The sequence below is a fragment of the Hydractinia symbiolongicarpus genome, chromosome 2 (assembly GCF_029227915.1).
Source record: "Hydractinia symbiolongicarpus strain clone_291-10 chromosome 2, HSymV2.1, whole genome shotgun sequence".
NCBI lineage: Eukaryota > Metazoa > Cnidaria > Hydrozoa > Anthoathecata > Hydractiniidae > Hydractinia > Hydractinia symbiolongicarpus.
Genome location: NC_079876.1, coordinates 28417511 through 28484289, shown reverse-complemented (window position 1 = coordinate 28484289; position 66779 = coordinate 28417511). Strand labels below are relative to the sequence as shown.

The following is a 66779-nucleotide window of genomic DNA, read 5'->3' as shown; positions in this document are numbered from 1 at the left end:
GCAATGAAAAGGGAAATCAAATCACTATACAAAAACGATGTATGGGATGTCGTTGAACTGCCGGATGGACGTAAAGCTGTTGGAAGCAAATGGGTGTTCAAACGAAAGTGTGATGCAGATGGAAACGTAGAGCGGCACAAGGCAAGATTGGTAGCGCAAGGATTCACACAGAAAAGTGGAATTGACTATGATGAAACATTTTGTCCCGTAGTAAGATTCGAATCAATAAGGACAATGATTGCATTGGCAGCGAAATATAATCTTCAACTACATCAATTGGATATAACAACCGCATTCTTGAATGGCGAATTGAAAGAAGACATCTTCATGAAACAACCTGAGGGTTTCGAGATTAAAGGGAAGGAGAATATGGTCTGCAAGCTGAAGAGAAGTATATATGGTCTAAAGCAATCGTCGCGATGCTGGAATGAAGCTTTGGATAAACATCTCAAGAAATGTGGATTTACCCCTTCGACGAATGATCCTTGCATTTACACGATGACTTCAGGAGGAGAGATGTTTATATTGGCTGTATACGTTGATGATATCCTATTAGCAGGGAAATCAAGTACGCAAATCCAACAAATCATTCAAGAAATTGGTGTAAAATTTGACGTAAAAGACATGGGGAAGTTACATCATTTCCTTGGCGTTAAAGTCGTTCATCTAGAACCAGGGAAGATATGGATTGGTCAACCAACCTACATCAAAGAAGTGCTAACGAAGTTTGACATGCAAAATTCGAAAGCTGTCGCAACTCCTACTGAAGCCGGAGCAAGATTGATGAAACCAACAGACGACGATATTCTGTTTGACCAAGACATATATCAATCAGCAGTTGGATGTTTCCTTTATCTGTCAACGAAAACAAGACCAGATATTGCATATGCTGTTGGAAACGTTGCAAGATACACTTCAAAACCTACGACACATCATTGGTCTGCAGTCAAACGTATTATGAGATATTTGAATGGCACAGTCAACTATGGTTTATTATATGGTGATAAAAGTGGTTTAACCGGATATTCAGATGCGAATTGGGCAGGCGATCTTGACGATCGAAAATCAACATCTGGTCATTGTCAAGTGCAGCACAGGAATCTATTTGGTTGAGACGAATTCTTAATGACATGAACGAGAAATCAGACGAGCCAACTTTGATCTACGAAGACAATCAGTCAACAATTTGTATGGCGAGAAATCCAAAGTTTCATGGACGTACAAAACATATTGACATTAAGCATCACTACATACGAGAACAGATTACGAATAAGAAGATCATGTTGGTGTACTGTCCGAGCGAGGACATGGTTGCGGACGTATTGACAAAAGGATTGGGTCGTGTTCAATTTAATGAACTACGCGAAAGGAGTGGTATTTACGAACTATCTGACAGCGAGTGAGGAGGAGTATTGAAATTACAGACACTCTAGTCAGATATTTACTGGAACATTACGGAACATTCCAGAACATTCTTGAACATTCATGTAGTATGGACATTACATCATGTATATATGTACTTGAACTCTCTAGAACATACGTTGGAACTTTCTTGTCGTTGCTTACTAGACGCCATCTTTGTTTCTGGAACATTCTAGACGTTTTTTCTTGTATACTAGTATTTTCTAGCAAGTTCCATGTAAAGACTATATATAAGCTGACTGTAAACATTTATGTATGTACATTGTGAAGTAAATATATCTTCTGAACCATAACAAATATTATTCAACATGAAGAAGAGGAAAATTTTTTTGGTAGGATATCTTATATTAGTATGCAAGATGGACAAGCTACATTTATCATCTTGCATATTTTTAACCAACCTACGAAATTCTTGAAGAGTATAATAATCAAAATCTAGCACTGGTGCATCCTTGTTATCTCCCACGTTTTGTGAAAAATCCAACTGCAGTTCAGGCAAGCCTTTTAAGTCACCAAATGATGTAGATACTTCAAGAATGTTTTTATGACAGGAAAAGTCATTTAGAGAATTATAATTAATGTTTTTCGTCATATCAAGGTTGTTAATATCTTTAAATGGAATTATATCACAATCTGTACAAGACCACGTTTTACCATTTATGGTTTTAAGCTTTTTTTGTTCAAGTTCACACATTTCAGTTCACACATTCAAGTTCACAAAAAAATTTTTCTGTTATTATCAATAGCGATATGTTTATTACAAATATTACATATATTAGCTGTATGGCATTCATTAGAGTTAAAACATAGAGAATTAACTTGTAAGTTAGTTATAGTCTGGAAAGGCATCTTTTTATCAGGCACATGTGGCAAAACCAGGGATCATTATTTTGTGAGATGGACAAAAGAACTCTTTTTGAAATCTTGGAGCACGAGGCATGTATTCAACTTTGGCAATAGTCACAGAAAATGCAATTATCTAAACTAATCAGATTACAGACAGGACAGACAACATTTTCAATATTATTGCTTTGAACACTCATATTGGTCTATATAACTTTTATAAAAGGTGAAGATTAAGTGCAAAAGACAAGAAATTTTTTTAATTAAAAATTTAGTTATAGAGAAATGCACAAAGGTACCTGTACGAAGTTCACTCTGATGAATGTTCATTTATATCTTCACAGGATAGGATTGTTATGGTTGTTGAGTTGTCTGTCCTGCGAACATGTGTTATGCCACTTTTCGTCCAAACGTAATTGTGGGTTTCTCCCAAGCTTCTCTGACAAGTCGAAATAAGTCAGAGATTATCCTAAAGATTTCCCATCAATCAATGCCTTCACAGATACACCAACCACATCAGTCAGCACACTGACTACACCAGCCAACACACCGACTACACCAGTTAGCACAACAAATGCACCCACCAGAAGCTCCCTACAATGTATGGTACACCCATCAAGCTGAACGTGGACCCCGACGCAAAACCATCAGCAGTACATACTACAGATCTAATCCCAATCCATTGGAAGTGGAATCGTTAACCCAACGACAAGACAAACTGTCAAGCTTAGCTTCTTATAAGTTCTCACGATAAAGAGGAGAGTGATAAACCTAGCCAAAGAAGATTCAGATAGAGGTGATTAAGAACCCCTATAAAAAGATTCCTAGGTACGAAACAAATATTTCGTGTAGCAAAACAAGAACATAAAAGCGTTTAATGAGTGACAACACAGTTCACGGCTGGGTATCTAGTTCAGAGTAAGATATGCAGATACGTGTGGACAGCCTTTCCACTTTGTTGTAAAATATGTTAATATGTTCGTCTTAGAATAAGAAATAAACCCGAATTTATGATATGTGGCACTTGATGATTTCAAAAAATTACATTCAAGATAACGTAGATAAAATTCAACTGTTGACGTTGAAAGTTTCACATTTGTTTCAAATTATTTCGATAAATTATGTGTTTAAAGCTACGAATATATTTTTTGACAATTGTTTTTGCACCTTTCACATGCCATTTTTTAACAAATGGGGGTGCCATTGTGTCTTTGTTGCAATACCTTTTCTCCTGCATTGTTTTTCCATATTTTAGGCAGGTAGCTATGTCATTTCGTTGAGCAAAATCCTGCAGTATTGTCCTTGATAAGGGAGTGTAAGGCTATAACAAATTCAGATACAGATAATCTTTTCTGGGAATGAAAGTTTACAAAAGTTAAACTGAATAAATACAAGGAAGTATCAATAAACTATCACAACCGGCAGGGGTCCTCTCAAAACAGCCTGGGGGCTAGTTAAAAGATGAGAGTAGGACCAGGGGGTTTGACTATTTTTTGTGGTCTTGACTTTGGAGAGGGACGACTCAAGTTATTACCCCAGTCAAAATAAAAGCGAAAAACAAAAAAAATTACGCCAGCAAGGGGGTTTGACTGTACCAGGTCATATCTTTTGAGAGTGACGACTCCACTTATTACCCCAGTCAAAAAGGAAATAACAAAAAACAAAATCAGAAAAACAAAATAAAAATTATGTCAGCAAGGGGGCTTGACTGCATTGGTCTTATCTTTGGAGAGTGACGACTCTACTTATTACCCCAGTCACACAAGATTGTACAGAGTAGGACAGATGAAAAGTTATGGATGAAAGAAATGTCTAGTTCCTGCTGAAGACTGTTCGCAGACCTCTTTTGAGGTGACTCAGCTACACATTTTGGGTACCTTAGTTCAGGAATATGAGTTGAAACCCTTGTACCCTTTGCAGAAGTCCTGTCCTACTCTCTCTGTCTGTTTGTTTGTTTAATTTTTGTGCCAATTACCTCCTTGGAACCAGTATAGAAAGTGTTGCGGAGAGGTTGCCAAGGCAAATGCATAAAGGAAAGGGCACGGCAATATATTTAGCGTTGCACGGCAAAGGCAGGCAAGGAAACAGGAAGAGGAATCAGCAAGGCAGGGGTAGGCAAGACAGGGGTAGGCAAGGCATGGGAGGCACAGGCAAAGGCATAGCAGGCAGGCACCAGAAAAGGCATAGGAAAGGAAGGGATTTATTAAGAACGGCAAGGAAAGGGAGCGACAAAGGCAGGCAAGAAAACAGGAAGAGGAATCAGCAAGGCAGGGGTAGGCAAGGCATGGGAGGAACAGAAAAGGGCATAGTAAGCAGGCAACAGAAAAGACATAGAAAGGGTAGGCAATGGCAAAGGAACGGCAAGGCAGGGTCAGGCATTTAAATATACACTCCTTCCCCTTCTACAACTCGAAGATTACATATATTTAATTAAGGTATTATAAGGTCAATATACAGAATTTTATCAATATAATACAACGGGGTTGTTGTAGGTGCAAGATAATGTTTTTCATGCCCTGTCCAGGATTCGAACCTGGATCTCTCGTTTACGAGTGTCATAGCCATTAGACTAACAAGGCGTAATAATTATGCAATTTTATTAATTAAATATACTAAAATATTTACACTTGTGTCTAATAAAGTAAGTAATATTGATCATTATCCATCAGTTTTTGACCTTTCGTATTAAAGGATCGTGTGTTTCAGGCTTAATCCCGAAGTTTGAGGTGAAACTAAGTAAGTTTATTGAAAAAATTTTCCAGCATGCAAAGGAACGAATGTTATCAGAACAAACTACCACTTTATTCTTTATTATTCCATGAAATTAACGAGTCTTATAAGAATATTGTTTTTTCGTTTCAGCCTCAGTATCCTTAGCTTTTTGACAAATCTCAGCCTCAAATATTCTTAAAAAAATTCTTCACCGGAAAGTATGTATTACCCTTAATATGCTTAAAGATGGTTAAAAAAAATGGTGGAAAGTCATTAAACAAAGTGAAAACGACAGGTGATCCGACAAGAAAATAAACATACAGTATAAGAAATAAACCTCTAATCAAAATCTGCGCATCACACAAATTTTCATATCTAAAACAAGAAGTTGAGCCTGGGTATATTCTTAGGATATTTCTAATTTTAACCCATTTCTCAGCCTCGATATTCTTATAATTATATTCTTATAAAAAAGCGTGTAAAATCATAACTGGGTAATTTCATGGAATAAGGTAATTACGCACATTATATGCAGAATCTTGGAACAAAAACGCAAGACACAAATAATATGACAAAACGCAAATTGTTTTATAATAGCTTAATAAAGAATTTTATAACCTAAAGTTATGCTTGCAAGACACAAATAATATGACAAAACGCAAATTGTTTTATAATAGCTTAATAAAGAATTTTATAACCTAAAGTTATGCTTGCTGACTGTCTATATAAAATCCACAGCTTCTGAGGGCCTTTATAAAATGACTTGTCAATAATAGAGACCCCTGCAGATAACTTCTGATCAAGTTCGTCAATAGCCTTCCTATCGGAGATAGAACCATCCATAATACGGCCTAGAAATCGCATAGGCATGGAACGGATAGAAGGAATGTAGGAAGAGAAGTCTGTGGGGTCAGCAGGCTTTTGGAGAGCAAAAGGAGTTGAATTGAGGGACTTACCTTTTATGATCACGATGCTGCGTGATTTGTTAGCACGAAAATCCATGCCAGCCCATTTTAGTGCTGCAGTACACCTGGACAAAAGCGTTTGGGTACCAGACACTGATGAAGACATCAGGTTGATATCGTCCATAAAGGCTCTAATCAAGGGGAGTGACACTTTGCGTGATGTGATGAACCTGGAAGTGGAAGCCAGTAATGTATACTCAAGAATAATATTGATGCCTGCAAGAAAAAGGATACTTTAAAGGAAGAAATTTTCGCGGAAGAAATTTTCGCGATTTCGCGAATTTTGGCCAAAATCGCGAAAATAAAGTCCCGCGAAAAAAATCAAAAGGGGTCGTTCGCGAAAATAAATTCCCGCGAAATTTTCAAGTATGCTTGATTCGCGGAAATAAATTCCCGCGAAAAAAATTTTTTTGCAACATAACAAATACCTTATTGGGGAAAAGTTTGAGAAAAATGTGCAAGGTTTTATTTATTGCACTTCTCACTCAAGCTTGGCCAAGGCTACAGCCAAAGCTCTTATGTCAAGGTATCCGGGCGCCGTTGGAAACATTGATGTCGATTCATCAAGTTGGGCAAAAAGCTTATTCAAGCGTATGGGGTTCGTTCGGCGGATGAAGACTTCCTCAAAGGTTAATATTCCTGACGGTGCCAGGAAAGAAATGGAATTTTTGTTTCACCATGAGATCGTCACCCTTATTGAAAAGCATAACATACCACACTCCATGATCATCAACATTGACCAAACACCCCTAAAATATGTCCCAACTGGTAATTTCACCCTAGCCAAACGTGGTTCAGCGTCCGTAGTCATGGAAGCTGCTAGCGACAAACGATCGATTACTGGAACATTTGGAATAACGTTTACAAATAAGTTTTTGCCTATCCAGCTGATCTACGGGGGAAAGACGGAACAGAGTCTACCTCGCTTTAAGTTTCCAGACGGCTTCAGTTTGAGTGCAAACCCCACTCACTACTCTAACACGACAGAGTCAATCAAAATAATTGAAGAAATCATTTCGCCCTACCTAAAAGAAGAACGAGCAACACTCAAGCTACCTCCTGATCAAAAAGGATTGCTTATCAGGGATGTATTTACTGGCCAAATGACGAGCGAAGTCCTCAATAAGATCAAGGAAAACCACATATGTGTCGTCAATGTACCAGCAAATATGACCAAGTTTTATCAACCATTAGATTTAACTGTCAATGGACATGCAGAGCGCTTCTTGAGAAATAAATTCAGCACCTGGTAAGCTGATCAAATTTCAAAGCAGCTTAATGATGTGGTCAAAATTGATGAAGTAGATGTTAAGCTGCGTTTAACTACTCTCAAACCCCTACATGCTCAATGGGTTGTCGACTTTTATGATGAGATGACTACCAGCAAAGGAAAAAGTATCATTGAAAGTGAATGGAGAGCAGCGGGAATTACTGATGTGATTCAGCTGGGTAGCAAGAATCTCCCTCCAATCGACCCATTTCAAGAGATCGACCCGTTATGTGAAAGCAGTCCAGTGGAGAACCAGCTGCTTCAATCGGTTTGTGGTTTGACCTTGGAAGAAAAGCAGATTGGATACTCTGAAAGAGCCGACGACGACGAAAATGACGATAGCGGTGAAGACGACGAAGATGAGGATTGTGATTTTGTGTGGGAAAGATCTGCTTTTGACGCTTTTGAAAGCATGGAAGATGAACAATGACACTGTTAGAACAAATATTTTTGTTACTCGTTAATACGAAAAGCTTTACCCTGTAAAACTTGTTTATATATAGTTTATTTTGTGTTTTGAAAAAGTGCAAACGAAAGAAAAACTTACATTCTCAAATCAGCTGTCATTTATATAACTGCTTTTTGTATAAAAAACACGTTTTTTATAAATTAGGCACGTATAAAAAAATCAAAAATGTCTTCGTTCGCGAAAGTTTATTCTCGCGAAATATTTTAAAAATAGGCCATTCGCGAAAGTTTTTTCTCGCGAAAAATTTCGATAGTGTTCATTCACGAAAATATATTCCTGCGAAAAATTTTAGGAGAGGCTATTCGCGAAAATAAATTCCAAAAATTTCGCGATTTTTTGGCCTCGCGAAAATTTCTTCCGCGAAAATTTCTTCCTTTAAAGTAATGGATAGCGTACAGCCTGCAAAAATTCCCGGCGTATGTTTATGCCAATTACTTGGTGCAAGGGGAGAGAATGATTTGCTGTAGAAGCCAATGTAATAATTTCTAATAAAAGAAATCCACTGTGGAGGAACACCATAGCGCTTAAGGGCAAAAAAGATAAGTCGATGAGAAATTGAAGGGTAAGCACTTGCTATATCTAGCCAGATGGTAGCTAGATCCGACTTAGAAGAGCGGGCATCGTTAAGTGCTGACCAAACCATCGACATGTGTTCCCAGCAGCCTGGAACCTTTTCCATACATCCCTTCTGAACAGATGTATTGATAAATTTGTTATTTGTTATCATATAAGTTTCTAAACGCCTTGATACAAGGCTGAAAAGAAGCTTACCTTAGACATTTAGAAGTGCAATTGGTCGAAAGTCTTTTATGTTTGACTCCATTGGAGTTTTGGTTTTTGGAATATAAATTTCACGAGCATTACGCCATTGAACAGGGACAACACAATTTTTTATACAAGATTTAAAAACATTGAACAAGAGAGTATTTATTTTGGGACACTTTTTATAAACTTTATAGGGAATAGCGTTTAAACCAGGAGATGACGCATTCCTTCTGGTTGCTAAAAGAGTTAAAAAAGTCTTTCTATTTAAGAGAATGTGAGGGAAAAATTTTCGTAATAGAAGGGGCAGCAGGAAGACCTTCTAGATTACACAAGGGAACGTCATACAATTTATCCTTGACAACCAAAGATTTATAATTGTCAAATGTCTGTTGATCGACACGCAGTGTGGCTGCACACTTGGGATCAAGCAAGGCTGCAAACGGGTTTGTCCTGAAAGCAGACTGTGCCTCCTTGAACCTAACCTTCTTCCTTAGACGTCTCTCTGCCCGACGTATTACCTTGATTTTTTCCCTTGTTTCGGCAAGCAGCTGCTGCAGAGCGAACTTTTGAGCAACCTCTACGGCAAATAAAACTTGAGTCACAAGAGAGTTTTTTAAATTTATTAAATTAATAGAGTGTAAGGTTCTCCTATTTTTCCCAGAAATATTTTTAACCTTCTTTGCTGCTGGATGACCAAGGATTTGTGCAGCTTCCTCATAAACAGTGTCAGCAGCAGCTTCCTCATAAACAGTTCCATCAGTTTGACTTTAGTTGAAAGGGAGTCACATAGACTTATGGATAACTTGGTAGCAACAGCCCTGTCCAGGGTCGACCAAAGAGGATCGTTCATCTTGCCCCATTTTATTGGTGTCTTAATATGCAGGTCTTTCAGATATTTCTCATCAATGTGACAGGAGTAATTCGTGTGGTTCTTGTCCAGAAATACACTCGCTGTCTGAAACTTTTCAGCACCACGTTCAGAGAAAATATCATTGAGAACGACACTGTACTTTTTTAGGGGAGGAAACTGATCTGAGTGACAAGGATAAGCTGTCTCGCTTACCTCAAAATCAACATCTTTGTCACTGTAGTAGTTTTGAGGGTTTGGGTTATTGGAATTCAGTACTACAGTGAATAAATATGCACAGGACAAAAGACCACCCTGCGTCGCCTGGCGCATAGGGCAAGGCTATAGGTGTCAGTATTTATAAGGAAATGGCTCAATCTTCAACATTCTACCACTAATTTATGTCTTTATGCTTCCATCTCACCTTGCTCTCTACCGATAAAAAGCCTAACTTCCATACTCAAGTCCGCTAAGATCAGTGGACACTTACTGCTAAGGGATTCTAAAGATCCATTGGTTTCGGCAGCTATACCAACATTAAAGGTCGGTAGATGGAGCGTGTCCAATTCAGTCAGAATTGCTGAAGCAGAATTAAAGATTAAAGAAATTATGGGTTCACCCCATTTCGGTAAGGGCGGTTTAGGTCTCTGTCCTAAACCTAAGGGAACTTCTCTTAGACAGTCTCATTCTTACAGGAAATTAGTATCGGTGACTGCAAAAGAAATTGATGGTGAAAAGGATATAAGCAGAGCTTTGCAAATACAGGTACAGGTAAGTTGGACCAGATGGGACAACTACATTAAGAACGACCTCTCCTGGAAGTCCTTGCTTGCCATGCCACCAAACCTGTTGTCGTTCTGTTTAAGCTCCACCTATGATGTTCTTCCTTCTCCGAGTAATTTAAGGCGTTGGCGTATATGTACCGAATCCTTATGTTTCTTGTGTTGAAAACAAGTCTGCACTACAGCTCACATTTTAGGGGCCTGCAAAACGGCTTTAACACAGGGTAGATTTACGTTTCGTCACGACTCTGTCTTGCGCGAACTTTTACAGTTGATCACCACGTTTTCCAAATCTATTTCCTCTCCTGTAAAGCACCTAAATAATGTAAAATTTGTTAAAGCAGGTAGTCACTCATCTAGCAAAAAATCAAAACCGGTAGGCCTTTTGCATCTTGCCACTGACTGGTTATTTCTTTCAGATTTAAATGGTGAACTTATTTTTCCTGGTCATATTGCCATAACATCGCTTAGACCAGATCTTGTCCTGTATTCCAACAACAGCAAACGTGTTATTTTAATTGAACTTACATGCCCTTGTGAGGAAAACATGGAAACCTGGCACTCCAAAAAGCTCTCTAAATACATCCCTTTGATAAATATCATCGAGCATAATGGATGGCACGTAAATCTGTTCGCGATCGAAGTGGGTGCACGTGGATATTGCTTTCGGTCAGTTGCAATTTGTTTAAAAAGATTGGGTTTCCCAAACAAAGAAGCTTTCCAAGCCTTCCGGAAATTAGGCGACATTTGTATGAAAGCATCCTTCTGCATTTGGCTAGCCAGGAACTCAATTACGTGGAACCAAGGCAGCTGCAATCTTGTGCCAGGCTCAACATCTGTTCCTACCCCTCTATTGCCAAAGGTTACAAGCCCGCAGCAACAACAACAGCATCAACAACGAAGGCCAACTGTGGATAAAAGTCACTCACACCCGGAACCAGAACCGCCTACCAACAGCACTCCAGCAAAACCAACTTATGCTGGTCTGTTTAATAAAGGGAATACATGCTATGCTATTTCTATCCTGCAAGCATTATCTGTAACTCCTGCACTTTGGTCACAAAGTGCATCGGAGTCCTCTTTTGTTTCCCCCCTGGCCAAGTCCGTCTTGCGGACTATGTCTCTGTTGTCTAAATCCACCTCAGTTGTAGACCCTTCCGCTTTTCTCCGAGCGTTACAACGTAAGATGTCCAATGCTAGGAACAACCCATTCAATATTAACACACAGCAGGATGTTCCTGAGATTCTACCTCATGTATTAAACGAGTTAACAGGGCCATCAGTTATCGCTAACAATATTATTACCAACAAAGTAACTACAACAATATCTTGTAATTCATGCCTCTTGTCTTCCAGTAGGGAGGAAAGTATGTCCATTCTGCCACTCCCTGTTTCAAACAACATAACAGGCTCCATTAAAGCTTTTTCGCAACCAGAATATATGTGTGGAAATGACAGATGGATGTGCCCACAGTGCTCTTCCCTTCAAGACAGTACCCGGGAAACTGTCTTCACCCAGTGTGGAGATATACTGATCATCCAACTGAAAAGGTTTAATTGTATCCAAGGAAGATCTGTGAAAAATAATAAATTTGTTTCTTGCCTCGCCCAAGGTCACGACACCCTAAATGTTTATTCCCATCCTGCGGAGGATATATCATTCACAAACCAATATAAATTAACCGCCACTATTAATCATTCAGGCACACTGGCGGCTGGTCACTACTGGGCTTTCATAAGAGATCAGGGTGTTAATACATGGTTAAAATGTGATGATAGGGCAGTGATTAGAGTCAAGCCATCTGATCTAGATAACTCCACAGTGTATGTGTTATTTTTTGTCAAAATTTAAATAGTGTGAATTCGCACTAAAACGGGAGTACATTATATCAAAAGAGGGGGAGGGATCTCTTTTTCCTAGCGGTTTGAAATTACCCCTGCTGTGTGTTTTACATACAGTTTACCGTTATTCACGAGTTCGCTCACTCGCCCCTTTCCTAGAAAGCAATTATAAGAAGCTTAGCAAGGGGGCTTGGCAATTGCCTTGTCTTTGGGTGTAACGACCCCACTTATAACCCCAGTTCTGTAGGGAGGCTAAGTTGGCTCACTTAGTCTACCGGGTTAACGATCCTGCTATACCTGATGTTACGAAGAAGCTATATAAGGGGTTTTCATTTCTATCTTTCTTGTGTCCGTGACTTTACATCCACGTTCATTACTCCACTGTCTTCAGGCTGGTCCAAAGCAAATGGCTGGTCCAAAGCGACAACTACCCGTGTAAGGCTGAGTGTTGGGATCCCGTATCACATGTGGAAAGCTACTGCCAGGTTCACAAGTCCTGGCACTCGGGTGGTTGTCTACTCATATTTATAGTTTTATATTTATTTATTTATTTTTATAGTAAATTCTTTGTTGTATTGTTGTCGTTATGTCTGTCTTCTGTTTTCATGTTGTCAGTTTTTGTGTACCGACCGTTAGTTGTACGTATTATATTGTGTAGAGAGGGCTGTTTGGTTCAATTACCTTGAATCTACAGACTATCCTTGCAAAAAGGGAGATCTTGCATTGCGTTTTGATCTTTAGAGGGTGTAACCTCTACAATTTTAACTTCAAGGGTCGTTAGACCAGTTCCATCATCACAGCTTGCTGTCTTGTTATCTCAAAATCATATATGTCTATATAACTATATACTACGTCAAAATATTAAAAGTGCATACTGTTGTGCAAAAGAAAATTTTTAAAAGAAGAAAAGTCTGGGGATGGGTTGAGAGGAATGAATTAAGAACAGCAAGTGTTAGCATTATTTTTTTTTACCACCTATATCCTCCTCCTCTCCCTCTTCCACCGTTCTTCCTCTTCAACTTCGCCCGCTCCCGCATATCATCCTCCTGTGTAAAGGTGCGTGAGCCACCAGACGCCTTCCAGGATTTGTAATTTTGGGAGCTTATAAAAGCTCCCAAAGTCTTATTTTGGGACAAAAGTCCCGGAAGGCGTCCCACCACAAATCCAATTTCTCTGCTGATAACTCCTAAAAAATAAGACAATTGTGGAAATGCCACATTCTAAACTTCTAATCGTTCACTAAGTTACTGTTACTGTTTTATTACATTCTACACTTCAAAGCAATTATTTCTAGTGCATAACTTACTTTAACTTTCTCCTCTAAAGCCTCAATTTCCCCCCCCCCAGGGTATCAATTCTCTGCTTTAACTCCTACATAAAGATATCTCTCAAATTAATTGAATACTTTCATATGCTAATTCTTGTATGCTAATCCAACTAAGTATTATATTATCTTATTTGGCTGCTAAAAGTAGTAGAGGTAGCCTTTATCTCATTCGTATAATGAGATGACAATGAGTTCATATACATAATGCAATCTATGGCAGTCAGGATACCAAGCCAATAACAACAGCTAGTCTATGTAAGACCGCCTTTATGTGGCAAAACTTTAGCATTTATTTTAAAGATATAATACAGAAACATGAACACCATCCTCAGTATTAAATTTTAATACAAAAAAGCCTTACATGAATGCAAAATTTTGCATTAAAGAAATGCAATTTTAGTATTGAAAAGGTAAAAACCGAACTATGAAAATACTTACATTTACCAGCTCACTTTCCATTTTTAAATATTTCACTAAATAGGGAGTTAAAAGCACCGAAATAAACAAGAATGTTTGCAAACATTTCATGCAAAGAGAGTTTTATTGCCCTGGCTGTTGGTTGAAGAGCGTGTAGACACAACATGTAGACAAAAACAACACGATCTATTAAATTTTAAAATCCTAAATTAAAAATTTCATCAGGCCTATCAATACGAAAATAACACCAGAGCAACAAATCGCTCTCATAAGGTTACAATAATTTAAACTGGGCAAGCATTCTAAATAAATAGAATAAGTTTAAAAAAAGTCCTTTTTATCTATTTAATTTCATCTTTTTTTATATATTTTAGTTCTTTTTTACTGTAAACAATAAGAAAGAGAACATTGATTTCCATGTGAGATGAATTGATATTGCTCAGGCAGAAAAACTTTTTTCGGAATTGGGAGAGCAATTAATAGCTCACCTAGTTTCTTATTTCTTAGAGTTAAGTTAGCGTTTGCGTGAGCAAGAGCAATTGCTCGCCCCTTATTGATAGGCCTGAAAAGTCTACAAGCTCTTCTTGACAACCTGCACCACGAGAAGGTAGCCAATGGGACTAAGCAGGTCATACCTAAAATAAAGGGCAGATTTATGTTGCAATTAACATTTTAAGTAAAAAAGAGTTACCCCATTTTGGAGATGTACACCCCATTTTGGTGATGTACTGGTTCTTCATGTTGCACAACCTACAGTAACTGAGGTATGATGGCTGGTAGGTTGATTGTTGTAAGCTCTACTGGTAGGGTAATTGGGCTGTGATGATTGGTAGGGTACAGATGAGACCAAAATCCCAGTTGCTTATAAAAAGAAATTGCGCAATCAACTCAATGCTGTAATGCACCTTTATTTAGGTTGCATGTGCACCTTGTTTAGGCTGCAATTGGCTTACAACGCCATTAATAATCAGCACAAAGCTGTAATGTTAATGCACCTTCTTTAGGTTGCAATTGGCTTACAATGCCACTAATAATCAGCACAAAGCTGTAATGTTAATGCACCTCGTTTAGGTTGCAATTGGCCTACAACGCCATGAATAATCAGCATAAAGCTGTAATATTAATGTACCTTATTTAAGTAATTGTGATATAATGGGTACAGACAATATGTTGAATCTGGTAAGTAGAAAGGGTATGGTAATTGTGGTACAATGATCGGTATGGTAAAACGATATGTTGATTGGGATAAGTCGAAACGGTATGGTATATTGTGGTATGATGATCGATGTGATACGGATGAAATAGACATGCAACTGGATATCAAATGTATCCATGGTTAATGTAACAATTACAGACCTTTGTTAGGCTGTGTTATGACCCTCCACCTCCAGCAACGCCATTAATAACCAGCATGAAGCTGTAATGTTCACCTTGTTAAGGTTGCAATTGGCCTAAAGGCCATTAATAATCAGCACACTGCTGTAATGTTAATGCACCTTGTTCAGGCTTTATTCTGTCATGTGCTTCCTCCTTCGCAACTCCTTGTTGGTTGTGATAAGTCCAAATGGTATGTGGTATGATGATCGGTAGGGTAGAGACGATATGTTGATTGCGACAAGTCGAAACGGTATGATAATTGTGGTATGTTCGGTAGGGTACAGAGGATATGTTGATTGCTATAAGTCAAAACGGTACTGTAATTGGGGAATGATGATCGATGGGGGTAAGGATAAAATAGATATGGGACTGGATATCAAGTGTAGATATGGTTATTGTAACAGGTCAAGATTGTGATTGTCTCCAAAATAGATGAAGTTAGGTAGTAAATAAAATTAGGAGTGAGATATGTATATTATACATGTGCAATTTAGAGATGGTGAAGGACAAACTGCATCTTCAATACCATCATCACAAAACTCGTGAAGTTCTTTTAACAAGTTAATATACTTTTCCATAGTGATATTGAATTTTTTGACGGTTTCATTCGATAATGCCTTCAGGCGTACGGGGATGTGTATTAATGTACAAGAGTCGTTCTTGAGTAATTGGTTCGACAAGTGCCCAATTTCTTTCTTTTTCGCATCTGGAGAATGCAGTGTAAGCTGTACCAAGGTTATTTTTTTCCATCTGAATTGATTGTTGTAACTTTATACGCATGTGGGTGGCAGTTTTACCATCTCCAATCGACATACCCTGTCTTTTGGCAATTGTTATCGCATATCCTGGCATCAATGGCAGGCCATTTCTGCTACAACAATTAGACTCACATCGTACTTCAATAGCAGTAATTGGTATTCATGTCGGATGTTCTGGAATCCATAGTGGGCCTTTATAATTTGGGAAATTGACAACAACAGCAATTGGAAATTCAGGTGGTGACGTATTTGGTGAATAAAGGATTGCAATTACTTTTCCCATGGCACCATTATTAAGACCGAGGCCTGTAAGACCTTTTTGGTTTTTGGTGAGTATTACAGTTGCACCAACTGCCATTAAAGATCTCAGAGGTTTTTGACCCATTTGCTTATCGGTCAAAGAGTGATGTTTTCCACGGCCTCTTGATGGAATAACAGCAACTGGTACACCAAGGCTGGCTAATTTATTGTGGTTTTCTTCATTAACTTCATACCATGTTTCCATTAATGTCAGGACGCGACCATGAAGAAAGTTACATTTTTCAGTATGGGGCAAAGCATTTTCGTAACGACTATTTATATCCTGCCAATCTTGTTGAGTGATCGAACCATTACGTATTCTAAGAAGTCGTTGTAAAAGATCCAACTGATCTGGGCCTTGGCGCATGGTCTCTGTAAGAACGATAACATGTTGAAACGAGCGATAGATTGCATAACCAGCAAAGTTGATTGTGGAATCATCGTGTTTTGGTGGCTGATGTAGATCGAAAGCACGAATTGGTCCAAGTTGACCAAGGTCCCCAAAGAAATTGACAGTTGGTACACCTCCATAGTAATTGTCAAAGTCTCCTGTTGCCTCACATAATCTTTGGCTGCACCAGGCCACAAGAAGCTTTGACTGCATGCTACGTTCATCAGTATTAAGTTGAAATAATTTCAGTTCATTGTTTTCATGCATGCCTGTATATTTTCTGAGCTTTCTTAGAGATACATCACCCAACGGATAGTCAGAAAGCTGGACAGAATTTAAAATTCTTATCTTTTTTCAGTTTGTGTGGTGGTGGAGTCATTGAATGTATAGTCCGACCATTAGGTATGAGGACTGATGCTGCACCAGTTGGGGCCAAGTTCATAACAGCAGAATTTCGCTTAAAAATACGGCGAACAATTCTAGTGAGTGCGGTAATGATGAATGTTTTCCCAACACCAGCTGTTCCTTGTATTAATAAACGTAATGGCTGGGTACCTGTTGGCAAAGTTCCTTTTGCTACTTGTAATAAATGCTGAAGATTTATACCAATGACTGTTCTTTGTAATTCATTAGCATTTAAGATGTTTATTTGGGGTAAGGTACAATCTTCAGCATGCTGCAATTCATTTCTTTCAGCTTCTTCAGATATAGATTGTAACCATGTGTCAGCATTAATTGGCCATTGACTACCAAAACTTTGAATTGCATAATTATTCCAATCAAACATAGGCCCCCCATTGGGAAGAACCTGTTGTACATTTGGCTCATTCATATCAGCAACATGGTGCTTAGCAATATCTCTCATCATTGCTCTACCTATGTTAATTTCTGCAATGGCAGAATTTTGGGAACATTGGGAACTTGCATCTGTGTATTGTGATGATTGATCTGAAGACTGAGTATCGGTTTGAATATTGATTACACTAGTGTGACTTCGTGTTCTCTTGCTCTTTTTATCGAAAGATTGTTTAGCCTCTTTCAATGAATCAATTAATATTGATGGACATTCTTCAGTTTGAACAAGGGAAGCCAAAGCTGCAGCAAATGACTCATGTTGTCCTTTCAATTCTTCAGTATTATGCCACGTTCCCACAGAAAATATAATGAGCATAGCTTTTGCATAGTCCTCAGTAACAGGCCAAACAGGTTTTGTAGATATTCCAGCAAAAACTGGGATGTGATCTACTTTGCAGGTACAATTACATTTCTTGCTCCAGTTCCATAATGATATTTCTGGCTCTGTTTCTCTACGCTTATCGCTCAAGTATTTATCCAATGTGCTACTCTTTGTAACGGTTCCATCTTCACCAGACGTATCCAAGGCTCGGAAGCCACTGATACCAATGTATCGAAAATTCCTGGTAAATCTAGTCAAACGGCCACCACTATTAATGAAATCTGCCGCAGCACCTGGTACGTCTACTAGACCAGCAATTTTTTGAAGCAGTCGTTGAGCCAAATTTTTAACAGTGCTTCCGTTAGCAGTGTTTTCAATGAGATGCCGATAAACATGTACTAAATCTTCGGTTGAAGCAGCCCCTTTGCAAGCATAACTGGCAATGTATTTTTGTAGAGCAAGAAGGTCCTGATCGATGATGGGTTGACTATCACAATTTGCTAGCCAACTAAGTAGGCCTGTTTTTACATGCATCACCAAGCGAGGATGATCGCGTGGTCCCTCATATCTAGGATGTTCCCCTTCTGTTATGGCAGCATTAAAAGGATGAATCACTTTACCACTTGTTTTTTTGGTTTGTGGATCAAGATCGCCAAAATGAAAGCGACAGTACTATTTTGGAGCAGTATCCTTTTCCTTATTATTCTTACGACGATAACGCAAACAACTGGAATTACAATTGTGGAGACCTATTCCAATACCACCTTCATGGTTAGCGACATCTGCAAGTTCTTGCGCCAATGGGTTATGGTCTGGAGGAGCTTGAGTCCCTTCCGGTCTTGCCCATTGATCTTTGTTAGGAACCCAATCTCTAATTCCAGAAGTATTTATAATTTCATTTCCACCGGCAGGATGCAGTGAAGTGAACATGGGTGAAAAAATGTCATCACTGTCTTCGTTTGTTGTTTGCAACCAACTTTGAAGTTCCTGCGCTGCAGTTTTGGATGCTTGTGAGTCTGCAACGTTATCAGAGGACCCATCCATGATAGTTTTTACTTTTTGGGCATGTTTAGATGACGATATTATCGCATGTCCATGTATCTCACCTCGACTTTTAGCAAATTCATATCGCAACCAATAGTCATCATATTGAAATACTTCCTTGCTGACTGTGGCAAAGTAATTTATAGTCCTTGCATCAAAATACTGCGTGACGATATGAAGATTTTGTAAAATCATCTCCCGTTTGAATTTATTGTCGCTCTCCATTTGCTGCCGTACATCATCTTCGTTTAAATTGTTTATTAGCGCATGATACTTAATAAGTAGTTCATGCAATGGTTTCCAATGAAATTCTGCACAACTGTTGGTATCAAAATATGCTGGTAAATCGCCAAATTCATTTCGTCTAAAAAACAACATGGCATCCAATTTTTTTTTTTTGATCTCTCCAGTACGTATCGGTATTTACCAGGTTTTTTCCAATACTAATAATTTTTCGTGGAACTGAATCATCATCATTTTGTAAATTATCTCTCAGTTCAGCGATTGTGAGGTGAGCATCATTTAATTGTTGCGAAACCAAAAAGCTACCCTGCTGCAATGCTTGCATTCGCAAACGCATGTTCAATAAGAAAAAATTTAAGTACGGATGACGTGCTACACGATTATCAGAACAATAATATATATGTTCGATGTATTCTTATTCAGCCTTGAAACAGTTAAGTCACAATTTCCATTAATAAAAACAGTTGGGTATGCCATAGTAAAAAAACCAGGAGTTTTTAATTCCCGAATAGGCTGTTCTCTTGTATATTCCAAATTTGCATTTGCAACATTGCCATGTTGAAGAGCTTGATTAACGGCATCTTTGGAACCCAAGAGCTTTTCAAGTAGTGTTCGTAACTCTTTGTCAGCATCTTTAGGTTCAACAGGGCACACTAAACCAGAACGGGTTATACTCTCATCATCTTCAGGTAGGTTTTGTTGAAATTGATTTTCAGCCGGACCCTTATCTCCTTCAGGTATGATATTTGATAATTCCACAACTGGCAAATCAGGTAGTTCAGAACGTATCTCTGGTAAATTTTGAATGCGGTCATATTTTATTGAGACATCCTTATAGTATTCATTTGGCAGGAACTGGAAGTAGCGTCCTTTTAGAGGTTTGTCAATGTGATCAGAGCCATTGTATTGATGTTTATTTTTAGTATCTTGACATTCAACACCCCCTTCTGGGTATACAAAACACAGCCCTCGTAATGCATTTTCAACTTTAACCCTTTGCACGGTATACTGTTGAACCGAATTTTGACTTCCCTTCTTTCTAATAACCACTATTCCAACATCCGATGGTAACGATGGCAATTCTTTAGCAATTTGTATTCTTTGAGGGAAACTGATACAATGTCCTTTTGATGCAAGCATGCCATATCTTAGGAGGTGTATATTCATGATAACAGTGATACGACGAATCAGCGCTACTTCCAGTATGGTCAAATTTTGGAGATATGGAGGCACTTGTAAAAAATGCATATCATTATGGCGGATGTAATTCGTGTAGTGGGCCCAAATCGTCATCATCGGCTGAGAGTATACCTGAAAATCTAGCAGGTGTCTTGACACTCTTTTTGAAACGACTAAGACTCTCCCTATGACACCTGTCACACCTTCCATCGCTGAAAATTTTCCAAGGCTTAACGGTAATTGCTTTTGTTTTATTTGCTGCAGTAGGAGTGATAGGAAGGGTAGCATGAAATACTGGTCGGGTTTCACAACAAGTTTTACAGGTTGCCAAGCTATGTAACTTTTCACCTTTCTCAAACTGTTCTACAGCAGCCACAACATCAGGATTTTGATGAATGGTGGAAGTTTCATTTCTGTAAATATCACCTTGGTCACTGGTTTGGTCGTTTGTGACAATTGTTGGCTCCGACTCTGTAGTTGGTACTGACTGTGTGGTTGGTAAATTTGTTTGTATTGGCTGCGTGATTGGTAAATTTGTTGATAAAATATTTTCCTGATTGTGTGTAGTAACTGGCAGTGTACCTGGCAACGACAGATTTGTACATTTAGAGGTAGATAGTTTTTTCAAAGCAGATTTTTTCTGCTCACCTGCAGCTGATTTGGAAAGTGCCTTTTTGCATCTATAATTTATTCGCAGGTGTCTTTTTTTTGTTTCGATACTTGTTTCATTAACTTTAGGTTTTTCATATTTAATATTCAACTGAAGACACTTTTGCTGCAAAGCAGGTTCTTTTTTGATAATATATCTTTTTTGATTCCTTTTGGTATTTTAGCAGCAGACACATAAGATGTCATTAGTTTTTCTACTAGAAGATCTTGCTTTTCCTTCAAAGTAGTAGCCTCCTTTTCAACAGGTTTTTGTTTGGTTATATTTTTAAGTTGGACTGAAGTTATTGATGGCAAACAAGGAATCTTTTTGGGTGGACTGAGTGGTGTGGATGATGTAACAGAAGGAATGCTCACATTGTCATCAAAGATCAGTGATTGGTAGTGATTTTGATTAACCCTGCCAAGCAAAATAAAAGCACCTGAAGTTGTACCATCTGTCAATAAATGTGCCACTTGTTGTTCACCAGCAATATCATGTGTTTCGTCATGTGTAGGACTAATAAGGGTATATGGGTGCATGGAAGTGCTGGTATCTGATGTTATTTAAATGCTGACACCCAGCATTATTGCAGCAGCCCGTATGAAAATCTCTACAACATCAACAGTAGGTCTTGACTGAGTTTGTAAGTCACATTCCCACTCTTCAGGGCTTATGGATAAAAAGTCTCTGTTATTTTGAAAAATTTCTAAATTACTATTTTCACGAACAAATTGAACTACAGCTGCTCGTAGTTGGAGGTGATTCTGGAAACGTAGTCTAGGGGGCACAATTTGTCTTATCTCAGGGCGATCAAGTTGCTGTGCTACTGCTCTATAAAAGCAGTTGCCATCCCCTATCGTCACTTCTAGATACGTTATTTGACAAACCAATACTTCTAGCATAAGCGACTATTTGATTGGCAGAGTTTGATTTGTTTAGAAGATGGGTGGCAAAGGATTCCTGTAGTGCTACTTGGAAGTCGATATCATTATTATTATTAAAGGGGCCAGGATTGCTTTCAATATCGCCAGATAACATTAACAGTAATTTCAAAGATGCAAGACTGATATTACAGCTTAGACAACACATGAAAATTACTGAAATAAAAAGTTTTAAAAAATGGAAGTTGTTGTTATTATCTATCTGATCAAAAAACATTCCAGAATTGCTGTGAAAATTTATTGTTTCATTCCTAATATTATTGGAGTGACTGGCAGCTACATTATAAAACGACCCAATAGTAGCCTGATATGCCTGGACCGGTATCATGATGAATTTGGTCTTCAAAGTCAACCTGCGATTGCTTCAGTGCTACGAAGCAGAAAGTAAATACATGACACAGCAGGGGACTAAAAATCAGAGAGAGAGAGATGTGCATATTTTACATGGCTAGCCTCACAAATATTGAGCTACGCAGACCCATTTTGAGCTACGCAGACCCAATTAGAGCCCGCGCTCTACTAGACAACTCCCGGCAACATCCAACGGCCCGCACAGTGTGCCATCTTCTCAATTTCCTCACATGGCTTGGGTTAACCCGGGGCTATGGTAAAATTCACTCGCCCATGTTGAATCGCCGTCAAGAGGAATCGAACCCGAGATAAATAGTAAAGTAAATCTACTTAAGATAGCACTTAAAGGGACTGTACGGTGAAAAATATATATACCTTATATCAATTCTCCTCCACTTGTTATTAAAGAAAATCCCCTTCATTCACTTCGTATTTTATTATTATAGAAGTCTAACCTTTTTTCTTTATTGACTTTCTTCGTGAAGCATGACCTTCGCTCACCATCATGGCGGGAATAAGTCTGCATTGAAAGTGAGGCTGGATAAATATGTTTGCGTATGACGTAGAGCAATTCAGAAACAAATCATAACAAACTCATTGTATGGAATGTGAAGCAAAAAGTTAACGCCGTATTTATTTATTTTTTTATATTCGTGTATATATTAGACAGTTCGTAGCTAATTTACCCCCGTATCATATACATCACATGAATTATTCATATATATATAAATAATTCATTTTTTTGTACGAGGTACACCGTTCATTTAAAAATGAAAGGCTAGCGATGAAAATTATCAACTTAGGTCCCAGGATTTTTTTTTTCATTACTTTGTTGACGGAAAAAAAGAAAAGGGATTCGGGACTAAATGATAAATAGCCTCAACGTGTTTTGAGCATGAGAATAGCTTTTAAAAAAACACGCGTGAAAGGGATATTTCTTTTCGTAGCAAGTTAGCGGGTTCGAAGGTTCTTCATATTTTTACAAATATGTCTTGTGCTGCTTATGGCTGTGATAACAAAAAAAGAAAAAAAAAAACAAAACTTTTTTCAGCTTGCTTAAGGACCCGCTAGTAAAAAAAGCTTGGATTGCTGCAATAGGGACTAAAGATCTTCCCATTCAAATTTTTGTTTGCTCGGATCATTTCGACGAAAGTTGTTATGATCCAAGTTGGGACCGTCAGGTCAACGATCGTCCTTGTAAACGAAGATTTTTGCCAAAATCCATACCCACTATATTCGCTCACAAGCGTCCTTCTAAGGAACGCGCGACTTCAAAATCGAGAGCTGAAAAAAACAATCAAAAGAGGTAAGCCTAATATATATTGAAATATGTTTTTTCATCGCTGCTCTGCTCATAATTCCCTCATTACTTTACATCTGAAATACTTAGTAAATATACCTCATTCCCAGTGCTCTTGTTTTTAATTGCTGCAAAACATAGGCAAGAAAACTTTAAAATTAATTTAAGTGAATTGGTAACGAGATTACTGCATCTATTAACATTTATTTTTGTAGTTAGTGGAAGCAGCGTTGGTTGAGGAGCTTCCGCAACCCTCCTCCGAGTCTTACGACAACCTCGCATATCCAGACTGTGAATTTGAAGTTGTAAGAAACTTGTCAATTGGTGTACAAGCTGTACCTAAAACACATACAAGGTGGACACAGTACAAGGATGCAACTTTTAGGAATGCATCGACACAAACATCTAGCTGTATAGCAGATGCACAAACACAAACGGTGGTCGCTGTTCCAATAGCAATAGATGCTTCCTGCCAAACAGAGCTAGAAATTTGTTCGGACGATGCCCAGCCGGCACAAAGATGTCTAAAAGACGTCTTTTAGACATCTTCCGCATTTCTAAAAGACGTCTTTTTTAGCGCTGATTTGTCCGTCTATAATGCATCTTTTTAAGCGTCTAAAAGAGGTCTTTTCAAAGATGCATTCCAAAAGATCTCTTTTAGACATCTTTTAAAAGACGTCTTTCCAAAGACGTCTTTTAGACGTTTTAAAGAAATTTTTTTACGACGCGTCTTTTTAAAGACGTCTTTTAGACCTTTTACAGATGTAGGAGCGACTAAAATGCATCTTAAATGCAACTTTTTAAATGCATCTTCCCAAAGACTTCTTTTAGACGTTTTTAAGAAAAACTATTACGACGCGTCTTTTTAAAGACGCCTTTTAGACCTTTTACAGATGTAGAAGCGACTAAAATGCATCTTAAATGCAACTTCTTAAATGCATCTTGACAAAGACTTCTTTTATCTATCTATAAGACGTCTTCCTTTGTTTTTGTTGTTTTTGTAGGCATTTGATAAAATAAATTTAAGACGTTTACGTTAACGTTTTAAAACGTACATTTTTAATAAATTGCAGAAATAACGACATGAAAGACGACAAATATTTTGCGATAAAAATATTTTGAACTTTTTATATCAAACTCGTACAATAAATATATTTTATAATTACATAAATATAATTTAAATATAACCGGAAATAAATAAATAAAATATTATTAATAATCAACACTATACAATTCATTTATATATTCATATTTACAAATTGTGATCATTACAATAATCTGTAATACGAATTCTACTTGTGAACTTATCCATGCTATTTAAAGCATAAATTGGAACTCTAGTCGAAAAAATCTTAAGCATATTGAGCTTAGGCCATATGAAAGAGTCACCTTAAAAATTTTGTGAAAGTTGCTAGTAGTTGAAATTCGTCGTAACGCTTGCAAGGCCGAAATAAACAAAATAAATATTGGAAATAATAAGGAAGTCTGTTCAGAAGAAACAAAAAGAGATATATTAAATGTATAAATGACATTCATAAATGAGGTAAGTCGAAAGGGCTTTTTATTTGTTTTTTGGAAATTTATACATTTAAGGTACCCCTTATGTCCCTGATCCTTTGACTGGGAGCGTTTCGAAGTTTGGTTCCAATTATGCGTCTCATCTCTTGTTCGTTCGCATCTTTAAAACGCTCGTTGACAGATTCTAGAGAGAAAGAAATAGCTTATTTCCAGATAAATAATAGATTTTTATAGAAACGTAGTCAGTAAATGTTTGAGAAATAGACCAATGAACCTAACGCGATCATTTGCATACTATGTAATAGCAAAACGATTTACTCATTATTTTTGTAAATGACTGTAGCACAGTAGAACATTCTTAAAACATTATAACTTGAATCAACCGTGCCTTTCTCAATCAATCTCTCTATCCAAAAACTAAGAGAAAACACACCATACATAGAAGGGTAACAACGTAATACATCAGCTAATACACGTACCTACTATAATTCTATAAATTAATTTCCCTTCCAGCGGGACTTTGTCTTTCTTGCCTTTTAAATTGGCTTGCGCCATGAATGTAGTGGTGAAGATCCTGACGAAAATTAAAATTAAAATTAAAGGTAAGTAGAAATAAACTACTAAGGAGAGTGTATTTCCTTAAGGAGAAAAAATTATACCTTTACCTATTCATTGCGAGACGTACAGCATCTCTGTAGTCCACCCCGCCAATTTGTGATATTTGTTGTTTCTAAAAAGATAAACTAGATTGTGTAAATTAAAGGTATTACAATAATGCTAGTTTCAAAATTAAGAATATAAATAAAATCACTAAAGCCTGGTTCCCACCAATGCGTTTATCGATAAACAGATGTTTATTTTTAAAGTCATAAAGTTAAAACTGAACAATTTTACATTGCTTTCCGATTTGAGTCATGATGTCGACATTAAATGATAATGATCAAATAATAAAAATATCATTCAATGTTAAAATGGGATATCAGGCTAATAAAAACCTCACCATTGCCGTGAAGTCTTCAGGATTTCCCAAACGTTCCTCACAAAGCTCAAGTTCTTCCCTGTTGTCAATTTGAACCAGAGGCCTTTTGTCAACTGGTACCTGGTTTTGCCCTTCCATACCATCTATTCGCCTTTCCAGGCGAACAAGGTACCTGCACATTTTCTTTTGATTCTCCAGAATCTGATTGCATGTTTCTAAATTGTATATAAAATGTAACAAACCCATTTAAACAAAGGAAAATTAAAAACATAGTATTGGACGTTTACAAAGAAAAGTTATACCTTGTAACGACAGGGTTAGGATTAGAGTTAGATAAAGATAAAATTAGACAGTATTTTCCATTTAGCTTGAAGTTAGCTAGCGTCCTATATAGCTAGGTGCTACCTAATAACTAATTAGCTAGCTTCAGCAGTGTATAACAAAAACAAAATATATACATTTTCTCAATTTCTTTCAAGGTTAAAAGAAATAGTTTTTGTCTAAAAATAAAAGCATATAGAATAAAAATAACGGTTCCTTCATTAAACACCAAAACCAGAAAACAAATTTGATTTCTTTAATATTTTCTTTCCAGTCTTTGTCCTTTTTTTTGACTACTGGCTGGCTAGCTGGGTTTGCTTGTTTACATATCGCCATCTTTCTGTAAAAGATGGCCGGGACCGACTTTTTGTGTCCAGGGAAACCGAACACGAATTTGACCTTTAGACTTAGTACTAAAAACCGCTGTACTCTATTCCGAGAATCACAAAACAAAAATACTTACTTTTTAAACGACCGGTATCCCGCAGATGCTTTCATGAAACTACCGCCAATTTTTATTGAGTGTTCCAATGGTCAAGTGTCAAAGAATATCCGTCAGGGGGTGCAGGAAAACAAAATTACGACGTAATGAAATAAAAACGTATTATGAAGGGTCGCCAAAATACATTAGTATTTAAAAATAATTAAAAGTGACAATTACCACTTTCAATTTCGTGAAAAATTGATTTCCTACAAAATAAACATGCTAACTAAGTTTGCGAACACCCCCGTTATTTTAAATCGAATTTTCCATATAAAAAATCGAACGTCTTTTAAAAGACGCATTTTAGACCACTTTTAGAAGTAGGAAAAGACGTCTTTTAAAAGACGCGTTTTAGATGCATTATAGCAAAAAGAGAAAGACGTCTTTTAAAAGATATATTTTAGATAACTTTTAGATGTCTTTTAAAAGACGTCTTTTAAAGATCTTCTAAAAGACATCTAAAATGCGTATACTACAGGATTCGCATTTATTTACTTTCAAAAGACGTATAAAAGATGTCTTTTGAAAGACGTTCTTAAGAAGATGCATTAAAGACATCTTAATAGCGTTTTCTAACAGAAGATTAAAAAAAGACATCTTAAGACGTCTAAAAGACGTCTTGTGCCGGCTGGGTGGTACGTTTTTCTCTCTACTCGTATATGGGGAAATTTTTTTGGGGGGGTATACATAATGACATGAATTGTTCTATTTTTTTCAGATTCTGATTGTACGGATGAATCAGTGGATACCGATTTGGACGATGAGCTAATTGGAGACATAGCACCTGCAGTTTTAATAGTACATTCAACATGTTACATAAAGGTAATTTTCGTAAGACTATTTTGGCAACAAAATAATCCCTAATGAATAAGAAAAGATATAGGCACAGGCACTATATAGGCACATTTTCTAATATTAGGGGACATTGGCAATACACTCGAGCTACTTGGGCTATCTAACTTAGTCGACACAAATACATCAGAAGTTCAAAATGCAGGTGTAAACGAGGAATCCGATGTAGAAGAAGATTGTATTTCCGATGGTGACAATGAAAGTTATGATGAATGGCTCGTAAAATCTGTGGAGAGGTAATAATCTTATGTTATATCAATGATCACCTTTGGAAAAAACTAGAAAATGCTAACGATTGTGAATTCACACTTTTATATTCCAGAACTGATAAAAGCGACCCTAACTACTCTCTCACGCATGATATAGAAGAAAAAGACGAAGAAGAAGAAGAAGAAGGAGAAGAAGAAGCGGAGGATGAAGAAGATGAATTAGAAAGTATTGAAAATAAACGTGTCCATCCTTCTAAACAAAAAACATACCTTGTATATGAGTCGTGTATTAAAGAATTGCTACGATATTGTTCCAAGTGTGGTTCAGTTGTCGATCAACAAAACGTCAGCATAATTCAAAACACTGGAAGTCAATTAATGTGCGACATGACATGTTTAAAGGGTAAGACTAATTGTATAATTAAATCATTCAACCTCGTTCCCAGAGCGAATATAAATAACTAGTAGTACTCCATCTTTAGGTTGTCATTACGTTTGGTCAAGTCAACCAAAAGTTCATACGAAAGGTGCTGGTAATATTCATCTAACAGCAGCAATCGAATTGGCTGGTATTACGTTTAATAAGATGCTGAAATTTTGTAATATTTGAATCTTCAATTTATATCAAAATCAACCTACTATCAACACAGGGGAGACTTTGTTTACCCTGAGATAGATCATGCGTGGCGCAAGGAAAAAGAGATGTTGGCCGAAGATATTTTAATAACAAATCGACAGTTGGCACTTGCTGTGGACGGTCAATGTGACTCACCTGGTCACAATGCCACCTACAGCACGGTATCAGCAATGGATTTCGAGACAAACAAAGTATTGAACTTCAAGATAGTGCATGTCAAGGTAATTACTTTTAATGAAACTTTGACTTCAATGACTCAGTAAATCGATTTATTTATTTCGTTATATTCACAATAGGAATAGACTGGTACGTCACAATCCATGGAAAAGGAAGGTTTTATTCGCTGTATTGAAGAAATACAAGAAGATATGAAGCTTCCCATACGTGTCATATCTACTGATCGGCACGCTTCGATAAAAAAGCTGATGCGATGTGACCCAAGGTTCAACAATATTATCCATCAATTTGATCCTTGGCACATTGGGAAGGGAATGCTCAAAAAGTTAATCAAGGCATCGAAAAAAAAGGGTAAATAAATCCTCTCTTTAAAACCATAGAATTTATCTTCACAATATAAATACAACAGTTAGCGTTATTTGTTGAGGCATTTAATTCGTGTTGTGTTATTTTCAGACATGAAAATTCTTGCTAGTTGGGCGCCTGCAGTTGTTAATCACCTTTATTGGTCGATTCACAACTGTCATGGTAACGGAAAGGAGTTGGTTGAGAGATTAACCTCTATCATTCACCATTCAGTCAATCGCCATACATTCCATCAGAATAAAATATATAAAAAATGCGAACATCCGGAATTGACTGAAGATGAAAATAACAGAAAACAGTGGCTTGTGATAGGGTCTGAGGCCCACTCCAAGTTGGTGAAAGTTGTCACGCAACCTAGTCTTGTTAAAGATATGGAAAAGCTGACGGAACAACTCCATACCACTCTCCTGGAAGTTTTTCATTCCTTGAAAATACGATGTCTCCCTAAGTCCATATTTTTCAAAATGGAGAAGATGTTGGCTGGAACACAGCTTGCCATTTTGGATCACAACCACAACGTCGACAGAGAACAGGTAACTATCATTTCATAGACAAACAGCGTTATTTAAACGTTGTAACACAAAAATGTTCTCAACCTCGTACCAGCGCAGGCAAGAAGCGCTGGGTACGGAATCGCACATGTTCTTATATAATTTGTTCGTAATGTCAATAAGTCTTTTTCTCATTTAGAAATGCAAAGTCGACGAGGAAGGCGTAGAAACCCCTCTTTTCAAGGTGGCATATTCAAAGCCCAACAAACGATTTGTGGCAAAGGTTGTGAAAGTCGATAAAGACTATAGTTACCTATCGCATATTACAAGGAAAATATTGAAACGAGCTGAAGTCAAAAGGAAAGCTTCGAAACGAAGTCAGCTGAAGCGTCAACTCCCATTGAAAATTGCTCCTGATGATAGACCTGCACGTGCAGAAATAATTGAAAAATCTACAAAATATAAGCGAATAAAATTGTAAAAACGTAAATATAAAACTAATTGTAAATAACTATCATTGTACATATATATATAAAACAAATTTTCCGGATGATTACTCATCCTCTGTCCACAACAAATCCATTTCTGCCACTTCTCCCCCTTCATCATCACCTCGAAACCCAGTGTATTGGCCATCTGTGCTCGGGTATTCCTTCCTAATACGGGAAACAACGCATGCTGGTATAACCCGTCTCACACCTCTTCCTAGTTTGTTGTGTACGAATCAGCAAAACTGACGATAGGCAGCATATCTATAAGACCTTTAACAGACAAAAATATGAATAAATAACATATATATCATGTAAATGAAGTAGTGAAAAAAAGGAAAACAGAAAATACTTATTTGGTACATTGTCGCGTTCTGGTATACCCCGACTTTCCCGGTCGTGAAGAGCAACTAAGGCAGTCCAAAGAGCGTCCTTGGGTAGGACAACCCAATAAAAATGAGGGTGTTGTGTAATGCATTCTTGTTCTAAAATGAAAAAATATCATTTGAGGTTTACGTTAGATTATGTCAGAGGCTTGGTGAAGAATTGTACAGCATAAATATATATATTATAGAAAAAAGTGCACTACCGTTGAGATGAAAGTATTTTATCGCATCCACATCAACACAGCGTAGACATTCTTTGCCCGTCGGCATTCTCTCGCAATTCCCACATCGACACCATTCATTAACAGGTTTATTCATCCTAGAATTTTCGCATGGAAGTACTTGGTCATTGCCGTCGTCGTTATACACAGGCCTCGGCTGTGCCGCTATTTCTGCCTCTGACCTTTCTGGTTCGTACTGAAATCCAATAACAGTAAAGTTCGAAGACATTTTATTCCTACTAAAAAACTTACATTACATTGCTGGGGGTGTTCTCTATATTTCGCTCGCTCTGTCTTTCTTTCTGAATTGCTTTACGTCACATGCATAATTACGCATGTTAATGTTTTAACCCAGTCTTTTTTGCGCACATTCACACAAAAAGAATGAAGGCATGCTTCAACATGTTATTGAAAAAAGTTTGCAGATATGAATGATATGAGAAACTTTTATGGAAAAAGAAATATATGTTCGTGAGTTATTTTTTATAACTTGAAATATACAAACAACTTTATTTTTACCGTACAGTCCCTTTAAATCAGATATAACGGTAGGTAAATCTACTAAAAGATGTACCTAGCTGTAGTTTGTTTGCTAGTAAAAAGACACAGATAAAATTATTAAATAATACTTATCCAATAATCCAAAAAGTATCAATAAAGTTTGAGCAAACAAACGCAACACGCTCCAGTAAATTTCCAGAGGGTTTGAGAATAAGTAGCGCCAAAAAGTATATTTCGACGGCGTAAACCACGTGATCCATATTGTCCAATCACAGTTAAAATTTTTCGTTTTTTATAAAAGTTCACGTGATTTATTTTGTCCAATCAAAGCAAAAAATGTTTGTTTTTGAAAAACTTAGTTCCCAGCGCTTTTTGTATTAGCAAATGCACTGTTTATTCCGGACGCAATATTTCACGTGCCAATGACATTACGTATTGTTTATAATCTAATGAATCAAAAACTACTAAAATGTAAATAAACAGTATCCCGCGTCTGTTTTCTTACCAATAGGTTAAAGAAGTGTCGGTATGATATTTATTTATTTGAAAGAAATATTTTTTACAGGATAGCCATTCAAAAGCTTGTATATTATATGCCAAGTTTTTTCCATGGGTCCTGTTAGATTTCTAAGACAGAGAAAAAACAGAGAAAAACACAATGAACTAAGAAATATAAAAGGAATACAGATATAGTTGATAGTTTTGTTCTCAACTTTTTTCAACTGGCTCTAATTTTGTTATTATTCAGCCAGAGGTCGACTTGCGAAGGTTCTAACTCGACCTGGGAGACAAGGGTATCCAAGTTTTTATGGGATGAAATAATTATTGTATTATCTGCATATAGGTGGTGGTGGTTTGAATTGATGACAGATTTTAAGTCATCAATATACAAAAGAAAAAGCAGGGGCCCAACACAGATCCCTGCGGCAAAGGTAAAAAGTCAGGGTAAAAATCAGAATATATATATATACATCATAGTATACGGAATATAATATCCTTAACACTGCAATATATAGCTATATGTGCAACATAATTAATGTTTTTCCTAGCCCTGTCCAGGATTCGAACTTGGATCTCTCATTTATAAGTCTTAGCCATTAGACCAACAGGGCATGAATGCATATATACTTTTATAGTTGCACATTATAGCCACACATGTACAGAAAGTCTGATATATAAGAACATCAAAATTTAGTTTTCTTTATACAAGTGTCTCAGAACTGCAATATTAACCACAACAGCAAAAAACAAATCAAAATAATAAAAATATATATCCAAAATGAGTCAAAACTTTGTACTCTCTGCACACCATATGTTACTTATGCTAACTTTTGAAGTTGTAGCTTCACGCCTGTCGTGGACGACCGACGTCAGTCACTTCTTCCTCTTCTTCTACTTTATCTCTAGAGAGAGGAGGATGAGGGTTAGATCGAACTACAGTGACTATACTGTTTTCTAAGGCTTTATATGTGGAGAATTTTTACTCACAAATTTTTATATGTCATGGGGTTTCTTTATTAGCAAAAACACAGTCTATTCTGGACACAATATTCTATATGGGTCAGTGACACATTTTATTTAGAACAAAACAAATCAGAAGATGCTACAAAACGTTACGAAGGATTTTTCTAATGCGAATTGGATGGCAAATTTGCAGGCGAAATGTATCTGAGCATGCACATTTTTATTTGTGTTATTTTGCTTCGAAAAGTTTGCTTACCTGAAAAGTAGAAACAAGGTTCTTTTTTCATGTAAATATACATCCTAACAAAGTTTTATCCTAACATAGAAAAAAAAAACAAAAGAAGTCTTAATTCAAAAAAAAAAGATGTATATATATACTCAATAAAATGCATAACTATAAATTCAAATAAAAGCTCAATGTTGTTCAATGTTTATATATGTTTGAAGATTTTCTATGTTTCTATGTTATTTTTTCTGTTATTATATAGATGTTTGAAGATTTTCAGGACATGTTAATGATTGCACAAGAACCACTCCTTAGAAATTAAAAAAAATTGTTACTAGAAAATATGGATGTTGGTGTTAATCCTGATATATATATATATAGAAATAATTTCAGTTTCTATAACATGACTCGCACTAGTGTATAAAATTAATTTGAAGACACATGATCCTGTTGCTGTATTAGCGAAAGAGTAGTTTGTTTGGAACGCCAAATAGTCTATGGGTCTACATTTTGTTTAGAATCCGACGACTACAAATTTACATGTTAAACAATAATTGCATCCAGCACCGTGATGCCCCAGCGGTAGCTAAATATTTACTCCTCTGGGTGTTTGGTGATGCCTCTTAATTTCTAGCTAGCTCCACAATCATATGACTCTCCTCCCCCTGCCCTCTCCCCGACACTTCTCTGTCATCCAATCTTGAAAAAAATTACCTTTGGTGTCGGTAACATGTGACTATGTCAATGTCTATATAAACATTGACAGGAAGTATTATATATGGAAAAATTAGCGATGTTCTTTTGTTGATTTTGCTAAGTTTTTTTAGTCATTCTTTATATACATTTAAAAAATTTGTCAAGAGCCAACACATTTTGTGGAGCTGGATAAAACTACAAAGTAGTTATGTGATGGACATCACTCACTCTGTGCAGTACCAGCTAGCTAGCTCAAAAATCCGTCCTAAAGTCTTAGGACGGATTTTTGAGAATTCTCTTATGATGCTATCTTCTAATCATCTACCATAAGAGAAAACTTAATAGGCATTTTTATGCTAGTTAAATTGGTAGTTTTATGCTAGCTTAGCTGTTACTGTTGTGCTAGATAGCTTTAGGTGTATGCAAGGGGTTTTCACAACCTTTAAAAAACAGTGATCATAACCTCCACTTCTTTCTTGAAAAATCTCATCATTTCGCTTCTAGCTGGCTGACTACGTTTAGCACCATCTTTAAAACACAACAAAAACTCCATCGCCGTGCTAAAAACACGTTCTCTCGCTCAATCAGATATTTACGAAAATTTACCAACAAATGACCAGATAAAATTACTGGGCAACACTGATAAAATGGCAGAATTTTTTATAAATTTGATGTATAGGGACGAAATCGTATAGAAATCCTATATACTCTCCACCGTGCTTACTTTTCACTTATATTTGGCTTATTTAATTATTTAATGAGGAAATGGGCTTCGCTACGCTCCGCAAAAAGAAAGAATTGTGTTCCTTTTTATGAGCATATTCTTTAGAGGAGCAAAACCTCTAGAATTTAAATATTAAGACTTAACTGGTCGAGTTTATCATTGTGCGTGCACTTTGTAATTTTCATTCTTCTATTCCTGCGTGTGTTGTAGTTGTGAATAAAATGAGTTGGTGTAAACCATTCTAGAAAATTGATAGGTGTTTCTTGTGATAGAGTACGTTAGATAAAATTAGCAAAATGTAGTTTGAATACATCTTTAAATTTGAAAATGCGTAGCTCCTTAAAGGTGTGATAGGATAGTTGTCATTAGATGTTAACATTTTTACCGCGTTATTTTGTAGAGTGAGAATCTGTCTAAAGACAACCACAAGCTGACCCCCAGTCTTAATGCCATAAACAATATGAGAATAAATTAGACTATTATAAACATTTTTTAGCACATTTATGTTCACAAATGGTCTTAGCTTATACGTTACACATATGCTTCGACTAATTTTTTTAGACAGTACTGAGATATGTTGTTTCCAGTTTAAATATTGATCTACATAAGCGTCAAGGTATTTAATACAATCACTTTGAGTGATTGCACAATTATTAAGTTTTGGAGTAACATTGTGATTGAAAGTTTTGTTCTTGCTGTGAAAGAGAACAAAGTTGGTTTTACTTAGATTCAGAGCTAAACGATTTATATTTAACCATAGGCTTAATTGTTTGAGCTTTTGGTTGATACAGTTTTGAAGCTTGAGAAGACCATCAGATTCAAAATAGATGTTCGTGTCATCTGCAAATAGAAAAAATAACAATTTACATGAAATGTTAGGCAGATCATTGATGAAAAGTAAGAAGAGAAGTGGGCCAAGTACAGACCTTTGGGGGACCCCGGTTGTAATTATTTTGAGAGAAGAAGATTCATTTTCAAAAACTACATATTGATATCTACGTGATAAATAAGACTCAAACCAATCTAAAGAAGCACCATTGACACCATAGTGTTCAAGTTTGGATAATAATATTTTGTGATTAAGTATACCTCAGCGTATTTTTCATGTCAAATGGGTATCACGTACCCAACGCAATACAACTGTTCACCCATTTCGATGAAAAGAAAGACCTGGGAACAAGTTTGAACAAAAAGGCGTTTTGTGAGAAATATCAGATCCCTAATTAATAAAAGAAAAAGTATAATTAATAAAAATGTTTTTAAACACATTTATCACATTTGTAATGTATATTTCTCAATTCATCAGATGTTTTTTCTTGTAGAGATGTGACACAATCGAATGATACCAAGACTCACATAAATCGCACGAATCCCATGTAATGACAATCTTCTTCGTCGCTGGTTTCTTCTTAGTCCCTGGTCTCGCTGTCAATTTGTTGCAATAAATCATTAACCAATCTTTTCGTTTAGATTCTGGAGGCATGATTCTTGCCTTTTTTATGACGATTAAGACCAGAAAAACTAGCAAAGCACTCCTCACAAAATATTACAAGGCAACTCTTTTTGGTAATGAGGACGTTTGTGACGACGATGGTACATCGTTATATGTCTTTCCTTGCCAGATTTTGACTTTAAGAAATAGCTAGGGCAGAATTCGCATTTTCCTAAATTGCATGTGTTTGGAAAACGCTGGGTAGTATGATCAGTGTTATTAGTACTAATTGATGTCTGCAAAGAGGTTGCACAATGTATTTCGTAGTAGGTGGAAAAAATTGGTGCAAAGAACAAGAACTTTGCTATTTTAAATATTTGTATACCACCAAGGAATGCCATTTACCGCAACAAGCAATATCTGCACTGAATAAAATGACCCCGTTGCGGTGACGATCAACAAGTTGAAGCGCTTTTTCACATTCTTGAGATATATCGAGGCATAAATGTAAATCCCAAGCAGGTGCTTTGAAATACTTCTTCACTTCTTCAAAGTATTCACATTCAAGCTTGTTTTCACCGCCTTCAACCTTCTTGCAATCGATCCTGCATCCATCAAAAGAAACGCCTTGTCAATATTTCAACAAATCTTCCAGTGCTTTGTTAAAGACAAGGGATTCTTTCTGTTTTAATTTATCTGGAGAAAAATATTAGCAGGGGGGTTTGATAACACATGATCTTGTCTTTGGAGAGTAACAACTCCACTTATTACCTGCGTTGAAAACAAAGAATAGCACAGTTGAACAGAAAGTGGTCAAAGTTAATTTTAGGAAGATAGGGATGTCTAGTTTCTGCTGATGACCGTCCGCGGACCTCTTCGAGGTGACCCAGCTAGACATCCAGGGTACTCAGGTTCACACCAATCCTCGTGTTTCCACATTCATAGGTGTTTGTTTCAGTACAGTCGAAATCCATTAACTTTCCGATTATCCCTGTAAAGGGGAGAATGCAGAAAATCTCCAGCAGCTTCTTATTCTTTGGAGAGAAACCTCCTTTTTTAAATTAAACTTTCCGTCTTAAAAGACTACTTTTATCTGCATTGCGATGTAGTTACTCCTATTCTCTTTTTCCTGTTTCTTACACAGATCCAGTTGACTGCTAGGAAAGACTGGTTGACACTGGGAAAGACTAGTGACTGTGGGAAAGACCACTGACGGTGGGAAAGACCATAGATCGTGAAGGCTTTTAGGTTTTGGTGACTGAAGAGTGTGTGTTCTTCATTGGTTAGGATGGGTCTTCAGTTGCAATCTCGAGACGATTGATAACTCCTTCCAAAGAATGGAGTGTGGCGGATTTCGAAGCATAAAAGTTGACTGGGTGGTAAAGTGAATTACTTGTTTAAGCTCGAGAAGATATCTAATGGTTTTCTCGGTTGCCGCCGCTGGGTTCTAAGTCTACCTTTCTAAGGGGCGGTTTCTTGGTCAGCCCAAGCATTACGATACGATTTCTCAAGTGTTCATGTCTAAGGTCAGAAAGCTTTTCTGTTTCCAGGTTTGCTGCTTTTTATTCTTTGTCACAACCTCTCTAAGGGCTGGGTTCCAAGTCTACCTCTCTTAGCCCTGGGCTCTGTGTCAGTAGGTAAAAGCAACAACGATACGATTTGCAGCTGTCGACTTTTCTTTTTCCAAAGTTTAACAAAAGTTATTGGTTTTGGCGGACGGTGTCAATGAATGTGGCTGGTGTCTTGCAGGAGGCAGGGGATGCTTACTCAAGGGCCGGCACCAGATCCCAAGCAAGAGTGAATTTCACCAATCCTCGTGTTTCCACATTCATAGGTGTTTGTTTCAGTACAGTCGAAATCCATTAACTTTCCGATTATCCCTGTAAAGGGGAGAATGCAGAAGTTCTCCAGCAGCTTCTTATTCTTTGGAGAGAAACCTCCTTTTTTTAATTAAACTTTCCGTCTTAAAACACTAGTTTTATCTGCATTGCGATGTTGTCACTCCTATTCTCTCTATGGGTCGAAACCTACCTGCCCTTCGTTAAAGTTCTGTTCATCTTTCAAATGTGTTGTGTCCTTTTTATTTTATTTTTTATATTTTTTTTAATTAATTCCTTGTAAAAAGGGAGAATTGTGCTTTTAGAGGCGTGTTCTCTAGAGGAGTACAACCTCTAGCTTGTTTCCAAAGACCTAACAGGTTGAGTTCATCATTGCGGTGGCTTGCCACCTCTTTGTAAATTATTTTCTTTGTTCACTTGGCGGTTTCTCCTCATTTTTTAATCTGGAACTCAAATAGCACCAGCAAGACGTTTCCTGAGAAGGGACCATAAATCCTCAACTGGATTAAAAGCGGAATATCGAGCAGCATATGTAGATACTAACAGTATGTTCAAATTCAACCTTGTAACTGTAATAAAACAAGGCATTTTCAACTGAAGCTGGTGAGAAGTCAGGACCTAGAACAGTTATCGCATTCTTTCAAAATGTCCAAGAGGTCGCAAACATGTGTGACAAGAGTAGAATGGTGGTACTCAATTGGACTAGGAAGGTGGGCTCATCTACCCAAGTTATCAAATCTTACTTCACGTTCACAACTCGACAGTATGCTAGAAAAACGTTCTATGGGTTCCCCTTTAAATAGCGAAGATCGAGATGTTATTGATCCTCTTCCTCTGACATAAATATATACAAAGAGGGACTTCCATGTTGTTCTTTACATCGTAACCATTAACAATAAGTAACTCAATATTTTCATTTCCATAAAATAAACAATATTGTGTTTGAAAAATTTGAAAACAACGTCATGATTCTATGTTTTGTTTGTGTAGGAGCAATAGGGGGTGAATTCATATATTCTGTTTGTTGTTTTTCATGCAGTGAGTTCCAAACAGCATTTGTTTTCCCGATTAAAACCTTTCCTCACTGGTAACCACCTTTCCTTTCAATCCACCTGTTGTTGACAAATCGTTCGAAGGTTTTTAAAGAGTTCACAAAGTAGCTTTTCAAATGTTTTTTTGCAGTAGCAGTAAACATTTCGGTGATAAGACTATAGGCAAGAAAGGAGTAGAACAACTCAGACAAATATTAGGAAACTAGTCGATAAAGCCCGTGGAAAAATCCACTGAGGCAACATAACAAATGGGTCGAAACCTACCTGCCCTTGGTTAATGTTTTGTTCATCTTTTCAAATGTGTTGTGTCCTTTTTATATTTTTTTGTATATATATATATTTAATTAATTCCTTGTAAAAAAGGAGAATAGTGCTTTTAGAGGCATTTTCTCCAGAGGAGCACAACCTCTAGCTTATTTCCAAAGACCTAACAGGTTGAGTTCATCTTCGCCGTGGCTTGCCACCTCTTTGTAATTATTTTCTCTAAAAAAGAAGCATCATTTAAATTTTAATTACCTCAGCAACCCATCCACCAAAAAAATAGAATCTTATTCTCACGTTGCCTCTATTGTGTAGAGCTTAAACGGCTGATCAAGAAGATGTGTATAGTGATGTGCTTTTGATGAATGGTTAATAAGATATAACACAGTTTAAAAATTTTAGTGACGTCAGCAATGGCCCGTTCAACCCCAAATTTTTTTTTAGAAATTAGTAGACCTGATGCCTTCATTGTATAGATCTTGAAACGGTCGTCAAGAAAATGTATAGGATCATGTACTTTTGAGAAACGGCTGCAGAGATATTAGTGTTTTAAGGTTTTTGTTGACGTCATCAACCCTTCCATTTCGAAACGGATTCAGGGACAAAGTTTTACGAAACTTACTCAAAGTGGTCCCTAGTTATCCACACTACGTTCTAACTTTGTTGTACTTCGCCAAATCACACATTTTTAAAACAAAACAAAAAAACCCACAAAACTTTAAACCAAATCAATAAAACTAAAGTGGGCGCAAACCAGCCAACATTTTCGACCAACATTTTGGGCCAACATGTTGGTACGGTTCGCGTTGTCGTATTCCAAGCGTGGCAGATTTCGAAGCATAAAAGTTGACTGGGTGGTAAAGTGAATTACTTGTTTAAGTTCGAGACGATATGCAATGGTTTTCTGAATTGCTACCGCTGTGTTTCAAGTCTACCTTTCTAAGGGGCGGTTTCTTGGTCGGCCCAAGCATTACGATACGATTTCTCAAGTGTTTATGTCTAAGGTCAGAAAGCTTTTTTGTTTTCATGTTTGCTTCTTTTTATTCTTTGCCATAACCTTTCTAAGGGCTGGGTTCCAAGTCTACCTTTCTTAGCCGTGGGTTCTCTGTGTCAGTAGCTAAAAGCAACAACGATACGAATTGTAGTTGTCGACTCTTCTTTTTCCAACGTTTAACAAAAGTTTTGGTTTTGGCAGATGGTGTCAATGAATGCGGCTGGTGTCTTGCAGGAGGCAGGGGATGCTTACTCAAGGGCCAGCACCAGATCCCAAGCATGAGTGAATTTAACCAATCCTCGTGTTTCCACATTCATATGTGTTTCTTTCAATAGAGCCGAAATCCATTAGTTTTTCGATCATCCCTGTAAAGGGGAGAATACAGAAGTTTTCCAGTGGCTTCTTATTCTTCGGATCCTCCTTTCTTCATTAACATTTCTATCTTAAAAGGCTAGTTATATCTGCATTGCGATGTAGTTACTCCTATTCTCTTTTCGAAAAAACAAGTAGTCAGCATTACGAAATGTTCATTCATTTGTTTTTGACTTCCTATGAAGAAGCATGTCAGAGTGTAAAGATGCTGCTTGTTTGGCACTCGCCCTCTTGGTTGATGACGACGATGACTAAAAAGACGTAGTCCTTCAAGAAAATGGATTCGAAGAAGAAACAGCGAAGGGCTGTGTACAAACTTAGTACAGGAATTACTGGCTGAAGACACAAAATCAGGTGTAATGGAAGCTCATCAAACAATCTCAGCAGCTCGAAGATTAGTGCTCACCATTCGGTTCCTTGCGACAGGAGAAACTTAATTATCTTATATTGTTGATGAGGTTACTAAAGTGATCACAGAGTGCATTGGAAAAGAGTATATCAAGATACCTTTAAGTGTAGATGATTGGAACAAGATATCTGAGAAGTTTGCATCAAGGTGGAACTTTCCCAATTGCATAGGCGCTATTGATGGAAAGCATATCCTAATAAGACCTCTGCTGGTTCTGAATATTTCAACTACAAAAAAATTTTCTGCGGATGTAAGTAGTAATGGACGAATGAATGATTCTGGAGTTTGGAATAACTCAAATTTGCGTAGAATAGTCGAGGAAAATAGTATGAACAACCCAGACCCTACTACTGTTTAGTTTTTGTCAATGCCTTTCCCACTGCCAATCGACATTTCCTTTATTCAAAAATATTTAGAAAATGTTAGTCGAATTACTTTAGTCGTGGTAGGAGCCTTTTTTTTAACTTCAGGCACAAAAGATGAAGAGAAAATAATGATGAACTCAACCTGTTAGGTCTTTGGAAATATGCTAGAGGTTACGGAATCGACAGATTCACGGGGACTATATTCATTTCAGGTTTTCGAATTGCGGAGAAAATTGTGCAGAACCAAAACACATGCTGTGATGGTGCGAGCATTTTTTGGCAATAAGCCTAATAGTTGTTAAGTTTCTCCATTTATCTGCCAGTATTTCAAATAAATTCTCAGAAATTCTTCGTGCTCGGCTATGCCGGTAGTTATAGATTCGCTTTTCCGGGGATAAATTTGCTTGAGGATAAGGCTTCATCATGTACGACTTTAAGGCGAATTCGTCATCCCGAACATGAGGAAAAGCAAGGCGAATTTAAAAAAAAATAGCAGGGGGCTTTGATTACACATGATCTTGTCTTTGGAGAGTAACGACTCCACTTATTACCTGAGTTAAAAACAAAGAATAGCACAGTTGAATAGAAAGTGGTCACAGTTTACTTTAGGAAGATAGGGATGTCTAGTTTCTGCTGATGACCGTCCGCGGACCTCTTTGAGGTGATTCAGCTAGACATCCAGGGTACTTAGGTTCAGAAATATGGGTCGAAACCTACCTGCCCTTAGTTAAAGTTCTGTTCATCTTTTCAAATGTGTTGTGTCCTTTTTATTTTTTTTCTATATATATTTTTAATTTATTCCTTGTAAAAAGGGAGAATTGTGCTTTTAGAGGCATTTTCTCTAGAGGAGTACAACGTCTAGCTTGTTTCCAAAGACCTAATAGGTTGAGTTCATCATTGCGGTGGCTTGCCACCTCTTTGTAAATTATTTTCTTATTGCTACTGTCCGAAAGGATAACGAATGACAATCTGGAAAGACAGATTGACACTGGGAAAGACTAGACCTTTACTTTTTATTTATTTGCTTATTTTTTTGTGTGTGTCTATGTATGTGTGTTATTCTTCTGTTATTTTTCTGTTGCATGTAACATCACACTCCCTATTGTCAGTCACCTGTTATAAGTGAAGTATTCAGCAATAGACAGATAGTACTGTCACGCAAGGGGTCAATAGGTAGAGTCGTGGGATGACATGAAAAACATGCCTGCTAAGCCCGCGTAAAAGTTGGCAGCCCCAACCCAATTGTTATCTGTCGCTACCACCAAGCTTAGGCCGGCCGTGGGATTTTTTATGGTCTACAACAAAGTTAAATTTTTTAAACAATGGTACCCCCAACGATATAGACCCTGACCGTATTAGGACTACCCCTCCGGATATCGATTTCGTTATTACTAACTCCTCTGTCCTTCCCGCTACCTGAGATTCATCGTTACTCCCTTCCACTAAGCATTGGACATTATAACCGTGTAAAGTTGTTTTGCAAGATGTGCTAGCTGTTGATTCCACTGAAAAGTCTCGGCTGCTGAAAGCTAACCCGGATAACTCCCACAGTGTTCTTTCTCAGCAATCAACAGAACCTGACCATCTTAGCACTATGAAATGGAAATAACCTATTGCTTGGCCGAAGTCAATTGACACAAAATTGTGGAATTCCCTTGATGATGCAGTTTCCACAATCTTCTAGGCTCTTACCCATTATCAAAAAAAGTGGAGCTGTTGGAATCAACGATTTATTACCATGTGTCTCACCTGTTTCGTGTAAGGTCACTTCCCCAGCACAACCTATCAGGTTTGAACAGGAGAGCTCTACGCAGCATCAGTTTGGTGAACGAGAAGAACAATCTACTCCGAACCCTTAAGAACACATCTGACCCAGTTGAGAAAAGCAACATGCAAAACCTTTTAGATGATATAATGGCCAAGTTAAGGTTACTTCGGAGAGGTGAGCGGAATAGGAAAAGACGTTGGAAAATCTCGAATGCACGCTGGGCTTTCTCTAAGAATCCTTATCAGGCTGGAAAAAATATTTTAGATCCCAATTTGCTCAATAAAACTTGAAGTTGCCCAGGACGAAATGGATTCACACAAACATTCAACCTTGAAGGATCCCTCACGCCATATACCTCTTTCAGATCTCCCTGGATTGCCTTCACCACCAAATCTAGTCTCAGCTTTCGATTCTTCCAAGCTAAAGTTCAAGGATTTCCAAGCTGTACTAAATTCTCGTAGAAATGCTTCTTCTCCTGGGCTGAACTAAATTCCTTACACAGTATATAAGAATTGTCCTCATATTGCATCGCTTCTGTTTAACAATTTTCAAGCTTGTCTAAAGAAGTCTTTTATTCCTGTGCAATGGAGAATTGCATCAGAAGTTTATATACCTAAAAACAACAAACCTTGTCCATCCAACATAAAGGATTTTCGCCCCATAGCTCTTCTTAATGTTGAAGGAAAGCTCTTTTTTAGTTTGATTTCCAAGCGGTTAGAATCGCATATTATAAAGAAAAACAACTTCATTATTACTTCCATTCAAAAAGGTTGTATGGAAAACGTTCCGGGTTGCTGGGAACACATGTCTATTGTTTGGTCCACACTTAAGAATGCGAAGGCACAACATTCTTCACTTTCAGCCATATGGCTTGATATTGCTAATGCGTACCCTTCAGTTCCGCACAAGCTGATTTTTATGGCTCTCAGACGCTATGGTGTACCAGAATTATGGATAAGGCTCATACAGCTATACTACGACAGCCTGTGGAGTAAGTCTTTTTCGGCTTCTGCTCCTTCCAGTTGGCATCAAATCACTGTAGGGGAATTTTTATCGGCTGTACACTTTCCATTATACTATTTCTTGCAGCTATAAACGTTATTATTGAGTATGTGTGTGTTACCACCAGCCTTATTGATACTGAAGGTAATAAAAAAAAAATCCCAGACCAACCCCCCCCCCCCCCCCCCAATAGAAGCTTTTATGGATGATATGTTCTTAATGTCCACGTCAATTTCAAGTACTCAAAATTTATTAAACAGGTGTACAACAGCTCTTGATTGGGTAGGCATGTCGTTTATGAAAACTAGCAAATGTTAATAGAGATAGATAAACCCACCACTATATATTAATACCTATAAATATACAAACATATAATAAACATAAATGAACTGCATTGTTAGAGTCAGACAGTAGGATGTTAACATTCCCATTCTCTCTTTTCTCGCAACCAATAATATAAACATACGGCTGCAAATGCATAGCGACACTGCAAATGCCCCGAAACAAAATCAAAACATAACCAAAGGTTCATAACAGAAGTGTGCAAATAGTGTCTCTATCCGACGTTTCCAGTTTCCAAAACAGCTGTCAGCTTTGTTGGGTCTGCACCAACTTTTGTCAATGGATCTGCAAGTTGCATGGATGTAGGAATCCATTTCACGCTGGATAGTTCTTCTTTCAAAATCATTTCTTTTATAACAGAAATATCAACCCTGAGTCGGCGCTCTGCAGCCATTGTTGTTGAGTAAGTATTTCGGTAAAGAGATTCATTATCAGTTAATGCATGAATCTGAATGTGCTTACATTGCGTGTTTGGTATGGAAATCATTTCAGTAAGAACTTGTGACATAAAGTATGCAGCATCAAGAGCATCCACCATGGCACTTGTTTCAGCAGCAAGTGTACTTCTAACAACACGTCGAATAGTTTTGCTACTCCAAACTAATGGGCACACCTTCCCTTTATTATCAGAGAGGAACACCACATATCCTCCTGAACTTTGACCTGATGACAAATTTGCCAACGATGCATCACTGTAGCAAATGATGGAGCAATTTTCCAATGATTCAAGGCTAGGGAAATGAATCTTTAATGGATTACCTTTGATTCTTTGAAGCACTTTATTTGCTTTCAAGATATTAGACACAGTAGGAGCTTTCATAGTCGAGCTCAATACAGAAATATCGAAGGCAATATCCGGGCGAGTATGTGTAGCTGTCCAGTTTGACCAACCAATCTGCAATATTGAGAAGATTCAGTCTTGGTACAAATGGAATCTTTCTGAAGTTGACGCTCGGGTGATTGGAATTTGATCAATATAATCCAATTGGTCAAGTGATAGCTGTCCAGATTCACTCTGGCTGATATTAATACCAACATATTTAAAATGTCATGATGCTGAATAACCAACTTGAAATATTTGGTAAAGCTTATCTATGACATCAGCTTTGAAAACATCAGTACCAAACCAAAGGAAATCATCAACATGTGCTTGTAACACACCAGACAATTGATCATTTTTATCTTTCCAATAAAAAACACCATAATCAATAGTTGATTTATGACATCCTAAATTTTGTAATGCTTCCCATACTGCAAAATACCACATACGAGCAGCATCATTTAGACCGTACACACAATTTTCTAACTACCAGAGTGTGTTTGGAAGGGGTACGTCACGTGGTGGAACAATAAAGACATCCCGTTGTATTGGTTTGCCTTGGAGAAAAGCTGCTTTCATGTCAATAGAATTTAGTGTCCATTGTTTGCTGGCAATTATAAAAAGCACTAGTCTCATACATTCTTTACTGCCAGTTGGTGAGTCAGCAGGTATGTTAATATTTTCCTGAAAGCCTCGGATGACATATCTTGCTTTCGGTACAAGTTTTCCGTCAACAATTTTTCGGGTACATACCCACCTACCAGTTAGTCTAGGTTGACCTACATCTGGAACCTCTTGGTAAACTTCATACTGTTTCCATTTTTCAAGTTCTGCACTTTTGGCATTCTTGAACTCATCTGGTGCGTTGAAGCATACGGCAACACACATCTCTTCTTCACAATTAGAAGGAGTAGAGGGATCACCTCCTGTTGGGTCTGACTCAATTTCGACTAACTTCCATTCTGATACATCACTCCAATCCATAGAATACTCATGGTCAGAGTGATCTCGAACGTTTACCCAATCTTTGTGGATCCCACCCTTTTTTCCAGCAGGGCCTAGAATTTTTACTTCTTTCCATTCTCCATCAGGATATTTGTATTGCACTGTCTGTTGTCTTTTTGGTAGGGACATCTTGGATCTGGCAACAGGACCAGATTCTGGTTGCTGAATTGAGCTTTCTGGTTGGTGAGTTGCAACATGTTCAGTAAAATGTTGTACTTCCTGTTCAGTTTCTTCTTCTGCAATGTGGTGCTATTCATACCCTGATTCCAGATTTTGAGTAATATCTGACTGACTATTTCCTGCTGCTTGTGGTGAGGAATCTGGTTGTGACGAGGAGTGACTAATTTCATTAACAAGTTGCAGACGAATCATTACAACTTTACCATCTGCACCAATGACAGTAGCAGGCCCTTGCCAACGCCGATCGTCTGGTAGTTTATAGAAGACTTGGTTACCAGGCTGATAGAAGATATCTGCATACTCGCGAACAGGATGTTTTAATGCCTTGCGAAGCTTTGAGCTTATTTCTGCCTGCACGAAAGCTTTTCTGGCTGCAGCAATGGCATTAAGATGCTGGGCTATTACAGAGCTGGTAGTAGCCTTCCAAGGCCGGGAGATCATCATGGAAAGCTGATGGCAGTCTAGGATTTTGACCTATTGCTAACTGTGCTGGTGTAAATCCATTTACAAACATACAGCAATTTCGTACAGATATAGCATACTGCAATGCCAGTGATTCTGATAGCTTCGGGTGATCTTCCAGCATTTTTTCCATCATAATATCTATAGTTGCATGATTCCGTTCATTCAGACCATTTTCCCAAGGACTATAAGTAGCGGTGTGCTTGATGTTTATCCCAAATTGATTGCCAAGTTCCCGCATTTCATCATTAGCGAATTCCCCTCCATTGTCCATGTGAAAACTTTTAGCTGCTCCAAATATGGGCAACCAAAGTTCTATAATCTTTGCAACAGCGATGCGTTTTTCTTTAGATGGTATGAAATCAGCACGTGTGTATCGAGTAACCATATCGATGAGGTAAATTATCCATTTACCCTTCCTTTCTTTCAAATCAATACTAACTATTTCATTAAATTTCATTTTATCTGGATCCATTAAGTTTCCGACAGCTAGCCTTGGAATGGTCGGTTTGTATCGCTTACACACTAGACAATTCTGAGAATATTTATGCAGAATGTCCAAAAATTCCTTGTCAGGCTTATCCAGGACACTGAGGACTTTCTTTAAGAACTCAAAGGGAGGATGACAAAATTGGCGATGCAAGCGTTTAGCAGCAAGTTCTTTCTCATGTTTGGACAATTCACTAACAGAAAACATAACATCCAGTACTTCAACAGGAAAACCTGGCTGCACATTTATACACCAGTGTCCAGTAGGGGATGTGAAGAGCTCAACATTCTTCTTCACACGATTTATTGTAACTTCAGCAGTGTCATTTCCTTTACAAATGAGCAGATTCCATGCTTTCATAGTTTCCTTTTCAAGCAGAAGAGGAAGATCGGTGTCAACAACATCGAATTTTAAGGAAGTGATTTCCCCAGCAACCAAAACAGGAGCTATAATGGTATACATAGATTTCATGACACGTCCACCACCAAATTTAAATTTGTTATTACCATCAAGCTTTTTGACATTTTGGTACATATCAGTACTCATGGAATCAAGAAAACACTGTGTCCATACTACTCCGGCAACATTCTGTGGGCAACCTGTATCGAGAATCATATAGTTAAATGCAACACCACCTGCCATAGACGCATCAGATGCTTGGCATTCAATAACATCAGAGTTAACAGAAGCAATCCAGAAGCGGTTTGTAGAACTATCATGCTGTTGGTTGTCTTCCGATCCTTGTTGTTTCTCAGAACAATGTGGGCAATCTCGAGCAAAATGTGCAATTGAACGGCAAACACGGCATGTTAAAGGTTTACCGTCAGCATTTAGGGGATTGCGATGTTGCAATTTTCCACGACCTTGTCCACGATAACTTTTATTTGATGAATTACCATTTTTCGATCGGTATTGTCTCCATGCAACGTATGTTTCGTATTCATCTAGTGTAGCAAAAAAAAGGCTCTTGTTTGACAGAAGGTTGAACTGAGGCTACAGCGGTGTTGGATGACTGAGTACTTGTGACAGCAGCACTGCCAAAATATTTCTTAAGCGCCTTTTTGGCTTGTTTATAAATTTCATTTGGTTGATCCCCATCAACTTCTCTCATTGCTAGACGAAGGTCAGAATCATTAAGATTGGCACCACACAGTAAATTAAGTCCATGAATACGTTCACCAAGTTATGTCGAAGCGCTCCATTCGGACTTTATATTTCTCATAATACATGATATATTGTTCAATACTTTGATCTTCTTTTCTACATAATGTACGGAAGTCTTTCCACGTATCAAAGGCTGACGTGTTATCGTCCTTACTATATACGTTTCTATCAATTCTATCACCTTTTTCCACCCGTCATCACCTGTCATGTTCTCCGTATCAAGGGTATCAAATAGTTGACGACGTATTTCGCTTCCATCCGGAAGATGCAATGCTAATTGCAAACCATGAACATCTTTCAGTCCAGTTACACCAGAAGTGGCAACTTTCCATGCCTTGGCTTCTCGGAGCCATAATGAAAACTCTTTGTTTTCTTCATCCCACCGTGGTGGGTTTAAAAATCCACTAGCCATTGTTTAACTACCCTCTGCTACCATGAAAACTCGCAAATGTTAATAGAGATAGATAAACCCACCACTATATATTAATACCTATAAATATACAAACATATAATAAACATAAATGAACTGCATTGTTAGAGTCAGACAGTAGGATGTTAACAGTTTAGGCCTTCTAAATCACGCAGCATTGTTATTGATAAGGGAAAAGTCGTCCAAAGATCACCGTTTACAGTTGGCAGCGAAAAAATTCCATCCATTCATTCTAATCCAATTAGGTTTTTAGGCAGAACAATAAACTCATCCTTGTCTGATTCTGCTGCAATACAAGAATTTCTAAATTATGCCGAAGACAAACTTATGGCTATAGACAGGTCCTTTCATAAAGGGATCCATAAGGTTTGGTTTTTACACCATCTGTTAATTCCCAGAATCCGCTCGCCGTTATTAATTTATGAAGTTTCTCTATCTAAATATACCACCAAAAGGCACTTATGCTTACCGAAAGCTTGTTTCCAATATCATTTAAGAAAATGAAGAAGGTATTTACCATGCCAGAGCTGTACAGTTGCATTTGCAAGGCAATTGGACGAAATGGTGCTCTTATGTGAAAAATGATTTATCTTGGAGAACAATTCTTTCACTGCCACAATGTCTAACTTCCTTTTGTATAGGGGCAACCTACGACACCCTTCCCTCTCCAACCAATCTTGTGAGATGGGGAATTGAGAAAGACAAAAGTTGCATTCTGTGCAAGAAACCATCCTGAAATGTCTCTCACATATTGAGTGCCTGTAGGACCTCCCTTACGCGGGGTAGATACACATACCGTCATGACTCGGGTTTAATAGTTTTGGTTAAGGCATTAAAAGAGTTTTTGGTATCATATGAACCTCTTAAGGTTTCCAAATGCAACAAAATTAATTTCATTCTGGCCGGTTAATCACCATCTAAGAAGAGGCATACAAAATGTCCAGGCCTTCTTCACCTTGCTTCCGATTGGAAAATAATGTCAGATTTATAGTCCGTTTTAGTTGTTCCACCATACATTGCAATAACACAACTACGCCCAGACGTGTTATTAATATCCAGTTCTTCCAAAACTGTTATTATGTTAGAACTGACTTGTCCATGTGAAGAGAACACGGAATATTGGCACAAACGAAAGCTTATCAAATATTCTTCACTTTGTTATGCTATGAAAAACAATGGATGGATCGTGCATTTCTTTGCCATTGAGGTGGGTGCAAGGGGTTTCTGTTCAGAATCAGTAAGGATCTGTTTTCGTCGCCTTGGTTTCCCTAACAAGCCTTTACGTTCCCTATTAAAATCCCTAACTTTTACCTCCATGAGTGCTTCTTTTTACATCTGGATGTCTCGAAATTCTACCACTTTTGAGCGAATTTATGCAAGAATTAGTTAAGTTTGTATCACGCCGTCACGGTTTTAATTTAATCCATATACACGGAGAATGTCGAACGGAATACAAACAAAAGGCTCGTACTTCGTTTGATTTGCGCGAAATTATGCAAGTATTAGTTAAGTTTGTATCACGCCGTCACGGTTTTAATTAACCAATCCATACACACGGAGAATGTCGTGCGGTACATATAGAAAAGGCTCTTACTTTGTTTGACGCCAGCGTGTACATCAATGTTCGCAACGAAATTGGGTCTTAGGTAATTTTGTTCGTTTCACAACCTCAATCTTAATTCTTGCTGACGTCAGCATGGCTTATGTTCCCGACGTCGCTGGTCATGGCGTTATTTATTCCACTATGCGGATTTTTAAAACAGCGTCACCCGCCCTACACATCTCCTAATAAATAAACCTCGCACCCTGTGCTAAGGAAATTTCTTTGGGCGGTGCTGTTTTGCCACTTGGGAAAATGTGCAAAAAACCGCCATTCTCCGGGAAGATAGAACATGATAGTAGGCATATTAGGATAAAGATATGTTAGACATTTACGACTAAATAAATTACTTGTTCATATTTTTTATTTTGATTATTTTTAACTTTTTTTACAATATTTGTTAAAATTTCTTGAAATCTTTTGCGCAACTCTCAAACCTTCTTGTATTTGCGCATCAGTAAAACCATGCACTCGACGGAAGTGTGTATCAACCCTGTCGTAATACCTAAGGCGAAGAAAGAAAAATATATCAAGAAGATTCGATATAAAATTCGATATACGATATACAAACACTACAAAACTAAGTAAGTGTGCAAAAACTTACTTTGCACATAACTTGCATGGTAGCGGCTTTGACGTGGTTCGATATATTGTAGTCAGGTGGGTATACATTCGGACTTGTCGTGATTTGAAAAAGAAACCAAGTCTCCGTTTCACACGGTGGACAGCTTCCAAATGTCTGTCAATTCTGTCACCCATGTAGTTGCAGACAAGGAAAGGGCATCGCACTTTGTATACCTTTCGTCCATTTGCAACATATAATGAAACAGGGTTTTCGTGACCAAGATGTGACAATAGGTCTTTTGGAATCTCGTTTTTTCTAGTGTTGATAAATTGCAGTGCCTTCAGATAATCTGCGTACCTTTGAAGAGCAAAAATTCGAATTAATTTAATGTGATAATTTGTAAGTTGCCTTTTCCACTTTCGCACATCCTTGTCTTCATTAGTGTAAACTAACCTTGTCGTGTCACAACCAACAGGTATTTCAATTCTGTGTTGAAAAGGTTGCCCTAAAAAAATTAAATATTTAATTAGTTCAGTGTTGTTGTTAAACACAAAGAAATTAACGAGGTTAATACAACACTGTGACCTATGCCTTCACTAGTGATTTTGTCCATATGAAATCCACAAGCAAAGCATCATTTAACTCTTTGGGTACGGCATTAAATTTTAACGTTTTTCAGTTTTTTAAATGTAAAAAACTCATGTAAATACTCTAAATACCTCCATATAACTACTCTAAATACCTCCATATAACTATATATATTTTGAAAGCAAATATATTGAAGTTTTAGAAAATCAAAAAAAATAATTTTAAAATTCAAAATGGTAGCCTCGGTCAAAGATCAAATTCCGAAAAAAATGGCAAAAAAAATATTTTTCAACTTTGACACAATATAGAGAAAAAACTACACTGAGAAATCGTTTAAAACTCCATAGGGAGTAGGGCAATTATGTTGGCTCTCACAGAAATTTTACAGAACGGAATTATCATGTATATTTCAATTTTTATGAGTCAAAATGTAAACACCGGTAAAATCAAATTTTGGTACGGCAGAAATCAACTTTCATGGAATATAAACAAATCAAAATACTAACATAAATAACCTATTTTACATCGAGTTTTCACTCTAAAATGTTATACATACAAGGAAATAAAAGTAAAAACCTATATTTTGGGATTACTTTTGGTGTGGTACCCCGCAAAGCAATTTTTACAGAGAAACTTTTCGCATTTGACGCAATAGTTAGATGTTTTTGTATAAGAAATGTTTCCATTTCTTTTCTTCTTATAAGCACACACTACACAACACTTTCTTTCAGGGTGTTTGCTTTCTGGAAAATGTTTGCCTTGCTGCATTGGCAGCTGCACATCTCCCGGGCATTCCGTAAACGTTACGTTCTGCTTTTACGTCAAGCAGTGGCTGCACAAGTTGATGGACGAGCTCAAGGCGAAACTTTTTATGTGACTGGTATTTGGCTTCTTTCTCAGGATAGTTTAGGTGGTAGAGAATCATGGCATTGATTACTGACAGCTCAAACACTCTGATGAAAATTTTCTTCCACCATTTGATGGTTTGCGGCAAAACGTATAGCTCGCTAAATATTGGTCGCACCGGTCAACGCCATTCATGTAATTGTTATACTGAATTACTATCTCCGGCTTGGTGATGTCATCTCCTGCTTTCCTTTGTACAACTGATTCACCTGTACCGTGAATGGTAGAAAGACAATATACATCTCGTTTGTCTTTCCAGTGGACAGCGATCAAATTTACCGATCGTAGATAGGCTGATTCATCTCGTTCTAGGTTGGCTTGTTGAAATTCTGGCGGAAAACGCCCGCGATCTCGTCTGATCGTTCCGCAGGCATATGTGTTTCTTGCCTCAAGATCCTGAAAAAGCTACACGGTTGAGTAAAAGTTATCAAAGTATAAATGGTGATTTAGGTCAAGAAAAGGATCCATAAGGTCAAAAACCACCCTGTGCGCAAGACCTTTCTCTTGACCGCCTTCTGCTTTCCCTGTATATATTTGAAATTTCAAACAATACCCGGTTACTGCCTCACACAGCACCCACATTGGTTTTTTGGGCATGTATTGAATAAAGCTGATTCTGCACCTGGTTCCAATCATTTGTTTATCAACAGATAAACACTGCCCAGGTTTATAATACTTCAAAAAATTGTTGTTTGCTATCTCCGACAAACAGCCAACTTTGTAAAGCGTGAATGCTGGGTCGTTTCGGGCTGGTTCTTTTGTTCTGTCTGACAGGTGCAAATATCTGAGGATAAAGAAAAACCTATTCCTTGGCATAATGCCTGCAAACCAAGGCACTGCGATTATAGGATCGTTGCAGGACCAGCAATCGTGGAACTTTGGCAAATCAACAATTCCTATTGCAAGAACTATTCCCAAGAATGCTTTCATTTCAGGCATGGAAACATCATTACTTACAGGTTTATTCTGATCTCTAGATTGATGATAATACAGGTTTGATTGGTCAACTATTGTTTGCAGAAGCTCCTCAGGGAAAAGCAATTGAAAAAATTCTAAAGGAGTTGAAGCAAAATGAGTTTCGCGTGTCGGACCAACTGATTCGAGAAATGGTTCATCAGCATTAGGGTTTGTGTACTCGATTTCTGGTCTCCAATCAACTTGATCAATTCCATTTTGGTTCCTTGCTCTACCTCGTCCACGTCTGATGCCGCGTCCACAACCAGCACCGCGTCCACGACCAGCACCACGTCCACGACCAGCACCGCGTCCACGACCAGCACCGCGTCCTTTGCGCACTCTGCTAGCCCCTACTGGGTTCACATCACCCTGCCTTGGTGCACCCTGTACATCTCCAGCTTCATCATCTGACTGATTTGAAAGTTCAGAAGTGCCTGTTTCTGAAGCAGATTCATTTTCGCTTTCGGAATCTTTTGTGGTTGACAACGGTGGCGACGGCGTATTCCGGCGGAGAGGAACTATGGTAGGACACTCGCAGCGGGGCAATTCCACTTCAGCCTCTTCCACCTGAAGAGAATGAAAAGGATCTTATAACTTCATGAAAACAAAAGTACATCACCAAAATCGCATTCCTTAGAGCATGGGAGTTTTATACATTTTTTAGGGTACTACCTACTCACCGGTGAGCCATTTGTTGCTTCAATCTCCTCTTCATCAACAAAATCAATAACTGAAACTCTAAAGCAGGGTTCCATTTCTTCTTCAGACTCTTCTTCTGATGTTATTTCATCCATGTATTCATCGTCAGAGTTCAAAGTAAATTCTACAGCTTCTGCTAAATTAAATTTCAATGATTTCTAGAAGCTAATACTAAGTACACAAATTTGTAAACCCCTAATAAAAAGCCGTGAAAAGCATTGATAGGCCTCCTACTACCCTGCACATAGTTTTTTTCCGCTTCAAAATGAAGGAAACGGCCGTATTATGACGTAATGTTTCATATGGTCGTTAACGACCACAATAGTACCCAAAGAGTTAACACACTGAAATATAGTACAAAAGAAACAGTTAAGATTTTTACCCGGGTAAAAATATTTATCCCCTGTGTATTCAAATTTTAAGCACTCAACTTGTTGGTCACGTGCACTGCCACTCATTACTGAATTGCTTGTTTTATTTTCACTAAACGATAATGAAAAATCATTAATATGTTTTGATCAGTAGCTCAAAATTTCAGAATAGGCTTGTGTATAATGAGTAAATGCTGAACAACAACAGACAACGCTACACTTTCATATTGCAGTCTAAACTCATGCTTAGTTTCACCTTAGTTTAAAAATACTATTTTTCAGAAACACGAGACCTAAATGGGAAAAAACTTAAAGAAACATTGCCAGCTTAATAGTTGGGAAATATAACAAGACCTTCTAAATCGTACGTACATGCAACTTATACATGAATTTGAGAAACACGAGGCTCAAAATGATTAAAAAACTTTCAGTCGCAAATAAAGGATTTTTTAAAAAATATTGAGCACGCCTTACAAAACTAGTTTTATAAAAAAATAAAAAAATACATGCACGCTTAAAAAGGTCTATCACATTGTTTTGGGTAGATTTAACATACCATAGAGGATTATAAGCATAATCAATAAATAAAAAGTTGGTTTAAAATTGGAAAAAATGTCATGACACCGCTATAGATCAGAGCTTTATATACTTGCAAATGAGATTCATGCATTGAAAATAATATTTTAAGAACAAGAAAAGATTTCACAAAACTTGAAAAGCAGCTTTTTATCCTTCATATCATTTTCAATACACAAATACTTTAATAAATACTTTATCTACAAAGTGCTTTTAATGCATCATTGCATTGTTCAGATATTGTGAACATTCCATTTGCTGAAATAACTTCAAGCTTGTAAAGTATGGTAATGGATGATCCTGGTCGAACTAAATTTTTCCATAATATTTTGGCATTATAGCTGTTCGCATATTCTCTTTCATTCACTTTATTTAACCAAGCACCTTCCACTTTCCTTGCTGACCATTTTGCAACTCGAAAAAGCCAAAATTCTTCTGGATCATCCGGTTGGGAATACACTGGAAAAACATCCCCTACCTAGATTTCTTTTTTGGAAATCACTAAAAATTTGAGATCAGTTGAACAAGATCGTTATAGGAATCGCAGTCACACTTCAGTGAACTTGCATTAGTGTATTTCAGAGTTAAAACAAGGGACAGACTACAATTATAACATTTTAATTAATTAGTTTTTTTTTTACATAACAATCAACTTCTTAAGTAAAATACATAAAATATAAACATACCAGATAGTCCTTGCACAAAAGATGAAGTTATAAAAAATTAAAATAAATCATTGCACAAATGCAATTTTTAAGTTCACAATGAAGAATTAACCAATTATCAATGATTAATAACGAGTTACAAAAATTTCTAGTAAAAGTATTTATCATTTCTTCTTCAAATATATATTTATTAAAATAATAGAAGATGGGATTAATTCTAGCTATACCTTGAGGAGCATTATTTGCTTGTTGTTCTGTACTCTCTGATTGTTGTGGTACTTCATCCACTTGCTGTTCGTGGTTACTGGATTGCTGTCCACTTTCAAGTTCTAAATTACCATCACCTTCCACATCCAAAAGGTGTTAAGGTGACTTACTACCAATTTCAACATTGCTGTTACCATTATGTTGGAAGAATTGTAATCTGTATCCCAAATATATATATATTTAATAAGTAACAATAAAAGTGAGACACTAATAATAGCAAAAAGATTTACTTTTAAAATGGCCACGCACAGCTCTCATTAAAAAATTTCCGTACTCCGTCTGGTTGTCTGTAGTTCCAAGAAAACTCTCTGAAAATCCAGGTGTGGCATAAGAATCAACTACTGTGTTCCTCTTACCCTTGCGAATGTACACAACAAAAGAGTTATAGTTGTGTTGCTGATTGAGTCCGAGAAGCTAAATGATATTAAATATGTTTTATAATCAATAATAATAATCATTATTCAAATATGTTTAAATCAATGAATCACTTTTCATAACTGTGCAGACACAAAAAATGTGGTGCATAACTGGCATATTTACTGGTAATCCAAACAAAAGCCATATACAAAAACAAAGTTACAATGTCAGAAAGCCAGAACATATGCTACACACCCTTTTCTGGATAATGTTTTTTTGTGCAGTCACATTTGTTTTTCCAACTGGAATAGTATGGCTTAATGTTTTCTTCTTATCAAACACCTTGCCACAAGATTTACAGTTCTTGCGGCCAACTTCATTTTTTTCATTGCATTCAAAACATTTCTAAATAAATAGGATTAGAAAAGACAGACTTGCTACAACAACAGTTTCTCAAATTCTATATCAAGCATTCTTATTCAACATTTTTTGCTGAACTCGGTATTTACTGAATTAGGCAGTATGTATCAAATCATCACAGAGCTCGTCCATAAAAATATGAACAAAGGAAAGATAAAAATACTGACCTTAAATCTAATGGCATAGTGCACAGAAACTTTTTTTCGATGATTTTGTGTTGTTTCTCCATCTAAAAGACGAAAAGGATAAAAAATGGTTAAAAATTGTTTATCTTATCAACAAACCATTTTGGTGTTTGTCTTGAGAAATATTGCCAGACCCCTCTCTACTAAACTTAAACATAATCCTTTTACTTTTTTACTAAAAAAACTCCACCCGTGGCACAACAACTTCGTTTACTTGTTTTTTATAATTTACAGAACATATTAGCTACATTGTTAGACATGACATTATTAAGCTGTGAAACCAAGAACATACAGAATTTTTTAAAGGAACACTGTATTAGCTTTTAACATCCGCATACCGCAGTTTACTATAATATATCGAGGACATTGTACCAAATGAAGCCTTTTTTGAGAACTGTATATACGCCAACAAACTAGGTTCATTATATACAACATCGCTATGGATTTACCATTATTTTTTTTATCAAGATTAGATGAAGGACTCTTTAGATACAAGGCTCAGTGTCCTGCTCTTAATAAAGTGTAATGTAAGTAACATTCCTGTAACTAGGAAAGTCTAGCACACACAATTCCACATCACACAATGTTTTTTTTTAACTTTTCAAATGGATGCAGGCTTTTTTAAGTGAAATTTGGAGGTTTTTTAAAAACACCAAACTTACCCAAAAGATTCCCAATTTTTTATGCCTTTTTATGGTGAGTCGGCAACCTCAATAGCAAAGTAGGTACGCAAAAACATAGATTAATTTCATTAAGCTCTTTGGCTCTGGAATTAGCGTGGTAGGAAAAAAGATGCTAGAATTTGGAGAAGAGAGGTCTTTTCCTGTCAATTTTTTGTTATGGGAACATCGTTTGAGGTTTTAAACTATTATCGAGTGTGGATTTCTAATTTATTCGCATTCAAGTCCCAACAAAACAATGCCTTTGTGTAACGAAATGGACTGAAAATAACTTTGCTTCACCTAGTGCCGCAAAAAATTTTCATGCCACACCAATGCCAGAGCCAAAAAAGGCTGCTGCTGGAAATGTAAGCAACGGAATTCATCTATAAAGTCGCAATACACTTTTACGATAATTCAATTGTACATGAATTCCTACGGCTCTCCATCGTTTTACAATATCGGAAATGGAGGTAAATAACGTTTTTTTATAAGAGTTTGTTAGAGACGAAAGCGTGTTTTCTCAAGTTTTTTAACTTCTTTCGTATCAATTTCTTTCAAATTTTCAGGAAACATTAATAATAATAAGATACAACTTATGTGTACTTTTCATTAAAAACAAAAGGCGGCAAGAAAAGTTATCACGAAAGAACGTGTTTTCTTCACAATAAAGCTCAGCCTTCACTTGTTGCTTCAATCAGGAAAATTTTTTTACCTTTTTTATTAGCAGTCGATGAAGACGTTGACGTTGTCATTGTGGATGAGGATTCATTTTCAGATGCGGTAGACACACGTGAAGCCATTTTGAAAGTTCCTGTTCCTTTGGACATGCTTTCACTTGTAGGCCAATATTCAACACGGTGAGTGATGGATGTAATAGCGTACACGGTTGTTGATGAACGTTTTTATAACTTTTTAATGATAATCATAAAAGACACGGCAAATTTGCGTTTTATGAATATCATTAAATCTTTTGGCGCGGATGGGTTGGGTATACTGTAAAACATGTTTAAGATTACAGTCAGAGTTACAAGTTATCACGCCATTAAGATCCACATTTTTCTCTACTTGTCGTTAAGCAAAATATTAAGGTGGTAAACCACTATTAAAACTAATTTCCTCATTATTCATTATTTTTTTTTAAATTTAGCACCAACATAGATATGCTTACATCATTTTCAAATATTTTAGAAAAATTGAAAATTTTGGTCCCAGGTCCCTTAAATTGGTCTGTGGACCGCCAAAAAGAACGGTTTGGCTGCGCAACATAACTCAAAAAGTGCATATGCTAGGACCTTGGAATTTTGACAGTAGTCTAACATTGGTTATATCTAGTTGCTGTATCAGTTTCAAGGCTTTAGCACTAACCGTACAAGCGAAAACATTAAAAGGAAGAATTGTGTTCCTTTATATGAGCATATTCTTTAGAGGAGCAAAACCTCTAGAATTTAAATTTTAAGACTTAACTGGTCGAGTTTATCATTGTGCGTGCACTTTGTAATTTTCATTCTTAGAAATTATATAGAACAATGCTCTTTTAAAATCTTAGACTAATCTGTTAAACCGTTCAAAAGTCATGCTACGCAGCTTTTTAAAAAACAATATTCTTAGAAAACCACGTTTAAAATTATACATACTAAAAATTTACCAAACAATTTATGCAGAATTGATGAAAAACTATTTCCAAAAGTGAATAACAACATTTTTAGAATTACTAGATACATACATTCAAACACAAAGAAAGTTTTGCCCTAGAAACAATGACATGCAAAATAGCTTCAAGGACTGCCCATCAGTACGCACGACATAAACAATTATTTCGTGGAATCTTAACCACAGCATCACAAAATCGATCAGTTGATATTGCAAGGGGGTTTGATATTCTTATCTTATCTTCGTGATTTGACGCCCACGCAATCACCCCAGTTATGACAGCCTGGCACTGTCATTAGGTTGACATGCCACAGCAATGATCTCTGTAAGGCTGAGTGTTGGGCGCCTTTAACCCTTTTAAAGCTACAGCCAGGTTCACAAGTCTGACGCGCAGATCTTTGCCTGATTTAGTTTACTTTTGTTCCGTTAGGAATTATTCTAAGATTTATCCGTGTAAGGATAGTTTTGTCATAATAAGTTTTAAGTGTGCCTGTTAATTCAGTTTGAATTGCCTAATTGTTTTGTTTGTTGTCTTTTTATGTTTTTTTTTTTAGTGTTTTGTGCTTTTCCACTGTTTTATGCGTCCTGTTTAATGGTCAATTTTTTCTGAGAGAATCCTTGTAAAAAGGGAGGGTTTTGCCATTGTGCAGAATCTTCGGAGAGTTACAACCACTATAATATCTAACCAGCCGTCATTAGACAAGCTATATCACAACAGCCAGCTGTTTTATCACTTATCATCAAAAGTTATAATTCCTAATAATAAAAATTAAAAACTGAAAATATCCTCAAAGTAAACCAGCACCGTGTTTGATCCGTTCTTTTTCTTCAGTCTTATCAATAAAACCATTTTTTGTGCCCTCAGTTGCTTTCTTCTGTTCTTTGTCACTGGTGTACACTTTGCTCTATAATATCTAACCAACCAATATCATCGCCTTTGCAAAAGTTATATTGTTAAATATAGTTAAAAATTATAGAACTCAAGCAATTTTCGCATTCCTAAAGCACCATTATTAAAACCAGAAAATTGCTGATGCAACAGCAATTTCCACAGTTTCCTTGCTCACGAAAACATCTTTTGGGCAGCGTTTCCAAATCATGCCATTCTAGGACTCATTATTGTTTGTGTTTTGCCATGTAAACAGCGCTTGAGAAGATCATCATCACTTAAACTGATGAAAATGGGTTTAATAGCAGCTTTGGTAACATGTTTACTTGTGCCATTGATTTTATCGGCTTCATATGTGCACCATGTGTCGGGAGTACGTGGGCACATTCTGTGGCTTACTTCTGGATCGCCAGCATCAATGCAATGAAAAAGTACAGCAGCAATGGCTTTTTTAATTTCGCAAACTGTTTTTCCTGTCACTGCAATACCACAATAGTTCTACAGCTTGTTTATAATTTTTTTTCCGTAAGACAACCCTTTCCGACTAAAGTTTTTCCCCATTTGTCGATTTTAACTTCCGCAGCCCCCCACCAATCTCTCTTTTGGATGTGACCAATACATTCCAGCTTTTCTACCACAATCCCATCATAGGGATCTTTCTCTACAATATCAGCATGTGACTTGGAATCACCATCACCAATGAAATATTGAGACCGCAATTGACGATCTTTTTTTCTGATGCCATGAAACATTGCTCTTGCTGAACCTTATGATTAATGCTGCAGATATGTTTTTCAATAAATTTAAAATATTTCACGAAGCATTGTTATAGCTAATGGAAAAGTTTAAGATCAGTCTCCTTTTTGTGTCCTGCAAGAACCGATCCCATCTATTCACGCAAACCCAGTTAAGTTTCTTGGCCGGACGATAAATTCAACATTGTGAGATTCAGCTGTTATCCAACAGGTTATTGTTAATGCTGTAGAGCAAATCAAACTCATAGATAAGTCTTCCCATATAGGCATTCACAAAGTGTGGTTTTTGCATCATCTTCTAATTCCCCGAATACGATGGCCTTTTATAATTTACGAAGTTCCGATATCTCGTATTGTTTCACTAGAACAAAAGTTTTCTTTCTTCATAAGAAAGTGACTGAGGCTCCATCACTCTATTTCTAACATAAGTTTGTATTCCGCTTCATCGCCATGCCCGTTACCTTTAAAAAGTCTATCCTCTGTACTGTAATCTGATAAGATCAGCGGTCATCTTCTCCTCCGAGATTCGGCTGATCCTTTAGTCTCAGACTCTCCTCCAGACTTAAAGGCTGGACACTGGAAGGTAGATCAAACAGTAAACTCAGCAGAGAGTCAACTCGAGTTCAAGAAAATACTTGGTTTCCACCAGTTTGGTAGAGCAGGCTTGGGACTGGTAAGCCATAAGAGTGTCCCAGCAATTGGTACCCATTCTTACCGCAAACTTGTATCAGATGTTGTGCAGGACAATGAGGAAGCTGTTCAGCTTCATGTCCAAGGTAACTGGACTAAATGGTGCTCGTTTATTAAATACGATCTTTCTTGGAAGAACCTACTGTCTCTGCCGCAAAGTTTATCTTCGTTTTGCATCGGCGCAACATATGACACGCTTCTTTCTCCTACAAATCTTGTCAAGTGGGGAATTCAAAATGACAAACGCTGCACCCTATGTAAAAAACCCTCTTGCAACGTGTCCCACATTTTAGGCGCTTGTAAATTAGCCCTTTCACAAGGTAGATTTACGTACCGCCACGACACTGTTCTACGTGTGTTAGTGACAGCCATTGAGAAGTTCTTATTCGATTATGAGCCAGCAAAACCATCTAGATGTCATAAAATATCCTTTGTTCCAGCTGGTAAACGTCTTCCCACCAAAAGGCGTTCAAAAATTCAAGGTATGCTTCACCTGGCCTCTGATTGGAGATTATTGTCAGACTTAGATTCAACCTTAATAGTACCACCTTATCTTGCTGTAACGCAACTTCGTCCGGACATACTTTTAACTTCTGTCATGACCAAAACTGTAATTATCCTTGAATTAACTTGCCCATGCGAAGAGAACATGGAGACTTGGCATGGAGTTAAGGTTGATAAATACTCGTCACTTTGTTCCGTCATGAGATTAAACAATTGGTCTGTGCATTTCTTTGCTGTTGAAGTAGGAGCTAGAGGATTTTGTTCCGAAACAGTTAGAATCTGCCTCCGTCGCCTCGGCTATTCTAACATGTCTGTGCGTTCCACTCTGAAATCTCTTACTGAGTCATCTATGCGATCGTCGTTTTACATCTGGCTATCTCGAGATTCTTTGCCTTGGATTCATCCTGGTAGGGATCCACAGCATACCGCTCAATTGATACCAACTGTTTCAAAGAAATCATCCAAGTCACAAGCAACTTCGACCACTAGCTTGAAGCACATGAATCGCCAGGGAGTAACAGAGAGCTTCACTACCTTGCCTGCACAAGAATCACTAGGCAGCAACAGCGGCTTGCTAAATTTGGCCAACACATGTTACATCAATTCCATCTTGCAATGTTTTTATGTGTTACCCGCAGTCGCCACAGCCATATTTGCAAATGATTCCAATATGCCGATAGGTAAAAGTTTTGTAAGTATTCTACGTAAACTATCCTCCTCCAAGGTTCCAGTGAACACTTCTTCATTTCTAAATGCATTAAAAGAACATGTTTCTAATTCAAGGGGTGCTACTTTTAATCTGTTCTCTCAGCAAGATGCCCTAGAGATTCTTGAGTATCTCATACCAGAGTTGTCCTTAGCCTTTGCTTTCTTAGGTAGATTATTCAACACTCGCGTGAAAATCTGCACTACTTGCAGCGCTTGCAATAATATTAGCACCTCTGAGCAATAAAGTCCATTTCTTCCAATGCCCTTGACATCGACTGTACAATCTTCAGTAGTTAATTGTTTGGAGAGCGAAGAATTGTCAGGTGTCAACTCGTACTTCTGTTACTACTGCAATAGTTACCAAACTGCAACAGTTGAAAAAGAGGTCGCAGAGTGCAGTTCAATTTTGGTTCTGCAATTAAAGCGCTTTGCCAATCACAAAGGTCTTGTGTCTAAGGTTTGTTCTCCTGTCACATCTTACCCGGGCACCGTTTCTATACCTGTCACTGTAGACAGTGAAGTCTCTTGTCGCAAGCACTACAACTTAAGGGCTGTAATTAACCACTCTGGAAATTTGAACAATGGCAGTTACACTACTGTTGCTTATAACCAAGTGCATGGTAAGTGGTTTCATTGCAGCGACAGAGCAGTGGTCCCTTGCAAACAAAGCTTGCTTAATGGTGTACAACCTTACATCCTTTTTCTTGAAGAGGTTAGGTAAATTGCAGTCAGTACAACAACTTCCGGCTTATGTCAGCAAGGGGTTTTGACTATTCTTATTTCTTTTATTTTTTTTTATTTATTTATTTTTTTTTTTTTTGTAGTCTTGTCTTTGGAGAATGACGACCCTACTTATTACCCCAGTCAAAATAAAAGCAAAAAACAAAAAAAAAATTACGCCAGCAAGGGGGTTTGACTGTACCAGGTCCTATCTTTGGAGAGTGACGACTCCGCTTATTACCCCAGTCAAAAAGGAAATAACAAAAAACAAAATCAGAAAAACAAAAAAAAAATTATGTCAGCAAGAGGGTTTGACTCCACTGGTCTTATCTTTGGAGTGTGACGACTCCACTTCTTACCCCAATCACACAAGGTTGTACAGAATACGACAGATGAGAAGTTACGGATGAAAGAAATGTCTAGTTCCTGCTGAAGACTGCTCGCAGACCTCTTTTGAGGTGACTCAGCTAGACATTTTGGGTACCTTGGTTTAGGAATATGAGTCGAAACCCTTTTTTCATTGTGCGTGCACTTTGTAATTTTTATTCTTTCTAAGTCAAAATAAAGAAGTAATTTCGTGTTCTTGTTACATACTTTTATTAAGATATTAACTATAAGATAGGTAATTTAAATCTTGTATTTTGAGATATAAAATATCTTTGATGTATGGTTACAATGGATTCTTACATCTGTACAACCTTCTTTCTCCACATCACTTTTCTTTTCTACAACGCTTTCATTCTCCATACACTTTCCTAGACACTGCCCTCTTCCACACTTCTCTCCGTAACAATATCCTCCACTACGTATTGTGCCATTCTAATTTTGTATTGTTTGACTAAAAGGAAAAAATAGAGGGTTAGCAGTGATCATGATCTGCAAAACAGCACCCATTTTAAGTCTTCATTTTTTGTAAGTACACAAAATTGTTGTATTTTTAATTTAAGTAAAGTAAAAAAGTAAGAAACATAATTGACCACGACTTTTAGTTTGAATTTTCAACATTACTTTATTCGTACACAACAGACAGGACCATCTTAGTACAGAACTTAGAGATTTATGGGTAATAATGTCTATAGATATATTTCAGTAATCTATGTCTTGAGTAAAGGTGAAGTGTGGGGTGAATAGAAACTTAGGTAATAACAATTTTTTTAGTTATTTTTTTAAAAGAAAGTCACAAATTAAAAATCAGAAAAAAAAAATTGTTATGACTGTGTGTAATTCTTAAAATATTTTTTTAATTAAAAACAAAGTATGTAAAAACATAAGGCTTGATAAAAGTATAAACATAAACATGTGAATAAAAGATATAAGTATAAGTTAACTCAAATTACATGGCTACACAGTTGTAGAAAATTATATGAAAGAATTACCTGAGACACATCTGTTGGCTTAGTTTTGAAAAAGGTAGGAACATTTTAATACTTTTTTCATTTTTACTAATATAAAGTAATACAACAAATACGTAACAAGGTCCACCATGAGGAGGTACGCCACGGGATTTCGCCCCATAAAACAGATTTTTTACAGATTTATAATTTACGGAGAACCACAATATTACAATGAAAAAAACACATATAGAACCGAGCCTGGAAAGATAAAACTAAACATTTAAAAGTTGAAACTTCAATTCTACAAATAATAATCAGGATTGAGTTATCAGAGAGCATCTGCTTCTTTTTGCACTAGTTCGATATCGGGCATCTCAATAAATCTCCACTTTTTGTGTGTGCGTGATCCACGGATGGGCAGAATCATCATCTCAGCAGACTAATTAACTCTTGTTCGTACATAACTAACAGTTTCACTAAATCCGTTGTTCTTCTTCAGTGATGTATGCTCTGGTAACTTAGCGCAAATTTTGACACTTCCGTCCCATTCCTTCAGTGGCTAAAAACGAGTGGTCTGAACGAACCATTTACAGTGTGTATGATTCTATCATTACATGCTCTTTTCTTCGACTTTCCCTTCGTGTCTTACGCTTTTTCCATAGAAATATTGCTATAGCATTGAGCTTGTGGGTTGAATAGCCCACATCAAAATACACTCTCTGTCCATAGCACCAAAATTCTCTGGCTGCAATGTCAACACGAGCCTCGTCTTGTTGATTGTTGGATGCAATTTCCCCACCAGTCAACGGTTCCACACCTGGCTCTGTTTCAACGTCTTTGCACACTTCAGAATATGCAATTACTGTTTTATTAATATTGCAATTATGCAAAGAGATTTTATTGGAAATGTTGCAAATCACATTCACAATTTTTTTGTGACGTAATACCAGCATCTGCTTTATTTATTGTTTTGTGCGATAAGTCAATGTCACTTTCAGTTGTTTCAACTTCAATAATTTTAGCCTGTTCGATCACCAGTTTTCGAGTGTCAACATTTTTCAGTTGCATTAACTTTTCCATTTCTCATGTAGTTGGAAAACATTTTAATAACATATTTGTCATCATTGTATATGTTGCTGCAATGTTTCTTTCTTTTTTTGTATGAAGTGTCCTCCTTGTAAAAGTTCTGTTAATTCTCCTCTATCACATTTAAAAGAAAAGGTTTAAAGAAAATTCTGAAAACACTTCTAGGTGAAAATGCGAGTCAAGGGCCATGAAGTGGAACTTTTCCAGCAGACTACAATTTGTGCTCATCTAGCTCTCTTTACAGCTGGAAGTACTTGACGGAAATCCACCCTTACAATAGCAACAAATGAAATGTTACTGTTACATATATCCCTAAACATGTTGTCAGCCGCTTCAAGAGCATATTTAGTATCATACTGTCTTTATCAAATATAATGATATGCATGGTCACTGTTGGGTTTATCATCACATGAGTCGTCTAAGATAAGGACTGGTAACTCGAAAAGTAAGTGGACAGTCTTACCATTCTACAGCAATGTAGCAGCAATAAAGCAGCAATAACTGTCCATGCACAAGTAGCAACACACAGATTTCTTGCAATAGCTTTCATAGTAATATAATTGTATATAAAACCTTTACCTGTACCACCTGGCCCATCTATCCAAAAAACATCTTTTTGCAATGATTAATAAGGAAAACTGTTTGTATTCATGTCCATCACTTTCCTCTGTTGGTCAAATACTAAATATAAACAAGTAGAAACAGTTTTTCAAAAGCTGATCTCTCCCATACCTCTTTATCTTAATCTTCGTTGTGATCACGTGGGGAGTATCCGAGCTGCTTTTCTTCGATAGTTAAATCACATGCCGCTTCTACTAGTCCGGCTTCTAGTAAGTCATTTTCTAACAAAGGGTCGATTTCATGAAAAAGATTGATTGGAGGGAGATTCTTTGTCCCGAGCCGAATCTCAGAAATACTAGCTGCTCTCCACCCACTATCAATGATCTTTATACCTTTACTCGAAGTCATTTCCTTATAAAAATAGACAACCCATTGGGCGTGAAGGGGCTTAAGAGTTGTTAAATGAAGCTTGACATCTACTTCATCGATTTTTACACCTTCGCTTAACTGCCTCGTGATTTGCCCAGCATACCAAATGCTAAATTTTTTTTTTAAAAAAGGTTTTGC

General features: G+C 37.1%; 6 protein-coding genes across 6 annotated transcripts; 2 read left to right on the top strand and 4 right to left on the bottom strand.

The window, feature by feature from the left end:
* Window positions 1-1065: 1065 nt before the first annotated feature.
* Window positions 1066-3487, bottom strand: LOC130630511 (uncharacterized). Its single transcript, XM_057444030.1, has 2 exons — window positions 1604-3487; window positions 1066-1484 (listed from the first exon to the last, which is right to left on the bottom strand). Exon 1 carries the CDS (start codon window positions 2114-2116, stop codon window positions 1616-1618), a length of 501 nt encoding a protein of 166 aa, XP_057300013.1. The 5' UTR covers window positions 2117-3487; the 3' UTR covers window positions 1066-1484; window positions 1604-1615.
* Window positions 3488-8604: 5117 nt separating this feature from the next.
* LOC130630510 (putative ubiquitin carboxyl-terminal hydrolase 50) lies at window positions 8605-14393 on the top strand. The gene has a single exon (XM_057444028.1). It carries the CDS (start codon window positions 10623-10625, stop codon window positions 11925-11927), a length of 1305 nt encoding a protein of 434 aa, XP_057300011.1. The 5' UTR covers window positions 8605-10622; the 3' UTR covers window positions 11928-14393.
* Window positions 14394-24910: 10517 nt separating this feature from the next.
* LOC130630508 (uncharacterized) lies at window positions 24911-26156 on the bottom strand. Its single transcript, XM_057444026.1, has 4 exons — window positions 25890-26156; window positions 25555-25619; window positions 25369-25463; window positions 24911-25073 (listed from the first exon to the last, which is right to left on the bottom strand). Exons 1-4 carry the CDS (start codon window positions 26112-26114, stop codon window positions 24952-24954), a joined length of 507 nt encoding a protein of 168 aa, XP_057300009.1. The 5' UTR covers window positions 26115-26156; the 3' UTR covers window positions 24911-24951.
* Window positions 26157-28014: 1858 nt separating this feature from the next.
* Window positions 28015-31301, bottom strand: LOC130630509 (uncharacterized). The gene is made up of 2 exons (XM_057444027.1): window positions 30483-31301; window positions 28015-30378 (listed from the first exon to the last, which is right to left on the bottom strand). The coding sequence occupies exons 1-2, from the start codon at window positions 30727-30729 to the stop codon at window positions 30158-30160; spliced, it is 468 nt and encodes a 155-aa protein (XP_057300010.1). The 5' UTR covers window positions 30730-31301; the 3' UTR covers window positions 28015-30157.
* On the top strand, window positions 29007-29886 carry LOC130630507 (uncharacterized). The gene is made up of 2 exons (XM_057444025.1): window positions 29007-29447; window positions 29605-29886. The coding sequence occupies exons 1-2, from the start codon at window positions 29007-29009 to the stop codon at window positions 29884-29886; spliced, it is 723 nt and encodes a 240-aa protein (XP_057300008.1).
* An 18501-nt stretch (window positions 31302-49802) lies between the features above and the next one.
* On the bottom strand, window positions 49803-51410 carry LOC130630080 (uncharacterized). Its single transcript, XM_057443477.1, has 3 exons — window positions 51382-51410; window positions 50702-51253; window positions 49803-50602 (listed from the first exon to the last, which is right to left on the bottom strand). The coding sequence occupies exons 1-3, from the start codon at window positions 51408-51410 to the stop codon at window positions 50476-50478; spliced, it is 708 nt and encodes a 235-aa protein (XP_057299460.1). The 3' UTR covers window positions 49803-50475.
* Window positions 51411-66779: the final 15369 nt, after the last annotated feature.

Coding starts and splice junctions, on each gene's coding strand:
- LOC130630511 (XM_057444030.1), bottom strand. CDS start 2,116: ATGTGTGAACTTGAACAAAAAAAGCTTAAAACCATAAATGGTAAAACG.
- LOC130630510 (XM_057444028.1), top strand. CDS start 10,623: ATGGAAACCTGGCACTCCAAAAAGCTCTCTAAATACATCCCTTTGATA.
- LOC130630508 (XM_057444026.1), bottom strand. CDS start 26,114: ATGGGTTTGTTACATTTTATATACAATTTAGAAACATGCAATCAGATT. Junction 25,620..25,889: donor CTGAAGACTTCACGGCAATG/GTGAGGTTTTTA, acceptor TTATCTTTTTAG/AAACAACAAATATCACAAAT. Junction 25,074..25,368: donor AATTTATAGAATTATAGTAG/GTACGTGTATTA, acceptor CTTTCTCTCTAG/AATCTGTCAACGAGCGTTTT.
- LOC130630507 (XM_057444025.1), top strand. CDS start 29,007: ATGAAAATTCTTGCTAGTTGGGCGCCTGCAGTTGTTAATCACCTTTAT. Junction 29,448..29,604: donor ACAACGTCGACAGAGAACAG/GTAACTATCATT, acceptor TTTCTCATTTAG/AAATGCAAAGTCGACGAGGA.
- LOC130630509 (XM_057444027.1), bottom strand. CDS start 30,729: ATGTCTTCGAACTTTACTGTTATTGGATTTCAGTACGAACCAGAAAGG. Junction 30,379..30,482: donor AAAATACTTTCATCTCAACG/GTAGTGCACTTT, acceptor TTTTCATTTTAG/AACAAGAATGCATTACACAA.
- LOC130630080 (XM_057443477.1), bottom strand. CDS start 51,410: ATGGAGGTATTTAGAGTAGTTATATGGAG. Junction 51,254..51,381: donor TTTAGAGTAGTTATATGGAG/GTATTTAGAGTA, acceptor TCACTAGTGAAG/GCATAGGTCACAGTGTTGTA. Junction 50,603..50,701: donor CCATGCAAGTTATGTGCAAA/GTAAGTTTTTGC, acceptor TCTTCGCCTTAG/GTATTACGACAGGGTTGATA.